The sequence below is a fragment of the Spermophilus citellus genome, assembly GCF_964194105.1.
Source record: "Spermophilus citellus genome assembly, chromosome: 6".
Lineage (NCBI taxonomy): Eukaryota > Metazoa > Chordata > Mammalia > Rodentia > Sciuridae > Spermophilus > Spermophilus citellus.
The window spans coordinates 55,148,855-55,220,943 of record NC_138187.1 but is presented as its reverse complement, the minus strand read 5'-3'; positions in this window follow the sequence as shown (position 1 = coordinate 55,220,943).

The window sequence follows — 72,089 nt, the reverse complement described above, 5'->3', positions numbered from 1 at the left end:
AGCAGAACGAAATTTGTTGAGCCAAGTGGTATTGGGGTACTGATCATTACCTGAAAGTGTCATCAAGATTGGGTGAAAAAATGTGTGCTGAGATTTCAGGAAACTCGTAGTTTTTTGAAAGCTTGGCAACCCCTTTCCATGAAAGTGATTTGCGCCCATGTCTGCTTAGGGCTACATCAATAGGAAACAAACCATAGAGATAGAACTTGGAACTACTTTATTTTGTCAAGTTTCAAAGAGCTAGGACAAACCGTCTTTGATTTAGAGTTCCAACTACATGTATCCATATCGGAGAAAACAGAGTGAAACCTGAAAATTAAAACTGTTACTGCCAACGAACGGTTTAACCTAGAAGAACGAAATTTGGTGAGCCAAGTGGGATTCGGGTACTGATCATTACCTGAAAGTGTCATCAAGATTGGGTGAAAAAATGTGTGTTGAGATTTCAGGAAACTCGTAGTTTTTTGGAAGGTTGGCAACCCCTTTCCATGAAAGTGGTTTGCGCCCGTCTCTGCTTAGGGCTACATCAATAGGAAAGAAACCATAGAAATAGAACTTGGAACTACTTTATTGTGTCAAGTTTCAAAGAGCTAGCACAAACCGTGTTTGATTTAGAGTTCCAACTACATGTATCCATATAGGAGAAAACAGAGTGAAACCTAAAAATTAAAACTGTTACTGCCAACGAATGGTTTAACCTAGAAGAACGAAATTTGGAATGCCAAGTCGGATTGGGGTACTGATCATTACCTGAAAGTGTCATCAAGCTTGGGTGAAAAAATGTGTGCTGAGATTTCAGGAAACTCGTAGTTTTTTGGAAACTTGGCAACCCCTTTCCATGAAAGTGATTTCCGACAGTCTCTGCTTAGGGCTACATCAATAGGAAACAAACCATAGAGATAGAACTTGGAACTACATTATTGTGTCAAGTTTCAAAGAGCTAGCACAAACCGTGTTTGATTTAGAGTTCCAACTACATGTATCCATATAGGAGAAAACAGAGTGAAACCAAAAAATTAAAACTGTTACTGCCAACGAACGGTTTAACCTAGAAGAATGAAATTTGGAATGCCAAGTCGGATTGGGGTACTGATCATTACCTGAAAGTGTCATCAAGCTTGGGTGAAAAAATATGTGCTGAGATTTCAGGAAACTCATAGTTTTTTGGAAGCTTGGCAACCCCTTTCCATGAAAGTGATTTGCGACACTCTCTGCTTAGGGCTACATCAATAGGAAACAAACCATAGAGATAGAACTTGGAACTACTTTATTGTGTCAAGTTTCAAAGAGCTAGCACAAACCGTGTTTGATTTAGAGTTCCAACTACATGTATCCATATAGGAGAAAACAGAGTGAAACCTAAATATTAAAACTGTTAGTGCCAACGAATGGTTTAACCTAGAAGAACGAAATTTGGTGAGCCAAGGAGGATTTGGGTACTGATCATTACCTGAAAGTGTCATCAAGCTTGTGTGAAAAAATGTGTGCTGAGATGTCAGGAAATTCGTAGTTTTTTGGAAGCTTGGCAACCACTTTCCATAAAAGTGATTTTTGCCAGTCTCTGCTTAGGGCTACATCAATAGGAAACAAACCATAGAGATAGAACTTGTAACTACTTTATTGTGTCAAGTTTCAAAGAGCCAGCACAAACCGTGTTTGATTTAGAGTTCCAACTACATGTATCCATATAGGAGAAAACAGAGTGAAACCTAAAAATTAAAACTGTTACTGCCAACGAATGGTTTAACCTAGAAGAACGAAATTTGGAATGCCAAGTCGGATTGGGGTACTGATCATTACCTGAAAGTGTCATCAAGCTTGGGTGAAAAAATGTGTGCTGAGATTTCAGGAAAATCGTAGTTTTTGGAAGCTTGGCAACCCCTTTCCATGAAAGTGATTTGCGACAGTCTCTGCTTAGGGCTACATCAATAGGAAACAAACCATAGAGATAGAACTTGGAACTACTTTATTGTGTCAAGTTTCAAAGAGCTAGCACAAACCGTGTTTGATTTAGAGTTCCAACTACATGTATCCATATAGGAGAAAACAGAGTCAAACCTAAAAATTAAAACTGTTACTGCCAACGAACGGTTTAACCTAGAAGAACGAAATTTGGAATGCCAAGTCGGATTGGGCTACTGAACATTACCTGAAAGTGTCATCAAGCTTGAGTGAAAAAATGTGTGCTGAGATTTCAGGAAACTCGTAGTTTTTTGGAAGCTTGGCAACCACTTTCCATAAAAGTGATTTTTGCCAGTCTCTGCTTAGGGCTACATCAATAGGAAACAAACCATAGAGATAGAACTTGGAACTGCTTTATTGTGTCAGGTTTCAAAGAGCTAGCACAAACCGTGTTTGATTTAGAGTTCCAACTACATGTATCCATATAGGAGAAAACAGAGTGAAACCTAAAAATTAAAACTGTTACTGCCAACGAACGGTTTAACCTAGAAGAACGAAATTTGGAATGCCAAGTCGGATTGGGGTACTGATCATTACCTGAAAGTGTCATCCAGCTTGGGTGAAAAAATGTGTGCTGAGATTTCAGGAAACTCGTAGTTTTTTGGAAGCTTGGCAACCCCTTTCCATGAAAGTGATTTGCGACAGTCTCTGCTTAGGGCTACATCAATAGGAAAGAAACCATAGAGAGAGAACTTGGAACTACATTATTGTGTCAAGTTTCAAAGAGCTAGCACAAACCGTGTTTGATTTAGAGTTCCAACTACATGTATCCATATAGGAGAAAACAGAGTGAAACCTAAATATTAAAACTGTTAGTGCCAACGAATGGTTTAACCTAGAAGAACGAAATTTGGTGAGCCAAGGAGGATTTGGGTACTGATCATTACCTGAAAGTGTCATCAAGCTTGTGTGAAAAAATGTGTGCTGAGATGTCAGGAAATTCGTAGTTTTTTGGAAGCTTGGCAAACACTTTCCATAAAAGTGATTTTTGCCAGTCTCTGCTTAGGGCTACATCAATAGGAAACAAACCATAGAGATAGAACTTGTAACTACTTTATTGTGTCAAGTTTCAAAGAGCCAGCACAAACCGTGTTTGATTTAGAGTTCCAACTACATGTATCCATATAGGAGAAAACAGAGTGAAACCTAAAAATTAAAACTGTTACTGCCAACGAATGGTTTAACCTAGAAGAACGAAATTTGGAATGCCAAGTCGGATTGGGGTACTGATCATTACCTGAAAGTGTCATCAAGCTTGGGTGAAAAAATGTGTGCTGAGATTTCAGGAAACTCGTAGTTTTTTGGAAACTTGGCAACCCCTTTCCATGAAAGTGATTTGCGACAGTCTCTGCTTAGGGCTACATCAATAGGAAACAAATCATAGATATAGAACTTGGAACTACTTTATTGTGTCAACTTTCAAAGAGCTAGCACAAACCGTGTTTGATTTAGAGTTCCAACTACATGTATCCATATAGGAGAAAACAGAGTGAAACCAAAAAATTAAAACTGTTACTGCCAACGAACGGTTTAACCTAGAAGAATGAAATTTGGAATGCCAAGTCGGATTGGGGTACTGATCATTACCTGAAAGTGTCATCAAGCTTGGGTGAAAAAATGTGTGCTGAGATTTCAGGAAACTCGTAGTTTTTTGGAAACTTGGCAACCCCTTTCCATGAAAGTGATTTGCGACAGTCTCTGCTTAGGGCTACATCAATAGGAAACAAACCATAGATATAGAACTTGGAACTACTTTATTGTGTCAACTTTCAAAGAGCTAGCACAAACCGTGTTTGATTTAGAGTTCCAACTACATGTATCCATATAGGAGAAAACAGAGTGAAACCAAAAAATTAAAACTGTTACTGCCAACGAACGGTTTAACCTAGAAGAATGAAATTTGGAATGCCAAGTCGGATTGGGGTACTGATCATTACCTGAAAGTGTCATCAAGCTTGGGTGAAAAAATATGTGCTGAGATTTCAGGAAACTCATAGTTTTTTGGAAGCTTGGCAACCCCTTTCCATGAAAGTGATTTGCGACACTCTCTGCTTAGGGCTACATCAATAGGAAACAAACCATAGAGATAGAACTTGGAACTACTTTATTGTGTCAAGTTTCAAAGAGCTAGCACAAACCGTGTTTGATTTAGAGTTCCAACTACATGTATCCATATAGGAGAAAACAGAGTGAAACCTAAATATTAAAACTGTTAGTGCCAACGAATGGTTTAACCTAGAAGAACGAAATTTGGTGAGCCAAGGAGGATTTGGGTACTGATCATTACCTGAAAGTGTCATCAAGCTTGTGTGAAAAAATGTGTGCTGAGATGTCAGGAAATTCGTAGTTTTTTGGAAGCTTGGCAACCACTTTCCATAAAAGTGATTTTTGCCAGTCTCTGCTTAGGGCTACATCAATAGGAAACAAACCATAGAGATAGAACTTGTAACTACTTTATTGTGTCAAGTTTCAAAGAGCCAGCACAAACCGTGTTTGATTTAGAGTTCCAACTACATGTATCCATATAGGAGAAAACAGAGTGAAACCTAAAAATTAAAACTGTTACTGCCAACGAATGGTTTAACCTAGAAGAACGAAATTTGGAATGCCAAGTCGGATTGGGGTACTGATCATTACCTGAAAGTGTCATCAAGCTTGGGTGAAAAAATGTGTGCTGAGATTTCAGGAAAATCGTAGTTTTTGGAAGCTTGGCAACCCCTTTCCATGAAAGTGATTTGCGACAGTCTCTGCTTAGGGCTACATCAATAGGAAACAAACCATAGAGATAGAACTTGGAACTACTTTATTGTGTCAAGTTTCAAAGAGCTAGCACAAACCGTGTTTGATTTAGAGTTCCAACTACATGTATCCATATAGGAGAAAACAGAGTCAAACCTAAAAATTAAAACTGTTACTGCCAACGAACGGTTTAACCTAGAAGAACGAAATTTGGAATGCCAAGTCGGATTGGGCTACTGAACATTACCTGAAAGTGTCATCAAGCTTGAGTGAAAAAATGTGTGCTGAGATTTCAGGAAACTCGTAGTTTTTTGGAAGCTTGGCAACCACTTTCCATAAAAGTGATTTTTGCCAGTCTCTGCTTAGGGCTACATCAATAGGAAACAAACCATAGAGATAGAACTTGGAACTACTTTATTGTGTCAGGTTTCAAAGAGCTAGCACAAACCGTGTTTGATTTAGAGTTCCAACTACATGTATCCATATAGGAGAAAACAGAGTGAAACCTAAAAATTAAAACTGTTACTGCCAACGAACGGTTTAACCTAGAAGAACGAAATTTGGAATGCCAAGTCGGATTGGGGTACTGATCATTACCTGAAAGTGTCATCCAGCTTGGGTGAAAAAATGTGTGCTGAGATTTCAGGAAACTCGTAGTTTTTTGGAAGCTTGGCAACCCCTTTCCATGAAAGTGATTTGCGACAGTCTCTGCTTAGGGCTACATCAATAGGAAACAAACCATAGAGATAGAACTTGGAACTACATTATTGTGTCAAGTTTCAAAGAGCTAGCACAAACCGTGTTTGATTTAGAGTTCCAACTACATGTATCCATATAGGAGAAAACAGAGTGAAACCTAAAAATTAAAACTGTTACTGCCAACGAACGGTTTAACCTAGAAGAACGAAATTTGGAATGCCAAGTCGGATTGGGGTACTGATCATTACCTGAAAGTGTCATCAAGCTTGGGTGAAAAAAATGTGTGCTGAGATGTCAGGAAACTCGTAGTTTTTTGGAAGCTTGGCAACCCCTTTCCATGAAAGTGATTTGCGACAGTCTCTGCTTAGTGCTACATCAATAGGAAACAAACCATAGAGATAGAACTTGGAACTACTTTATTGTGTCAAGTTTCAAAGAGCTAGCACAAACCGTGTTTGATTTAGAGTTCCAACTACATGTATCCATATAGGAGAAAACAGAGTAAAACCTTAATATTAAAACTGTTACTGCCAACGAACGGTTTAACCTAGAAGAACGAAATTTGGAATGCCAAGTCAGATTGGGGTACTGATCATTACATGAACGTGTCATCAAGCTTGGGTGAAAAAATGTGTGCTGAGATTTCAGGAAACTCGTAGTTTTTTGGAAGCTTGGCAACCCCTTTCCATGAAAGTGATTTGCGACAGTCTCTGCTTAGGGCTACATCAATAGGAAACAAACCATAGAGATAGAACTTGGAACTACTTTATTGTGTCAAGTTTCAAAGAGCTAGCACAAACCGTGTTTGATTTAGAGTTCCAACTACATGTATCCATACAGGAGAAAACAGAGTGAAACCTAAAAATTAAAACTGTTACTGCCAATGAACGGTTTAACCTAGAAGAACGAAATTTGGAATGCCAAGTCGGATTGGGGTACTGATCATTACCTGAAAGTGTCATCAAGCTTGGGTGAAAAAATGTGTGCTGAGATTTCAGGAATCTCGTAGTTTTTTGGAAGCTTGGCAACCCCTTTCCATGAAAGTGATTTGCGCCAGTCTCTGCTTAGGGCTACATCAATAGGAAACAAACCATAGAGATAGAATTTGGAACTACTCTATTGTGTCAAGTTTCAAAGAGCCAGCACAAACCGTGTTTGATTTAGAGTTCAAATTACATGAATCCATATAGGAAAAAACAGAGTGAAACTTAAAATTTAAAACTGTTACTGCCAATGAACGGTTTAACCTAGAAGAACGAAATTTGGTGAGCCAAGTGGGATTGGGTTACTGATCATTACCTGAAAGTGTCATCAAGATAGGGTGAAAAAATGTGTGCCGAGATTTCTGGAAACTCGTAGTTTTTTGGATTCTTGGAAACCCCTTTCCATGTAAGTGATTTGCGCCAGTCTCTGCTTAGGGCTACATCAATAGGAAACAAACCATAGAGTTAGAACTTGGAACTACTTTATTGTGTAAATTTTCATAGAGCTAGCACAAGCCGTGTTTGATTTAGAGTTCCAACTACATGTATCCATATAGGAGAAAATAGAGTGAAATCTAAAAATTAAAACTGTTACTGCCAACGAACGGTTTAACCTAGAAGAACGAAATTTGGTTAGCCAAGTGGGATTGGGGTAGTGATCATTACCTGAAAGTGTCATCAAGATTGGGTGAAAAAATGTGTGCTGAGATTTCAGGAAACTCGTGGTTTTTTGGAAGCTTGGCAACCCCTTTCCATGAAAGTGATTTTTGCCAGTCTCTGCTTAGGGCTACATCAATAGGAAACAAACCATAGAGATAGAACTTGGAACTACTTTATTGTGTCAAGATTCAAAGAGCTAGCACAAACCGTCTTTGATTTAAAGTTCCAACTACATGTATCCATATAGGAGAAAACAGAGTGAAACCTAAAAATTAAAACCCTTACTGCCAACGAACGGTTTAACCTAGAAGAACGAAATTTGGTGAGCCAAGTTGGATTGGGGTACTGATCATTACCTGAAAGTGTCATCAAGATTGGTTGAAAAAATGTGTGCTGAGATTTCAGGAAACTCGTAGTTTTTTGGATTCTTGGAAACCCCTTTCCATGAAAGTGATTTGCGCCATCTCTGCTTAGGGCTACATCAATAGGAAACAAACCATAGAGATAGAATTTAGAACTACTCTATTGTGTCAAGTTTCAAAGAGCCAGCACAAACCGTGTTTGATTTAGAGTTCAAACTACATGAATCCATATAGGAAAAAACAGAGTGAAACTTAAAATTTAAAACTGTTACTGCCAATGAACGGTTTAACCTAGAAGAACGAAATTTGGTGAGCCAAGTGGGATTGGGATACTGATCATTACCTGAAAGTGTCATCAAGATAGGGTGAAAAAATGTGTTCCAAGATTTCTGGAAACTCGTAGTTTTTTGAATTCTTGGCATCCCCTTTCCATGAAAGTGATTTGCGCCAGTCTCTGCTTAGGGCTACATCAATAGGAAACAAACCATAGAGATAGAACTTGGAACTACTTTATTGTGTCAAGATTCAAAGAGCTAGCACAAACCGTCTTTGATTTAGAGTTCCAACTACATGTATCCATATAGGAGAAAACAGAGTGAAACCTAAAAATTAAAACTGTTACTGCCAACGAACGGTTTAACCTAGAAGAACGAAATTTGGTGAGCCAAGTGGGATTGGGGTACTGATCATTACCTGAAAGTGTCATTAAGATTGGGTGAAAAAATGTGTGCTGAGATTTCAGGAAACTCGTAGTTTTTTGGAAGCTTGGCAACCCATTTCCATGAAAGTGATTTGCGCCAGTCTCTGCTTAGGGCTACATCAATAGGAAACAAACCATAGAGATAGAACTTGGACCTACTTTATTGTGTCAGGATTCAAAAAGCTAGCACAAACCGTGTTTGATTTAGAGTTCCAAGTACATGTATCCATATCGGAGAAAACAGAGTGAAACCTAAAAATTTAAACTGTTACTGCCAACGAACGGTTTAACCTAGCAGAACGAAATTTGGTGAGCCAAGTGGGATTGGGGTACTGATCATTACCTGAAAGTGTCATCAAGATTGGGTGAAAAAATGGGTGCTGAGATTTCAGGAAACTCGTAGTTTTTTGGAAGCTTGGCAACCCCTTTCCATGAAAGTGGTATGCGCCCACCTCTGCTTAGGGCTACATCAATAGGAAACAAACCATAGAGATAGAACTTGGAACTAGTTTATTGTGTCAAGTTTCAAAGAGCTAGGACAAACCGTCTTTGATTTAGAGTTCCAACTACATGTATCCATATAGGAGAAAACAGAGTGAAACCTGAAAATTAAAACTGTTACTGCCATCGAACGATTTAACCTAGAAGAACGAAATTTGGTGAGCCAAGTGGGATTGGGGTACTGATCATTACCTGAAAGTGTCATCAAGATTGGGTGAAAAAATGTGTGCTGAGATTTCAGGAAACTCGTAGTTTTTTGGAAGGATGGCAACCCCTTTCCATGAAAGTGATTTTCGCCATCTCTGCTTAGGGCTACATCAATAGGAAACAAACCATAGAGATACAACTTGGACCTACTTTATTGTGTCAAGATTCAAAGAGCTAGCACAAACAGTGTTTGATTTAGAGTTCCAACTACATGTATCCATATCGGAGAAAACAGAGTGAAACCTAAAAATTAAAACTGTTACTGCCAACGAACGATTTAACCTAGCAGAACGAAATTTGTTGAGCCAAGTGGTATTGGGGTACTGATCATTAACTGAAAGTGTCATCAAGATTGGGTGAAAAAATGTGTGCTGAGATTTCAGGAAACTCGTAGTTTTTTGGAAGGTTGGCAACCCCTTTCCATGAAAGTGGTTTGCGCCCGTCTCTGCTTAGGGCTACATCAATAGGAAAGAAACCATAGAGATAGAACTTGGAACTACTTTATTGTGTCAAGTTTCAAAGAGCTAGCACAAACCGTGTTTGATTTAGAGTTCCAACTACATGTATCCATATAGGAGAAAACAGAGTGAAACCTAAAAATTAAAACTGTTACTGCCAACGAATGGTTTAACCTAGAAGAACGAAATTTGGAATGCCAAGTCGGATTGGGGTACTGATCATTACCTGAAAGTGTCATCAAGCTTGGGTGAAAAAATGTGTGCTGAGATTTCAGGAAACTCGTAGTTTTTTGGAAACTTGGCAACCCCTTTCCATGAAAGTGATTTGCGACAGTCTCTGCTTAGGGCTACATCAATAGGAAACAAACCATAGATATAGAACTTGGAACTACTTTATTGTGTCAACTTTCAAAGAGCTAGCACAAACCGTGTTTGATTTAGAGTTCCAACTACATGTATCCATATAGGAGAAAACAGAGTGAAACCAAAAAATTAAAACTGTTACTGCCAACGAACGGTTTAACCTAGAAGAATGAAATTTGGAATGCCAAGTCGGATTGGGGTACTGATCATTACCTGAAAGTGTCATCAAGCTTGGGTGAAAAAATATGTGCTGAGATTTCAGGAAACTCATAGTTTTTTGGAAGCTTGGCAACCCCTTTCCATGAAAGTGATTTGCGACACTCTCTGCTTAGGGCTACATCAATAGGAAACAAACCATAGAGATAGAACTTGGAACTACTTTATTGTGTCAAGTTTCAAAGAGCTAGCACAAACCGTGTTTGATTTAGAGTTCCAACTACATGTATCCATATAGGAGAAAATAGAGTGAAACCTAAAAATTAAAACTGTTAGTGCCAACGAATGGTTTAACCTAGAAGAACGAAATTTGGTGAGCCAAGGAGGATTTGGGTACTGATCATTACCTGAAAGTGTCATCAAGCTTGTGTGAAAAAATGTGTGCTGAGATGTCAGGAAATTCGTAGTTTTTTGGAAGCTTGGCAACCACTTTCCATAAAAGTGATTTTTGCCAGTCTCTGCTTAGGGCTACATCAATAGGAAACAAACCATAGAGATAGAACTTGTAACTACTTTATTGTGTCAAGTTTCAAAGAGCCAGCACAAACCGTGTTTGATTTAGAGTTCCAACTACATGTATCCATATAGGAGAAAACAGAGTGAAACCTAAAAATTAAAACTGTTACTGCCAACGAATGGTTTAACCTAGAAGAACCAAATTTGGAATGCCAAGTCGGATTGGGGTACTGATCATTACCTGAAAGTGTCATCAAGCTTGGGTGAAAAAATGTGTGCTGAGATTTCAGGAAACTCGTAGTTTTTGGAAGCTTGGCAACCCCTTTCCATGAAAGTGATTTGCGACAGTCTCTGCTTAGGGCTACATCAATAGGAAACAAACCATAGAGATAGAACTTGGAACTACTTTATTGTGTCAAGTTTCAAAGAGCTAGCACAAACCGTGTTTGATTTAGAGTTCCAACTACATGTATCCATATAGGAGAAAACAGAGTCAAACCTAAAAATTAAAACTGTTACTGCCAACGAACGGTTTAACCTAGAAGAACGAAATTTGGAATGCCAAGTCGGATTGGGCTACTGAACATTACCTGAAAGTGTCATCAAGCTTGAGTGAAAAAATGTGTGCTGAGATTTCAGGAAACTCGTAGTTTTTTGGAAGCTTGGCAACCACTTTCCATAAAAGTGATTTTTGCCAGTCTCTGCTTAGGGCTACATCAATAGGAAACAAACCATAGAGATAGAACTTGGAACTACTTTATTGTGTCAGGTTTCAAAGAGCTAGCACAAACCGTGTTTGATTTAGAGTTCCAACTACATGTATCCATATAGGAGAAAACAGAGTGAAACCTAAAAATTAAAACTGTTACTGCCAACGAACGGTTTAACCTAGAAGAACGAAATTTGGAATGCCAAGTCGGATTGGGGTACTGATCATTACCTGAAAGTGTCATCCAGCTTGGGTGAAAAAATGTGTGCTGAGATTTCAGGAAACTCGTAGTTTTTTGGAAGCTTGGCAACCCCTTTCCATGAAAGTGATTTGCGACAGTCTCTGCTTAGGGCTACATCAATAGGAAACAAACCATAGAGATAGAACTTGGAACTACATTATTGTGTCAAGTTTCAAAGAGCTAGCACAAACCGTGTTTGATTTAGAGTTCCAACTACATGTATCCATATAGGAGAAAACAGAGTGAAACCTAAAAATTAAAACTGTTACTGCCAACGAACGGTTTAACCTAGAAGAACGAAATTTGGAATGCCAAGTCGGATTGGGGTACTGATCATTACCTGAAAGTGTCATCAAGCTTGGGTGAAAAAAATGTGTGCTGAGATTTCAGGAAACTCGTAGTTTTTTGGAAGCTTGGCAACCCCTTTCCATGAAAGTGATTTGCGACAGTCTCTGCTTAGTGCTACATCAATAGGAAACAAACCATAGAGATAGAACTTGGAACTACTTTATTGTGTCAAGTTTCAAAGAGCTAGCACAAACCGTGTTTGATTTAGAGTTCCAACTACATGTATCCATATAGGAGAAAACAGATTAAAACCTTAATATTAAAACTGTTACTGCCAACGAACGGTTTAACCTAGAAGAACGAAATTTGGAATGCCAAGTCGGATTGGGGTACTGATCATTACCTGAAAGTGTCATCAAGCTTGGGTGAAAAAATGTGTGCTGAGATTTCAGGAAACTCGTAGTTTTTTGGAAGCTTGGCAACCCCTTTCCATGAAAGTGATTTGCGACAGTCTCTGCTTAGGGCTACATCAATAGGAAACAAACCATAGTGATAGAACTTGGAACTACTTTATTGTGTCAAGTTTCAAAGAGCTAGCACAAACCGTGTTTGATTTAGAGTTCCAACTACATGTATCCATACAGGAGAAAACAGAGTGAAACCTAAAAATTAAAACTGTTACTGCCAATGAACGGTTTAAACTAGAAGAACGAAATTTGGAATGCCAAGTCGGATTGGGGTACTGATCATTACCTGAAAGTGTCATCAAGCTTGGGTGAAAAAATGTGTGCTGAGATTTCAGGAAACTCGTAGTTTTTTGGATGCTTGGCAACCCCTTTCCATGAAAGTGATTTCCGACAGTCTCTGCTTAGGGCTACATCAATAGGAAACAAACCATAGAGATAGAACTTGGAACTACTTTATTGTGTCAAGTTTCAAAGAGCTAACACAAACCGTGTTTGATTTAGAGTTCCAACTACATGTATCCATATAGGAGAAAACAGAGTGAAACCTAAAAATTAAAACTGTTACTGCCAACGAACGGTTTAACCTAGAAGAACGAAATTTGGAATGCCAAGTCGGATTGGGGTACTGATCATTACCTGAAAGTGTCATCAAGCTTGGGTGAAAAAATCTGTGCTGAGATTTCAGGAAACTCGTAGGTTTTTGGAAGCTTGGCAACCCCTTTCCATGAAAGTGATTTGCGACAGTCTCTGCTTAGGGCTACATAAATAGGAAACAAACCATAGAGATAGAACTTGGAACTACTTTATTGTGTCAAGTTTCAAAGAGCTAGCACAAACCGTGTTTGATTTAGAGTTCCAACTACATGTATCCATATAGGAGAAAACAGAGTGAAACCTAAAAATTTAAACTGTTACTGCCAACGAACGGTTTAATCTAGAAGAACGAAATTTGGTGAGCCAAGTGTGATTCGGGTACTGATTATTAACTGAAAGTGTCATTAAGATTGGGTGAAAAATTGTGTGCTGAGATTACAGGAAACTCGTAGTTTTTTGGAAGCTTGGCAATCTCTTTCAATTAACGTGATTTGCGCCAGTCTCTGCTTAGGGCTACATCAATAGGAAACAATCCATAGAGATAGAAATTGGAACTATTTTATTGTGTCAAGATTCAAAGAGCTAGCACAAACCGTGTTTGATTTAGAGTTCCAACTACATGTATCCATAAGGGAGAAAACAGAGTGAAACGTAAACATTAAAACTGTTACTGCCAACGAACGGTTTAACCTAGAATAACGAAATTTGTTGAGCCAAGTGGGATTGGGGTACTGATCATTACCTGAAAGTGTCATCAAGATTGCGTGAAAAAATGTGTGCTGAGATTTCAGGAAACTCGTAGTTTTTGGAAGCTTGGGAACCCCTTTCCATGAAAGTGATTTGCGCCAGTCTCTGCTTAGGGCTACATCAATAGGAAACAAACCATAGAGATAGAACTTGGAACTACTTTATTGTGTCAAGTTTCAAAGAGCTAGCACAAACCGTGTTTGATTTAGAGTTCCAACTACATGTATCCATATAGGAGAAAACAGAGTGAAACCTAAAAATTAAAACTGTTACTGCCAACGAACGGTTTAACCTAGAAGAACGAAATTTGGAATGCCAAGTCGGATTGGGGTACTGATCATTACCTGAAAGTGTCATCAAGCTTGGGTGAAAAAATGTGTGCAGAGATTTCAGGAAACTCGTAGTTTTTTGGAAGCTTGGCAACCCCTTTCCATGAAAGTGATTTGCGACAGTCTCTGCTTAGGGCTACATCAATAGGAAAAAAACCATAGAAATAGAACTTGGAACTATTTTATTGTGTCAAGTTTCAAAGAGCTAGCACAAACCGTATTTGATTTAGAGTTCCAACTACATGTATCCATATAGGAGAAAACAGAGTGAAACCTAAAAATTAAAACTGTTACTGCCAACGAACGGTTTAACCTAGAAGAACGAAATTTGGAATGCCAAGTCGGATTGGGGTACTGATCATTACCTGAAAGTGTCATCAAGCTTGGGTGAAAAAATATGTGCTGAGATTTCAGGAAACTCGTAGTTTTTTGGAAGCTTGGCAACCCCTTTCCATGAAAGTGATTTGCGACAGTCTCTGCTTAGGGCTACATCAATAGGAAACAAACCATAGAGATAGAACTTGGAACTACTTTATTGTGTCAAGTTTCAAAGAGCTAGCACAAACCGTGTTTGATTTAGAGTTCCAACTACATGTATCCATATAGGAGAAAACAGAGTGAAACCTAAATATTAAAACTGTTAGTGCCAACGAATGGTTTAACCTAGAAGAAAGAAATTTGGTGAGCCAAGGAGGATTTGGGTACTGATCATTACCTGAAAGTGTCATCAAGCTTGGGTGAAAAAATGTGTGCTGAGATGTCAGGAAACTCGTAGTTTTTTGGAAGCTTGGCAACCACTTTCCATAAAAGTGATTTTTGCCAGTCTCTGCTTAGGGCTACATCAATAGGAAACAAACCATAGAGATAGAACTTGGAACTACTTTATTGTGTCAAGTTTCAAAGAGCTAGCACAAACCGTGTTTGATTTAGAGTTCCAACTACATGTATCCATATAGGAGAAAACAGAGTGAAACCTAAAAATTAAAACTGTTACTGCCAACGAATGGTTTAACCTAGAAGAACGAAATTTGGAATGCCAAGTCGGATTGGGGTACTGATCATTACCTGAAAGTGTCATCAAGCTTGGGTGAAAAAATGTGTGCTGAGATTTCAGGAAACTCGTAGTTTTTTGGAAGCTTGGAAACCCCTTTCCATGAAAGTGATTTGCGACAGTCTCTGCTTAGGGCTACATCAATAGGAAACAAACCATAGAGATAGAACTTGGAACTACTTTATTGTGTCAAGTTTCAAAGAGCTAGCACAAACCGGGTTTGATTTAGAGTTCCAACTACATGTATCCATATAGGAGAAAACAGAGTGAAACCTAAAAATTAAAACTGTTACTGCCAACGAACGGTTTAACCTAGAAGAACGAAATTTGGAATGCCAAGTCGGATTGGGGTACTGATCATTACCTGAAAGTGTCATCAAGCTTGGGTGAAAAAATGTGTGCTGAGATTTCAGGAAACTCGTAGTTTTTTGGAAGCTTGGCAACCCCTTTCCATGAAAGTGATTTGCGACAGTCTCTGCTTAGGGCTACATCAATAGGAAACAAACCATAGAGATAGAACTTGGAACTACTTTATTGTGTCAAGTTTCAAAGAGCTAGCACAAACCGTGTTTGATTTAGAGTTCCAACTACATGTATCCATATAGGAGAAAACAGAGTGAAACCTAAAAATTAAAACTGTTACTGCCAACGAACGGTTTAACCTAGAAGAACGAAATTTGGTGAGCCAAGTCGGATTGGGGTACTGATCATTACCTGAAAGTGTCATCAAGATTGGGTGAAAAACTGTGTGCTGAGATTTCAGGAAACTCATAGTTTTTTGGAAGCTTGGCAACCCCTTTCCATGAAAGTGATTTGCGCCAGTCTCTGCTTAGGGCTACATCAATAGGAAAAAAAACATAGAGATAGAACTTAGAACTACTTTATTGTGTCAAGTTTCAAAGAGCTAGCACAAACCGTGTTTGATTTAGAGTTCCAACTACATGTATCCATACAGGAGAAAACAGAGTGAAACCTAAAAATTAAAACTGTTACTGCCAACGAACGGTTTAACCTAGAAGAACGAAATTTGGAATGCCAAGTCGGATTGGGGTACTGATCATTACCTAAAAGTGTCATCAAGCTTGGGTGAAAAAATGTGTGCTGAGATTTCAGGAAACTCGTAGTTTTTTGGAAGCTTGTCAACCCCTTTCCATGAAAGTGATTTGCGACAGTCTCTGCTTAGGGCTACATCAATAGGAAACAAACCATAGAGATAGAACTTGGAACTACTTTATTGTGTCAAGTTTCAAAGAGCTAGCACAAACCGTGTTTGATTTAGAGTTCCAACTACATGTATCCATATAGGAGAAAACAGAGTCAAACCTAAAAATTAAAACTGTTACTGCCAGCGAACGGTTTAACCTAGAAGAACGAAATTTGGAATGCCAAGTCGGATTGGGCTACTGAACATTACCTGAAAGTGTCATCAAGCTTGAGTGAAAAAATGTGTGCTGAGATTTCAGGAAACTCGTAGTTTTTTGGAAGCTTGGCAACCACTTTCCATAAAAGTGATTTTTGCCAGTCTCTGCTTAGGGCTACATCAATAGGAAACAAACCATAGAGATAGAACTTGGAACTACTTTATTGTGTCAAGTTTCAAAGAGCTAGCACAAACCGTGTTTGATTTAGAGTTCCAACTACATGTATCCATATAGGAGAAAACAGAGTGAAACCTAACAATTAAAACTGTTACTGCCAATGAACGGTTTAACCTAGAAGAACGAAATTTGGAATGCCAAGTCGGATTGGGGTACTGATCATTACCTGAAAGTGTCATCAAGCTTGGGTGAAAAAATGTGTGCTGAGATTTCAGGAAACTCGTAGTTTTTTGGAAGCTTGGCAACCCCTTTCCATGAAAGTGATTTGCGACAGTCTCTGCTTAGTGCTACATCAATAGGAAACAAACCATAGAGATAGAACTTGGAACTACTTTATTGTGTCAAGTTTCAAAGAGCTAGCACAAACCGTGTTTGATTTAGAGTTCCAACTACATGTATCCATATAGGAGAAAACAGAGTAAAACCTAAATATTAAAACTGTTACTGCCAACGAACGGTTTAACCTAGAAGAACGAAATTTGGAATGCCAAGTCAGATTGGGGTACTGATCATTACCTGAAAGTGTCATCAAGCTTGGGTGAAAAAATGTGTGCTGAGATTTCAGGAAACTCGTAGTTTTTTGGAAGCTTGGCAACCCCTTTCCATGAAAGTGATTTGCGACAGTCTCTGCTTAGGGCTACATCAATAGGAAACAAACCATAGAGATAGAACTTGGAACTACTTTATTTTGTCAAGTTTCAAAGAGCTAGCACAAACCGTGTTTGATTTAGAGTTCCAACTGCATGTATCCATACAGGAGAAAACAGAGTGAAACCTAAAAATTAAAACTGTTACTGCCAATGAACGGTTTAACCTAGAAGAACGAAATTTGGAATGCCAAGTCGGATTGGGGTACTGATCATTACCTGAAAGTGTCATCAAGCTTGGGTGAAAAAATGTGTGCTGAGATTTCAGGAAACTCGTAGTTTTTTGGAAGCTTGGCAACCCCTTTCCATGAAAGTGATTTCCGACAGTCTCTGCTTAGGGCTACATCAATAGGAAACAAACCATAGAGATAGAACTTGGAACTACTTTATTGTGTCAAGTTTCAAAGAGCTAACACAAACCGTGTTTGATTTAGAGTTCCAACTACATGTATCCATATAGGAGAAAACAGAGTGAAACCTAAAAATTAAAACTGTTACTGCCAACGAACGGTTTAACCTAGAAGAACGAAATTTGGAATGCCAAGTCGGATTGGGGTACTGATCATTACCTGAAAGTGTCATCAAGCTTGGGTGAAAAAATGTGTGCTGAGATTTCAGGAAACTCGTAGTTTTTTGGAAGCTTGGAAACCCCTTTCCATGAAAGTGATTTGCGACAGTCTCTGCTTAGGGCTACATCAATAGGAAACAAACCATAGAGATAGAACTTGGAACTACTTTATTGTGTCAAGTTTCAAAGAGCTAGCACAAACCGGGTTTGATTTAGAGTTCCAACTACATGTATCCATATAGGAGAAAACAGAGTGAAACCTAAAAATTAAAACTGTTACTGCCAACGAACGGTTTAACCTAGAAGAACGAAATTTGGAATGCCAAGTCGGATTGGGGTACTGATCATTACCTGATAGTGTCATCAAGCTTGGGTGAAAAAATGTGTGCTGAGATTTCAGGAAACTCGTAGTTTTTTGGAAGCTTGGCAACCCCTTTCCATGAAAGTGATTTGCGACAGTCTCTGCTTAGGGCTACATCAATAGGAAACAAACCATAGAGATAGAACTTGGAACTACTTTATTGTGTCAAGTTTCAAAGAGCTAGCACAAACCGTGTTTGATTTAGAGTTCCAACTACATGTATCCATATAGGAGAAAACAGAGTGAAACCTAAAAATTAAAACTGTTACTGCCAACGAACGGTTTAACCTAGAAGAACGAAATTTGGTGAGCCAAGTCGGATTGGGGTACTGATCATTACCTGAAAGTGTCATCAAGATTGGGTGAAAAACTGTGTGCTGAGATTTCAGGAAACTCATAGTTTTTTGGAAGCTTGGCAACCCCTTTCCATGAAAGTGATTTGCGCCAGTCTCTGCTTAGGGCTACATCAATAGGAAAAAAAACATAGAGATAGAACTTGGAACTACTTTATTGTGTCAAGTTTCAAAGAGCTAGCACAAACCGTGTTTGATTTAGAGTTCCAACTACATGTATCCATACAGGAGAAAACAGAGTGAAACCTAAAAATTAAAACTGTTACTGCCAACGAACGGTTTAACCTAGAAGAACGAAATTTGGAATGCCAAGTCGGATTGGGGTACTGATCATTACCTAAAAGTGTCATCAAGCTTGGGTGAAAAAATGTGTGCTGAGATTTCAGGAAACTCGTAGTTTTTTGGAAGCTTGGCAACCCCTTTCCATGAAAGTGATTTGCGCCAGTCTCTGCTTAGGGCTACATCAATAGGAAAAAAAAACATAGAGATAGAACTTGGAACTACTTTATTGTGTCAAGTTTCAAAGAGCTAGCACAAACCGTGTTTGATTTAGAGTTCCAACTACATGTATCCATATAGGAGAAAACAGAGTCAAACCTAAAAATTAAAACTGTTACTGCCAGCGAACGGTTTAACCTAGAAGAACGAAATTTGGAATGCCAAGTCGGATTGGGCTACTGAACATTACCTGAAAGTGTCATCAAGCTTGAGTGAAAAAATGTGTGCTGAGATTTCAGGAAACTCGTAGTTTTTTGGAAGCTTGGCAACCACTTTCCATAAAAGTGATTTTTGCCAGTCTCTGCTTAGGGCTACATCAATAGGAAACAAACCATAGAGATAGAACTTGGAACTACTTTATTGTGTCAAGTTTCAAAGAGCTAGCACAAACCGTGTTTGATTTAGAGTTCCAACTACATGTATCCATATAGGAGAAAACAGAGTGAAACCTAACAATTAAAACTGTTACTGCCAATGAACGGTTTAACCTAGAAGAACGAAATTTGGAATGCCAAGTCGGATTGGGGTACTGATCATTACCTGAAAGTGTCATCAAGCTTGGGTGAAAAAATGTGTGCTGAGATTTCAGGAAACTCGTAGTTTTTTGGAAGCTTGGCAACCCCTTTCAATTAACGTGATTTGCGCCAGTCTCTGCTTAGGGCTACATCAATAGGAAACAATCCATAGAGATAGAAATTGGAACTATTTTATTGTGTCAAGATTCAAAGAGCTAGCACAAACCGTGTTTGATTTAGAGTTCCAACTACATGTATCCATAAGGGAGAAAACAGAGTGAAACGTAAAAATTAAAACTGTTACTGCCAACGAACGGTTTAACCTAGAATAACGAAATTTGTTGAGCCAAGTGGGATTGGGGTACTGATCATTACCTGAAAGTGTCATCAAGATTGCGTGAAAAAATGTGTGCTGAGATTTCAGGAAACTCGTAGTTTTTGGAAGCTTGGGAACCCCTTTCCATGAAAGTGATTTGCGCCAGTCTGTGCTTAGGGCTACATCAATAGGAAACAAACCATAGTGATAGAACTTAGAACTACTTTATTGTGTCAAGTTTCAAAGAGCTAGCACAAACCGTGTTTGATTTAGAGTTCCAACTACATGTATCCATATAGGAGAAAACAGAGTGAAACCTAAAAATTAAAACTGTTACTGCCAACGAACGGTTTAACCTAGAAGAACGAAATTTGGAATGCCAAGTCGGATTGGGGTACTGATCATTACCTGAAAGTGTCATCAAGCTTGGGTGAAAAAATGTGTGCTGAGATTTCAGGAAACTCGTAGTTTTTTGGAAGCTTGGCAACCCCTTTCCATGAAAGTGATTTGCGACAGTCTCTGCTTAGGGCTACATCAATAGGAAACAAACCATAGAGATAGAACTTGGAACTATTTTATTGTGTCAAGTTTCAAAGAGCTAGCACAAACCGTATTTGATTTAGAGTTCCAACTACATGTATCCATATAGGAGAAAACAGAGTGAAACCTAAAAATTAAAACTGTTACTGCCAACGAACGGTTTAACCTAGAAGAACGAAATTTGGAATGCCAAGTCGGATTGGGGTACTGATCATTACCTGAAAGTGTCATCAAGCTTGGGTGAAAAAATATGTGCTGAGATTTCAGGAAACTCGTAGTTTTTTGGAAGCTTGGCAACCCCTTTCCATGAAAGTGATTTGCGACAGTCTCTGCTTAGGGCTACATCAATAGGAAACAAACCATAGAGATAGAACTTGGAACTACTTTATTGTGTCAAGTTTCAAAGAGCTAGCACAAACCGTGTTTGATTTAGAGTTCCAACTACATGTATCCATATAGGAGAAAACAGAGTGAAACCTAAATATTAAAACTGTTAGTGCCAACGAATGGTTTAACCTAGAAGAAAGAAATTTGGTGAGCCAAGGAGGATTTGGGTACTGATCATTACCTGAAAGTGTCATCAAGCTTGGGTGAAAAAATGTGTGCTGAGATGTCAGGAAACTCGTAGTTTTTTGGAAGCTTGGCAACCACTTTCCATAAAAGTGATTTTTGCCAGTCTCTGCTTAGGGCTACATCAATAGGAAACAAACCATAGAGATAGAACTTGTAACTACTTTATTGTGTCAAGTTTCAAAGAGCTAGCACAAACCGTGTTTGATTTAGAGTTCCAACTACATGTATCCATATAGGAGAAAACAGAGTCAAACCTAAAAATTAAAACTGTTACTGCCAACGAATGGTTTAACCTAGAAGAACGAAATTTGGAATGCCAAGTCGGATTGGGGTACTGATCATTACCTGAAAGTGTCATCAAGCTTGGGTGAAAAAATGTGTGCTGAGATTTCAGGAAACTCGTAGTTTTTTGGAAGCTTGGAAACCCCTTTCGATGAAAGTGATTTGCGACAGTCTCTGCTTAGGGCTACATCAATAGGAAACAAACCATAGAGATAGAACTTGGAACTACTTTATTGTGTCAAGTTTCAAAGAGCTAGCACAAAACGGGTTTGATTTAGAGTTCCAACTACATGTATCCATATAGGAGAAAACAGAGTGAAACCTAAAATTTAAAACTGTTACTGCCAACGAACGGTTTAATCTAGAAGAACGAAATTTGGTGAGCCAAGGAGGATTGGGGTACTGATCATTACCTGAAAGTGTCATCAAGATTGGGTGAAAAACTGTGTGCTGAGATTTCAGGAAACTCATAGTTTTTTGGAAGCTTGGCAACCCCTTTCCATGAAAGTGATTTGCGCCAGTCTCTGCTTAGGGCTACATCAATAGGAAAAAAAAACATAGAGATAGAACTTGGAACTACTTCATTGTGTCAAGTTTCAAAGAGCTGGCACAAACCGTGTTTGGTTTAGAGTTCCAACTATATGTATCCATATAGGAGAAAACAGAGTGAAACCTAAAAATTTAAACTGTTACTGCCAACGAACGGTTTAATCTAGAAGAACGAAATTTGGTGAGCCAAGTGTGATTCGGGTACTGATTATTAACTGAAAGTGTCATTAAGATTGGGTGAAAAAATGTGTGCTGAGATTACAGGAAACTCGTAGTTTTTTGGAAGCTTGGCAATCCTTTTCAATTAACGTGATTTGCGCCAGTCTCTGCTTAGGGCTACATCAATAGGAAACAATCCATAGAGATAGAAATTGGAACTATTTTATTGTGTCAAGATTCAAAGAGCTAGCACAAACCGTGTTTGATTTAGAGTTCCAACTACATGTATCCATAAGGGAGAAAACAGAGTGAAACGTAAAAATTAATACTGTTACTGCCAACGAACGTTTTAACCTAAAATAATGAAATTTGTTGAGCCAAGTGGGATTGGGGTACTGATCATTACCTGAAAGTGTCATCAAGATTGCGTGAAAAAATGTGTGCTGAGATTTCAGGAAACTCGTAGTTTTTTGGAAGCTTGGGAATCCCTTTCCATGAAAGTGATTTGCGCCAGTCTCTGCTTAGGGCTACATCAATAGGAAACAAACCATAGAGATAGAACTTGGAACTACTTTATTGTGTCAAGTTTCAAAGAGCTAGCACAAACCGTGTTTGATTTATAGTTCCAACTACATGTATCCATATAGGAGAAAACAGAGTGAAACCTAAAAATTAAAACTGTTACTGCCAACGAACGGTTTAACCTAGAAGAACGAAATTTGGAATGCCAAGTCGGATTGGGGTTCTGATCTTTACCTGAAAGTGTCATCAAGCTTGGGTGAAAAAATGTGTGCTGAGATTTCAGGAAACTCGTAGTTTTTTGGAAGCTTGGCAACCCCTTTCCATGAAAGTGATTTGCGACAGTCTCTGCTTAGGGCTACATCAATAGGAAACAAACCATAGAGATAGAACTTGGAACTATTTTATTGTGTCAAGTTTCAAAGAGCTAGCACAAACCGTGTTTGATTTAGAGTTCCAACTACTTGTATCCATATATGAGAAAGCAGAGTGAAACCTAAAAATTAAAACTGTTACTGCCAACGAACGGTTTAACCTAGAAGAACGAAATTTGGAATGCCAAGTCGGATTGGGGTACTGATCATTACCTGAAAGTGTCATCAAGCTTCGGTGAAAAAATATGTGCTGAGATTTCAGGAAACTCGTAGTTTTTTGGAAGCTTGGCAACCCCTTTCCATGAAAGTGATTTGCGACAGTCTCTGCTTAGGGCTACATCAATAGGAAACAAACCATAGAGATAGAACTTGGAACTACTTTATTGTGTCAAGTTTCAAAGAGCTAGCACAAACCGTGTTTGATTTAGAGTTCCAACTACATGTATCCATATAGGAGAAAACAGAGTGAAACCTAAATATTAAAACTGTTAGTGCCAACGAATGGTTTAACCTAGAAGAAAGAAATTTGGTGAGCCAAGGAGGATTTGGGTACTGATCATTACCTGAAAGTGTCATCAAGCTTGGGTGAAAAAATGTGTGCTGAGATGTCAGGAAACTCGTAGTTTTTTGGAAGCTTGGCAACCACTTTCCATAAAAGTGATTTTTGCCAGTCTCTGCTTAGGGCTACATCAATAGGAAACAAACCATAGAGATAGAACTTGGAACTACTTTATTGTGTCAAGTTTCAAAGACCTAGCACAAACCGTCTTTGATATAGAGTTCCAACTACATGTATCCATATAGGAGAAAACAGAGTGAAACCTAAAAATTAAAACTGTTACTGCCAACGAATGGTTTAACCTAGAAGAACGAAATTTGGAATGCCAAGTCGGATTGGGGTACTGATCATTACCTGAAAGTGTCATCAAGCTTGGGTGAAAAAATGTGTGCTGAGATTTCAGGAAACTCGTAGTTTTTTGGAAGCTTGGAAACCCCTTTCCATGAAAGTGATTTGCGACAGTCTCTGCTTAGGGCTACATCAATAGGAAACAAACCATAGAGATAGAACTTGGAACTACTTTATTGTGTCAAGTTTCAAAGAGCTAGCACAAACCGTGTTTGATTTTGAGTTCCAACTACATGTATCCATATAGGAGAAAACAGAGTGAAACCTAAAAATTAAAACTGTTACTGCCAACGAACGGTTTAACCTAGAAGAACGAAATTTGGAATGCCAAGTCGGATTGGGGTACTGATCATTACCTGAAAGTGTCATCAAGCTTGGGTGAAAAAATGTGTGCTGAGATTTCAGGAAACTCGTAGTTTTTTGGAAGCTTGGCAACCCCTTTCCATGAAAGTGATTTGCGACAGTCTCTGCTAAGTCTACATCAATAGGAAACAAACCATAGAGATAGAACTTGGAACTACTTTATTGTGTCAAGTTTCAAAGAGCTAGCACAAACCGTGTTTGATTTAGAGTTCCAACTACATGTATACATATAGGAGAAAACAGAGTGAAACCTAAAAATTAAAACTGTTTCTGCCAACGAACGGTTTAACCTAGAAGAACGAAATTTGGTGAGCCAAGGAGGATTGGGGTACTGATCATTACCTGAAAGTGTCATCAAGATTGGGTGAAAAACTGTGTGCTGAGATTTCAGGAAACTCATAGTTTTTTGGAAGCTTGGCAACCCCTTTCCATGAAAGTGATTTGCGCCAGTCTCTGTTTAGGGCTACATCAATAGGAAAAAAAAACATAGAGATAGAACTTGGAACTACTTCATTGTGTCAAGTTTCAAAGAGCTGGCACAAACCGTGTTTGGTTTAGAGTTCCAACTACATGTATCCATATAGGAGAAAACAGAGTGAAATCTAAAAATTTAAACTGTTACTGCCAACGAACGGTTTAATCTAGAAGAACGAAATTTGGTGAGCCAAGTGTGATTCGGGTACTGATTATTAACTGAAAGTGTCATTAAGATTGGGTGAAAAAATGTGTGCTGAGATTACAGGAAACTCGTAGTTTTTTGGAAGCTTGGCAATCCCTTTCAATTAACGTGATTTGCACCAGTCTCTGCTTAGCGCTACATCAATAGGAAACAATCCATAGAGATAGAAATTGGAACTATTTTATTGTGTCAAGATTCAAAGAGCTAGCACAAACCGTGTTTGATTTAGAGTTCCAACTACATGTATCCATAAGGGAGAAAACAGAGTGAAACGTAAAAATTAAAACTGTTACTGCCAACGAACGGTTTAACCTAGAATAACGAAATTTGTTGAGCCAAGTGGGATTGGGGTACTGATCATTACCTGAAAGTGTCATCAAGATTGCGTGAAAAAATGTGTGCTGAGATTTCAGGAAACTCGTAGTTTTTTGGAAGCTTGGGAACCCCTTTCCATGAAAGTGATTTGCGCCAGTCTCTGCTTAGGGCTACATCAATAGGAAACAAACCATAGAGATAGAACTTGGAACTACTTTATTGTGTCAAGTTTCAAAGAGCTAGCACAAACCGTGTTTGATTCAGAGTTCCAACTACATGTATCCATATAGGAGAAAACAGAGTGAAACCTAAATATTAAAATTGTTAGTGCCAACGAATGGTTTAACCTAGAAGAAAGAAATTTGGTGAGCCAAGGAGGATTTGGGTACTGATCATTACCTGAAAGTGTCATCAAGCTTGGGTGAAAAAATGTGTGCTGAGATGTCAGGAAACTCGTAGTTTTTTGGAAGCTTGGCAACCACTTTCCATAAAAGTGATTTTTGCCAGTCTCTGCTTAGGGCTACATCAATAGGAAACAAACCATAGAGATAGAACTTGGAACTACTTTATTGTGTCAAGTTTCAAAGAGCTAGCACAAACCGTGTTTGATTTAGAGTTCCAACTACATGTATCCATATAGGAGAAAACAGAGTGAAACCTAAAAATTAAAACTGTTACTGCCAACGAATGGTTTAACCTAGAAGAACGAAATTTGGAATGCCAAGTTGGATTGGGGTACTGATCATTACCTGAAAGTGTCATCAAGCTTGGGTGAAAAAATGTGTGCTGAGATTTCAGGAAACTCGTAGTTTTTTGGAAGCTTGGCAACCCCTTTCCATGAAAGTGATTTGCGACAGTCTCTGCTTAGGGCTACATCAATAGGAAACAAACCATAGAGATAGAACTTGGAACTACTTTATTGTGTCAAGTTTCAAAGAGCTAACACAAACCGTGTTTGATTTAGAGTTCCAACTACATGTATCCATATAGGAGAAAACAGAGTGAAACCTAAAAATTAAAACTGTTACTGCCAACGAACGGTTTAACCTAGAAGAACGAAATTTGGAATGCCAAGTCGGATTGGGGTACTGATCATTACCTGAAAGTGTCATCAAGCTTGGGTGAAAAAATGTGTGCTGAGATTTCAGGAAACTCGTAGTTTTTTGGAAGCTTGGCAACCCCTTTCCATGAAAGTGATTTGCGACAGTCTCTGCTTAGGGCTACATAAATAGGAAACAAACCATAGAGATAGAACTTGGAACTACTTTATTGTGTCAAGTTTCAAAGAGCTAGCACAAACCGTGTTTGATTTAGAGTTCCAACTACATGTATCCATATAGGAGAAAACAGAGTGAAACCTAAAAATTAAAACTGTTACTGCCAACGAACGGTTTAACCTAGAAGAACGAAATTTGGTGAGCCAAGGTGGATTGGGGTACTGATCATTACCTGAAAGTGTCATCAAGATTGGGTGAAAAACTGTGTGCTGAGATTTCAGGAAACTCATAGTTTTTTGGAAGCTTGGCAACCCCTTTCCATGAAAGTGATTTGCGCCAGTCTCTGCTTAGGGCTACATCAATAGGAAAAAAAACATAGAGATAGAACTTGGAACTACTTCATTGTGTCAAGTTTCAAAGAGCTGGCACAAACCGTGTTTGGTTTAGAGTTCCAACTACATGTATCCATATAGGAGAAAACAGAGTGAAACCTAAAAATTTAAACTGTTACTGCCAACGAACGGTTTAATCTAGAAGAACGAAATTTGGTGAGCCAAGTGTGATTCGGGTACTGATTATTAACTGAAAGTGTCATTAAGATTGGGTGAAAAATTGTGTGCTGAGATTACAGGAAACTCGTAGTTTTTTGGAAGCTTGGCAATCCCTTTCAATTAACGTGATTTGTGCCAGTCTCTGCTTAGGGCTACATCAATAGGAAACAATCCGTAGAGATAGAAATTGGAACTATTTTATTGTGTCAAGATTCAAAGAGCTAGCACAAACCGTGTTTGATTTAGAGTTCCAACTACATGTATCCATAAGGGAGAAAACAGAGTGAAACGTAAAAATTAAAACTGTTACTGCCAACGAACGGTTTAACCTAGAATAACGAAATTTGTTGAGCCAAGTGGGATTGGGGTACTGATCATTACCTGAAAGTGTCATCAAGATTGCGTGAAAAAATGTGTGCTGAGATTTCAGGAAACTCGTAGTTTTTGGAAGCTTGGGAACCCCTTTCCATGAAAGTGATTTGCGCCAGTCTGTGCTTAGGGCTACATCAATAGGAAACAAACCATAGTGATAGAACTTGGAACTACTTTATTGTGTCAAGTTTCAAAGAGCTAGCACAAACCGTGTTTGATTTAGAGTTCCAACTACATGTATCCATATAGGAGAAAACAGAGTGAAACCTAAAAATTAAAACTGTTACTGCCAACGAACGGTTTAACCTAGAAGAACGAAATTTGGAATGCCAAGTCGGATTGGGGTACTGATCATTACCTGAAAGTGTCATCAAGCTTGGGTGAAAAAATGTGTGCTGAGATTTCAGGAAACTCGTAGTTTTTTGGAAGCTTGGCAACCCCTTTCCATGAAAGTGATTTGCGACAGTCTCTGCTTAGGGCTACATCAATAGGAAACAAACCATAGAGATAGAACTTGGAACTATTTTATTGTGTCAAGTTTCAAAGAGCTAGCACAAACCGTATTTGATTTAGAGTTCCAACTACATTTATCCATATAGGAGAAAACAGAGTGAAACCTAAAAATTAAAACTGTTACTGCCAACGAACGGTTTAACCTAGAAGAACGAAATTTGGAATGCCAAGTCGGATTGGGGTACTGATCATTACCTGAAAGTGTCATCAAGCTTGGGTGAAAAAATATGTGCTGAGATTTCAGGAAACTCGTAGTTTTTTGGAAGCTTGGCAACCCCTTTCCATGAAAGTGATTTGCGACAGTCTCTGCTTAGGGCTACATCAATAGGAAACAAACCATAGGGATAGAACTTGGAACTACTTTATTGTGTCAAGTTTCAAAGAGCTAGCACAAACCGTGTTTGATTTAGAGTTCCAACTACATGTATCCATATAGGAGAAAACAGAGTGAAACCTAAATATTAAAACGGTTAGTGCCAACGAATGGTTTAACCTAGAAGAAAGAAATTTGGTGAGCCAAGGAGGATTTGGGTACTGATCATTACCTGAAAGTGTCATCAAGCTTGGGTGAAAAAATGTGTGCTGAGATGTCAAGAAACTCGTAGTTTTTTGGAAGCTTGGCAACCACTTTCCATAAAAGTGATTTTTGCCAGTCTCTGCTTAGGGCTACATCAATAGGAAACAAACCATAGAGATGGAACTTGTAACTACTTTATTGTGTCAAGTTTCAAAGAGCTAGCACAAACCGTGTTTGATTTAGAGTTCCAACTACATGTATCCATATAGGAGAAAACAGAGTAAAACCTAAAAATTAAAACTGTTACTGCCAACGAATGGTTTAACCTAGAAGAACGAAATTTGGAATGCCAAGTCGGATTGGGGTACTGATCATTACCTGAAAGTGTCATCAAGCTTGGGTGAAAAAATGTGTGCTGAGATTTCAGGAAACTCGTAGTTTTTTGGAAGCTTGGAAACCCCTTTCGATGAAAGTGATTTGCGACAGTCTCTGCTTAGGGCTACATCAATAGGAAACAAACCGTAGAGATAGAACTTGGAACTACTTTATTGTGTCAAGTTTCAAAGAGCTAGCACAAAACGGGTTTGATTTAGAGTTCCAACTACATGTATCCATATAGGAGAAAACAGAGTGAAACCTAAAATTTAAAACTGTTACTGCCAACGAACGGTTTAATCTAGAAGAACGAAATTTGGTGAGCCAAGGAGGATTGGGGTACTGATCATTACCTGAAAGTGTCATCAAGATTGGGTGAAAAACTGTGTGCTGAGATTTCAGGAAACTCATAGTTTTTTGGAAGCTTGGCAACCCCTTTCCATGAAAGTGATTTGCGCCAGTCTCTGCTTAGGGCTACATCAATAGGAGAAAAAAACATAGAGATAGAACTTGGAACTACTTCATTGTGTCAAGTTTCAAAGAGCTGGCACAAACCGTGTTTGGTTTAGAGTTCCAACTACATGTATCCATATAGGAGAAAACAGAGTGAAACCTAAAAATTAAAACTGTTACTGCCAACGAACGTTTTAACCTAAAATAACGAAATTTGTTGAGCCAAGTGGGATTGGGGTACTGATCATTACCTGAAAGTGTCATCAAGATTGCGTGAAAAAATGTGTGCTGAGATTTCAGGAAACTCGTAGTTTTTTGGAAGCTTGGGAACCCCTTTCCATGAAAGTGATTTGCGCCAGTCTCTGCTTAGGGCTACATCAATAGGAAACAAACCATAGAGATAGAACTTGGAACTACTTTATTGTGTCAAGTTTCAAAGAGCTAGCACAAACCGTGTTTGATTTAGAGTTCCAACTACATGTATCCATATAGGAGAAAACAGAGTGAAACCTAAAAATTAAAACTGTTACTGCCAACGAACGGTTTAACCTAGAAGAACGAAATTTGGAATGCCAAGTCGGATTGGGGTTCTGATCTTTACCTGAAAGTGTCATCAAGCTTGGGTGAAAAAATGTGTGCTGAGATTTCAGGAAACTCGTAGTTTTTTGGAAGCTTGGCAACCCCTTTCCATGAAAGTGATTTGCGACAGTCTCTGCTTAGGGCTACATCAATAGGAAACAAACCATAGAGATAGAACTTGGAACTATTTTATTGTGTCAAGTTTCAAAGAGCTAGCACAAACCGTGTTTGATTTCGAGTTCCAACTACTTGTATCCATATATGAGAAAGCAGAGTGAAACCTAAAAATTAAAACTGTTACTGCCAACGAACGGTTTAACCTAGAAGAACGAAATTTGGAATGCCAAGTCGGATTGGGGTACTGATCATTACCTGAAAGTGTCATCAAGCTTGGGTGAAAAAATATGTGCTGAGATTTCAGGAAACTCGTAGTTTTTTGGAAGCTTGGCAACCCCTTTCCATGAAAGTGATTTGCGACAGTCTCTGCTTAGGGCTACATCAATAGGAAACAAACCATAGAGATAGAACTTGGAACTACTTTATTGTGTCAAGTTTCAAAGAGCTAGCACAAACCGTGTTTGATTTAGAGTTCCAACTACATGTATCCATATAGGAGAAAACAGAGTGAAACCTAAATATTAAAACTGTTAGTGCCAACGAATGGTTTAACCTAGAAGAAAGAAATTTGGTGAGCCAAGGAGGATTTGGGTACTGATCATTACCTGAAAGTGTCATCAAGCTTGGGTGAAAAAATGTGTGCTGAGATGTCAGGAAACTCGTAGTTTTTTGGAAGCTTGGCAACCACTTTCCATAAAAGTGATTTTTGCCAGTCTCTGCTTAGGGCTACATCAATAGGAAACAAACCATAGAGATAGAACTTGGAACTACTTTATTGTGTCAAGTTTCAAAGACCTAGCACAAACCGTCTTTGATATAGAGTTCCAACTACATGTATCCATATAGGAGAAAACAGAGTGAAACCTAAAAATTAAAACTGTTACTGCCAACGAATGGTTTAACCTAGAAGAAGGAAATTTGGAATGCCAAGTCGGATTGGGGTACTGATCATTACCTGAAAGTGTCATCAAGCTTGGGTGAAAAAATGTGTGCTGAGATTTCAGGAAACTCGTAGTTTTTTGGAAGCTTGGAAACCCCTTTCCATGAAAGTGATTTGCGACAGTCTCTGCTTAGGGCTACATCAATAGGAAACAAACCATAGAGATAGAACTTGGAACTACTTTATTGTGTCAAGTTTCAAAGAGCTAGCACAAACCGTGTTTGATTTTGAGTTCCAACTACATGTATCCATATAGGAGAAAACAGAGTGAAACGTAAAAATTAAAACTGTTACTGCCAACGAACGGTTTAACCTAGAAGAACGAAATTTGGAATGCCAAGTCGGATTGGGGTACTGATCATTACCTGAAAGTGTCATCAAGCTTGGGTGAAAAAATGTGTGCTGAGATTTCAGGAAAATCGTAGTTTTTTGGAAGCTTGGCAACCCCTTTCCATGAAAGTGATTTGTGACAGTCTCTGCTTAGGGCTACATCAATAGGAAACAAACCATAGAGATAGAACTTGGAACTACTTTATTGTGTCAAGTTTCAAAGAGCTAGCACAAACCGTGTTTGATTTAGAGTTCCAACTACATGTATACATATAGGAGAAAACAGAGTGAAACCTAAAAATTAAAACTGTTACTGCCAACGAACGGTTTAACCTAGAAGAACGAAATTTGGTGAGCCAAGGAGGATTGGGGTACTGATCATTACCTGAAAGTGTCATCAAGATTGGGTGAAAAACTGTGTGCTGAGATTTCAGGAAACTCATAGTTTTTTGGAAGCTTGGCAACCCCTTTCCATGAAAGTGATTTGCGCCAGTCTCTGCTTAGGGCTACATCAATAGGAAAAAAAAACATAGATATAGAACTTGGAACTACTTCATTGTGTCAAGTTTCAAAGAGCTGGCACAAACCGTGTTTGGTTTAGAGTTCCAACTACATGTATCCATATAGGAGAAAACAGAGTGAAATCTAAAAATTTAAACTGTTACTGCCAACGAACGGTTTAATCTAGAAGAACGAAATTTGGTGAGCCAAGTGTGATTCAGGTACTGATTATTAACTGAAAGTGTCATTAAGATTGGGTGAAAAAATGTGTGCTGAGATTACAGGAAACTCGTAGTTTTTGGAAGCTTGGCAATCCCTTTCAATTAACGTGATTTGCGCCAGTCTCTGCTTAGCGCTACATCAATAGGAAACAATCCATAGAGATAGAAATTGGAACTATTTTATTGTGTCAAGATTCAAAGAGCTAGCACAAACCGTGTTTGATTTAGAGTTCCAACTACATGTATCCATAAGGGAGAAAACAGAGTGAAACGTAAAAATTAAAACTGTTACTGCCAACGAACGGTTTAACCTAGAATAACGAAATTTGTTGAGCCAAGTGGGATTGGGGTACTGATCATTACCTGAAAGTGTCATCAAGATTGCGTGAAAAAATGTGTGCTGAGATTTCAGGAAACTCGTAGTTTTTTGGAAGCTTGGGAACCCCTTTCCATGAAAGTGATTTGCGCCAGTCTCTGCTTAGGGCTACATCAATAGGAAACAAACCATAGAGATAGAACTTGGAACTACTTTATTGTGTCAAGTTTCAAAGAGCTAGCACAAACCGTGTTTGATTTAGAGTTCCAACTACATGTATCCATATAGGAGAAAACAGAGTGACTCCTAAAAATTAAAACTGTTACTGCCAACGAACGGTTTAACCTAGAAGAATGAAATTTGGAATGCCAAGTCGGATTGGGGTACTGATCTTTACCTGAAAGTGTCATCAAGATTGGGTGAAAAAATGTGTGCTGAGATTTCAGGAAACTCATAGTTTTTTGGAAGCTTGGCTACCCCTTTCCATGAAAGTGATTTGCGACAGTCTCTGCTTAGGGCTACATCAATAGGAAACAAACCATAGAGATAGAACTTGGAACTACTTTATTGTGTCAAGTTTCAAAGAGCTAGCACAAACCGTGTTTGATTTAGAGTTCCAACTACATGTATCCATATAGGAGAAAACAGAGTGAAACCTAAAAATTAAAACTGTTACTGCCAACGAACGGTTTAACCTAGAAGAACAAAATTTGGAATGCCAAGTCGGATTGGGGTACTGATCATTACCTGAAAGTGTCATCAAGCTTGGTTGAAAAAATATGTGCTGTGATTTCAGGAAACTCGTAGTTTTTTGGAAGCTTGGCAACCCCTTTCCATGAAAGTGATTTGCGACAGTCTCTGCTTTGGGCTACATCCATAGGAAACAAACCATAGAGATAGAACTTGGAACTACTTTATTGTGTCAAGTTTCAAAGAGCTAGCACAAACCGTGTTTGATTTAGAGTTCCAACTACATGTATCCATATAGGAGAAAACAGAGTGAAACCTAAAAATTTAAACTGTTACTGCCAACGAACGGTTTAATCTAGAAGAACGAAATTTGGTGAGCCAAGTGTGATTCGGGTACTGATTATTAACTGAAAGTGTCATTAAGATTGGGTGAAAAATTGTGTGCTGAGATTACAGGAAACTCGTAGTTTTTTGGAAGCTTGACAATCTCTTTCAATTAACGTGATTTGCGCCAGTCTCTGCTTAGGGCTACATCAATAGGAAACAATCCATAGAGATAGAAATTGGAACTATTTTATTGTGTCAAGATTCAAAGAGCTAGCACAAACCGTGTTTGATTTAGAGTTCCAACTACATGTATTCATAAGTGAGAAAACAGAGTGAAACGTAAAAATTAAAACTGTTACTGCCAACGAACGGTTTAACCTAGAATAACGAAATTTGTTGAGCCAAGTGGGATTGGGGTACTGATCATTACCTGAAAGTGTCATCAAGATTGCGTGAAAAAATGTGTGCTGAGATTTCAGGAAACTCGTAGTTTTTTGGAAGCTTGGGAACCCCTTTCCATGAAAGTGATTTGCGCCAGTCTCTGCTTAGGGCTACATCAATAGGAAACAAACCATAGAGATAGAACTTGGAACTACTTTATTGTGTCAAGTTTCAAAGAGCTAGCACAAACCGTGTTTGATTTAGAGTTCCAACTACATGTATCCATATAGGAGAAAACAGAGTGAAACCTAAAAATTAAAACTGTTACTGCCAACGAACGGTTTAACCTAGAAGAACGAAATTTGGAATGCCAAGTCGGATTGGGGTACTGATCATTACCTGAAAGTGTCATCAAGCTTGGGTGAAAAAATGTGTGCTGAGATTTCAGGAAACTCGTAGTTTTTTGGAAGCTTGGCAACCCCTTTCCATGAAAGTGATTTGCGACAGTCTCTGCTTAGGGCTACATCAATAGGAAAAAAACCATAGAAATAGAACTTGGAACTATTTTATTGTGTCAAGTTTCAAAGAGCTAGCACAAACCGTATTTGATTTAGAGTTCCAACTACATGTATCCATATAGGAGAAAACAGAGTGAAACCTAAAAATTAAAACTGTTACTGCCAACGAACGGTTTAACCTAGAAGAACGAAATTTGGAATGCCAAGTCGGATTGGGGTACTGATCATTACCTGAAAGTGTCATCAAGCTTGGGTGAAAAAATATGTGCTGAGATTTCAGGAAACTCGTAGTTTTTTGGAAGCTTGGCAACCCCTTTCCATGAAAGTGATTTGCGACAGTCTCTGCTTAGGGCTACATCAATAGGAAACAAACCATAGAGATAGAACTTGGAACTACTTTATTGTGTCAAGTTTCAAAGAGCTAGCACAAACCGTGTTTGATTTAGAGTTCCAACTACATGTATCCATATAGGAGAAAACAGAGTGAAACCTAAATATTAAAACTGTTAGTGCCAACGAATGGTTTAACCTAGAAGAAAGAAATTTGGTGAGCCAAGGAGGATTTGGGTACTGATCATTACCTGAAAGTGTCATCAAGCTTGGGTGAAAAAATGTGTGCTGAGATGTCAGGAAACTCGTAGTTTTTTGGAAGCTTGGCAACCACTTTCCATAAAAGTGATTTTTGCCAGTCTCTGCTTAGGGCTACATCAATAGGAAACAAACCATAGAGATAGAACTTGGAACTACTTTATTGTGTCAAGTTTCAAAGAGCTAGCACAAACCGTGTTTGATTTAGAGTTCCAACTACATGTATCCATATAGGAGAAAACAGAGTGAAACCTAAAAATTAAAACTGTTACTGCCAACGAATGGTTTAACCTAGAAGAACGAAATTTGGAATGCCAAGTCGGATTGGGGTACTGATCATTACCTGAAAGTGTCATCAAGCTTGGGTGAAAAAATGTGTGCTGAGATTTCAGGAAACTCGTAGTTTTTTGGAAGCTTGGAAACCCCTTTCCATGAAAGTGATTTGCGACAGTCTCTGCTTAGGGCTACATCAATAGGAAACAAACCATAGAGATAGAACTTGGAACTACTTTATTGTGTCAAGTTTCAAAGAGCTAGCACAAACCGGGTTTGATTTAGAGTTCCAACTACATGTATCCATATAGGAGAAAACAGAGTGAAACCTAAAAATTAAAACTGTTACTGCCAACGAACGGTTTAACCTAGAAGAACGAAATTTGGAATGCCAAGTCGGATTGGGGTACTGATCATTACCTGAAAGTGTCATCAAGCTTGGGTGAAAAAATGTGTGCTGAGATTTCAGGAAACTCGTAGTTTTTTGGAAGCTTGGCAACCCCTTTCCATGAAAGTGATTTGCGACAGTCTCTGCTTAGGGCTACATCAATAGGAAACAAACCATAGAGATAGAACTTGGAACTACTTTATTGTGTCAAGTTTCAAAGAGCTAGCACAAACCGTGTTTGATTTAGAGTTCCAACTACATGTATCCATATAGGAGAAAACAGAGTGAAACCTAAAAATTAAAACTGTTACTGCCAACGAACGGTTTAACCTAGAAGAACGAAATTTGGTGAGCCAAGTCGGATTGGGGTACTGATCATTACCTGAAAGTGTCATCAAGATTGGGTGAAAAACTGTGTGCTGAGATTTCAGGAAACTCATAGTTTTTTGGAAGCTTGGCAACCCCTTTCCATGAAAGTGATTTGCGCCAGTCTCTGCTTAGGGCTACATCAATAGGAAAAAAAAACATAGAGATAGAACTTGGAACTACTTTATTGTGTCAAGTTTCAAAGAGCTAGCACAAACCGTGTTTGATTTAGAGTTCCAACTACATGTATCCATACAGGAGAAAACAGAGTGAAACCTAAAAATTAAAACTGTTACTGCCAACGAACGGTTTAACCTAGAAGAACGAAATTTGGAATGCCAAGTCGGATTGGGGTACTGATCATTACCTGAAAGTGTCATCAAGCTTGGGTGAAAAAATGTGTGCTGAGATTTCAGGAAACTCGTAGTTTTTTGGAAGCTTGGCAACCCCTTTCCATGAAAGTGATTTGCGACAGTCTCTGCTTAGGGCTACATCAATAGGAAACAAACCATAGAGATAGAACTTGGAACTACTTTATTGTGTCAAGTTTCAAAGAGCTAGCACAAACCGTGTTTGATTTAGAGTTCCAACTACATGTATCCATATAGGAGAAAACAGAGTCAAACCTAAAAATTAAAACTGTTACTGCCAACGAACGGTTTAACCTAGAAGAACGAAATTTGGAATGCCAAGTCGGATTGGGGTACTGATCATTACCTGAAAGTGTCATCAAGCTTGGGTGAAAAAATGTGTGCTGAGATTTCAGGAAACTCGTAGTTTTTTGGAAGCTTGGCAACCCCTTTCCATGAAAGTGATTTGCGACAGTCTCTGCTTAGGGCTACATAAATAGGAAACAAACCATAGAGATAGAACTTGGAACTACTTTATTGTGTCAAGTTTCAAAGAGCTAGCACAAACCGTGTTTGATTTAGAGTTCCAACTACATGTATCCATATAGGAGAAAACAGAGTGAAACCTAAAAATTAAAACTGTTACTGCCAACGAACGGTTTAACCTAGAAGAACGAAATTTGGTGAGCCAAGGTGGATTGGGGTGCTGATCATTACCTGAAAGTGTCATCAAGCTTGGGTGAAAAACTGTGTGCTGAGATTTCAGGAAACTCATAGTTTTTTGGAAGCTTGGAAACCCCTTTCCATGAAAGTGATTTGCGACAGTCTCTGCTTAGGGCTACATCAATAGGAAACAAACCATAGAGATAGAACTTGGAACTACTTTATTGTGTCAAGTTTCAAAGAGCTAGCACAAACCGTGTTTGATTTTGAGTTCCAACTACATGTATCCATATAGGAGAAAACAGAGTGAAACGTAAAAATTAAAACTGTTACTGCCAACGAACGGTTTAACCTAGAAGAACGAAATTTGGAATGCCAAGTCGGATTGGGGTACTGATCATTACCTGAAAGTGTCATCAAGCTTGGGTGAAAAAATGTGTGCTGAGATTTCAGGAAAATCGTAGTTTTTTGGAAGCTTGGCAACCCCTTTCCATGAAAGTGATTTGTGACAGTCTCTGCTTAGGGCTACATCAATAGGAAACAAACCATAGAGATAGAACTTGGAACTACTTTATTGTGTCAAGTTTCAAAGAGCTAGCACAAACCGTGTTTGATTTAGAGTTCCAACTACATGTATACATATAGGAGAAAACAGAGTGAAACCTAAAAATTAAAACTGTTACTGCCAACGAACGGTTTAACCTAGAAGAACGAAATTTGGTGAGCCAAGGAGGATTGGGGTACTGATCATTACCTGAAAGTGTCATCAAGATTGGGTGAAAAACTGTGTGCTGAGATTTCAGGAAACTCATAGTTTTTTGGAAGCTTGGCAACCCCTTTCCATGAAAGTGATTTGCGCCAGTCTCTGCTTAGGGCTACATCAATAGGAAAAAAAAACATAGATATAGAACTTGGAACTACTTCATTGTGTCAAGTTTCAAAGAGCTGGCACAAACCGTGTTTGGTTTAGAGTTCCAACTACATGTATCCATATAGGAGAAAACAGAGTGAAATCTAAAAATTTAAACTGTTACTGCCAACGAACGGTTTAATCTAGAAGAACGAAATTTGGTGAGCCAAGTGTGATTCGGGTACTGATTATTAACTGAAAGTGTCATTAAGATTGGGTGAAAAAATGTGTGCTGAGATTACAGGAAACTCGTAGTTTTTTGGAAGCTTGGCAATCCCTTTCAATTAACGTGATTTGCGCCAGTCTCTGCTTAGCGCTACATCAATAGGAAACAATCCATAGAGATAGAAATTGGAACTATTTTATTGTGTCAAGATTCAAAGAGCTAGCACAAACCGTGTTTGATTTAGAGTTCCAACTACATGTATCCATAAGGGAGAAAACAGAGTGAAACGTAAACATTAAAACTGTTACTGCCAACGAACGGTTTAACCTAGAATAACGAAATTTGTTGAGCCAAGTGGGATTGGGGTACTGATCATTACCTGAAAGTGTCATCAAGATTGCGTGAAAAAATGTGTGCTGAGATTTCAGGAAACTCGTAGTTTTTTGGAAGCTTGGGAACCCCTTTCCATGAAAGTGATTTGCGCCAGTCTCTGCTTAGGGCTACATCAATAGGAAACAAACCATAGAGATAGAACTTGGAACTACTTTATTGTGTCAAGTTTCAAAGAGCTAGCACAAACCGTGTTTGATTTAGAGTTCCAACTACATGTATCCATATAGGAGAAAACAGAGTGACTCCTAAAAATTAAAACTGTTACTGCCAACGAACGGTTTAACCTAGAAGAATGAAATTTGGAATGCCAAGTCGGATTGGGGTACTGATCTTTACCTGAAAGTGTCATCAAGATTGGGTGAAAAAATGTGTGCTGAGATTTCAGGAAACTCATAGTTTTTTGGAAGCTTGGCAACCCCTTTCCATGAAAGTGATTTGCGACAGTCTCTGCTTAGGGCTACATCAATAGGAAACAAACCATAGAGATAGAACTTGGAACTACTTTATTGTGTCAAGTTTCAAAGAGCTAGCAAAAACCGTGTTTGATTTAGAGTTCCAACTACATGTATCCATATAGGAGAAAACAGAGTGAAACCTAAAAATTAAAACTGTTACTGCCAACGAACGGTTTAACCTAGAAGAACGAAATTTGGAATGCCAAGTCGGATTGGGGTACTGATCATTACCTGAAAGTGTCATCAAGCTTGGTTGAAAAAATATGTGCTGTGATTTCAGGAAACTCGTAGTTTTTTGGAAGCTTGGCAACCCCTTTCCATGAAAGTGATTTGCGACAGTCTCTGCTTTGGGCTACATCCATAGGAAACAAACCATAGAGATAGAACTTGGAACTACTTTATTGTGTCAAGTTTCAAAGAGCTAGCACAAACCGTGTTTGATTTAGAGTTCCAACTACATGTATCCATATAGGAGAAAACAGAGTGAAACCTAAAAATTTAAACTGTTACTGCCAACGAACGGTTTAATCTAGAAGAACGAAATTTGGTGAGCCAAGTGTGATTCGGGTACTGATTATTAACTGAAAGTGTCATTAAGATTGGGTGAAAAATTGTGTGCTGAGATTACAGGAAACTCGTAGTTTTTTGGAAGCTTGGCAATCTCTTTCAATTAACGTGATTTGCGCCAGTCTCTGCTTAGGGCTACATCAATAGGAAACAATCCATAGAGATAGAAATTGGAACTATTTTATTGTGCCAAGATTCAAAGAGCTAGCACAAACCGTGTTTGATTTAGAGTTCCAACTACATGTATCCATAAGGGAGAAAACAGAGTGAAACGTAAACATTAAAACTGTTACTGCCAACGAACGGTTTAACCTAGAATAACGAAATTTGTTGAGCCAAGTGGGATTGGGGTACTGATCATTACCTGAAAGTGTCATCAAGATTGCGTGAAAAAATGTGTGCTGAGATTTCAGGAAACTCGTAGTTTTTGGAAGCTTGGGAACCCCTTTCCATGAAAGTGATTTGCGCCAGTCTCTGCTTAGGGCTACATCAATAGGAAACAAACCATAGAGATAGAACTTGGAACTACTTTATTGTGTCAAGTTTCAAAGAGCTAGCACAAACCGTGTTTGATTTAGAGTTCCAACTACATGTATCCATATAGGAGAAAACAGAGTGAAACCTAAAAATTAAAACTGTTACTGCCAACGAACGGTTTAACCTAGAAGAACGAAATTTGGAATGCCAAGTCGGATTGGGGTACTGATCATTACCTGAAAGTGTCATCAAGCTTGGGTGAAAAAATGTGTGCTGAGATTTCAGGAAACTCGTAGTATTTGGAAGCTTGGCAACCCCTTTCCATGAAAGTGATTTGCGACAGTCTCTGCTTAGGGCTACATCAATAGGAAAAAAACCATAGAAATAGAACTTGGAACTATTTTATTGTGTCAAGTTTCAAAGAGCTAGCACAAACCGTATTTGATTTAGAGTTCCAACTACATGTATCCATATAGGAGAAAACAGAGTGAAACCTAAAAATTAAAACTGTTACTGCCAACGAACGGTTTAACCTAGAAGAACGAAATTTGGAATGCCAAGTTGGATTGGGGTACTGATCATTACCTGAAAGTGTCATCAAGCTTGGGTGAAAAAATATGTGCTGAGATTTCAGGAAACTCGTAGTTTTTTGGAAGCTTGGCAACCCCTTTCCATGAAAGTGATTTGCGACAGTCTCTGCTTAGGGCTACATCAATAGGAAACAAACCATAGAGATAGAACTTGGAACTACTTTATTGTGTCAAGTTTCAAAGAGCTAGCACAAACCGTGTTTGATTTAGAGTTCCAACTACATGTATCCATATAGGAGAAAACAGAGTGAAACCTAAATATTAAAACTGTTAGTGCCAACGAATGGTTTAACCTAGAAGAAAGAAATTTGGTGAGCCAAGGAGGATTTGGGTACTGATCATTACCTGAAAGTGTCATCAAGCTTGGGTGAAAAAATGTGTGCTGAGATGTCAGGAAACTCGTAGTTTTTTGGAAGCTTGGCAATCACTTTCCATAAAAGTGATTTTTGCCAGTCTCTGCTTAGGGCTACATCAATAGGAAACAAACCATAGAGATAGAACTTGGAACTACTTTATTGTGTCAAGTTTCAAAGAGCTAGCACAAACCGTGTTTGATTTAGAGTTCCAACTACATGTATCCATATAGGAGAAAACAGAGTGAAACCTAAAAATTAAAACTGTTACTGCCAACGAATGGTTTAACCTAGAAGAACGAAATTTGGAATGCCAAGTCGGATTGGGGTACTGATCATTACCTGAAAGTGTCATCAAGCTTGGGTGAAAAAATGTGTGCTGAGATTTCAGGAAACTCGTAGTTTTTTGGAAGCTTGGAAACCCCTTTCCATGAAAGTGATTTGCGACAGTCTCTGCTTAGGGCTACATCAATAGGAAACAAACCATAGAGATAGAACTTGGAACTACTTTATTGTGTCAAGTTTCAAAGAGCTAGCACAAACCGGGTTTGATTTAGAGTTCCAACTACATGTATCCATATAGGAGAAAACAGAGTGAAACCTAAAAATTAAAACTGTTACTGCCAACGAACGGTTTAACCTAGAAGAACGAAATTTGGAATGCCAAGTCGGATTGGGGTACTGATCATTACCTGAAAGTGTCATCAAGCTTGGGTGAAAAAATGTGTGCTGAGATTTCAGGAAACTCGTAGTTTTTTGGAAGCTTGGCAACCCCTTTCCATGAAAGTGATTTGCGACAGTCTCTGCTTAGGGCTACATCAATAGGAAACAAACCATAGAGATAGAACTTGGGACTACTTTATTGTGTCAAGTTTCAAAGAGCTAGCACAAACCGTGTTTGATTTAGAGTTCCAACTACATGTATCCATATAGGAGAAAACAGAGTGAAACCTAAAAATTAAAACTGTTACTGCCAACGTACGGTTTAACCTAGAAGAACGAAATTTGGTGAGGCAAGTCGGATTGGGGTACTGATCATTACCTGAAAGTGTCATCAAGCTTGGGTGAAAAAATGTGTGCTGAGATGTCAGGAAACTCGTAGTTTTTTGGAAGCTTGGCAACCACTTTCCATAAAAGTGATTTTTGCCAGTCTCTGCTTAGGGCTACATCAATAGGAAACAAACCATAGAGATAGAACTTGGAACTACTTTATTGTGTCAAGTTTCAAAGAGCTAGCACAAACCGTGTTTGATTTAGAGTTCCAACTACATGTATCCATATAGGAGAAAACAGAGTGAAACCTAAAAATTAAAACTGTTACTGCCAACGAATGGTTTAACCTAGAAGAACGAAATTTGGAATGCCAAGTCGGATTGGGGTACTGATCATTACCTGAAAGTGTCATCAAGCTTGGGTGAAAAAATGTGTGCTGAGATTTCAGGAAACTCGTAGTTTTTTGGAAGCTTGGAAACCCCTTTCCATGAAAGTGATTTGCGACAGTCTCTGCTTAGGGCTACATCAATAGGAAACAAACCATAGAGATAGAACTTGGAACTACTTTATTGTGTCAAGTTTCAAAGAGCTAGCACAAACCGGGTTTGATTTAGAGTTCCAACTACATGTATCCATATAGGAGAAAACAGAGTGAAACCTAAAAATTAAAACTGTTACTGCCAACGAACGGTTTAACCTAGAAGAACGAAATTTGGAATGCCAAGTCGGATTGGGGTACTGATCATTACCTGAAAGTGTCATCAAGCTTGGGTGAAAAAATGTGTGCTGAGATTTCAGGAAACTCGTAGTTTTTTGGAAGCTTGGCAACCCCTTTCCATGAAAGTGATTTGCGACAGTCTCTGCTTAGGGCTACATCAATAGGAAACAAACCATAGAGATAGAACTTGGGACTACTTTATTGTGTCAAGTTTCAAAGAGCTAGCACAAACCGTGTTTGATTTAGAGTTCCAACTACATGTATCCATATAGGAGAAAACAGAGTGAAACCTAAAAATTAAAACTGTTACTGCCAACGTACGGTTTAACCTAGAAGAACGAAATTTGGTGAGGCAAGTCGGATTGGGGTACTGATCATTACCTGAAAGTGTCATCAAGATTGGGTGAAAAACTGTGTGCTGAGATTTCAGGAAACTCATAGTTTTTTGGAAGCTTGGCAACCCCTTTCCATGAAAGTGATTTGCGCCAGTCTCTGCTTAGGGCTACATCAATAGGAAAAAAAACATAGAGATAGAACTTGGAACTACTTTATTGTGTCAAGTTTCAAAGAGCTAGCACAAACCGTGTTTGATTTAGAGTTCCAACTACATGTATCCATACAGGAGAAAACAGAGTGAAACCTAAAAATTAAAACTGTTACTGCCAACGAACGGTTTAACCTAGAAGAACGAAATTTGGAATGCCAAGTCGGATTGGGGTACTGATCATTACCTGAAAGTGTCATCAAGCTTGGGTGAAAAAATGTGTGCTGAGATTTCAGGAAACTCGTAGTTTTTTGGAAGCTTGGCAACCCCTTTCCATGAAAGTGATTTGCGACAGTCTCTGCTTAGGGCTACATCAATAGGAAACAAACCATAGAGATAGAACTTGGAACTACTTTATTGTGTCAAGTTTCAAAGAGCTAGCACAAACCGTGTTTGATTTAGAGTTCCAACTACATGTATCCATATAGGAGAAAACAGAGTCAAACCTAAAAATTAAAACTGTTACTGCCAACGAACGGTTTAACCTAGAAGAACGAAATTTGGAATGCCAAGTCGGATTGGGCTACTGATCATTACCTGAAAGTGTCATCAAGCTTGGGTGAAAAAATGTGTGCTGAGATTTCAGGAAACTCGTAGTTTTTTGGAAGCTTGGCAACCCCTTTCCATGAAAGTGATTTGCGACAGTCTCTGCTTAGGGCTACATAAATAGGAAACAAACCATAGAGATAGAACTTGGAACTACTTTATTGTGTCAAGTTTCAAAGAGCTAGCACAAACAGTGTTTGATTTAGAGTTCCAACTACATGTATCCATATAGGAGAAAACAGAGTGAAACCTAAAAATTAAAACTGTTACTGCCAACGAACGGTTTAACCTAGAAGAACGAAATTTGGTGAGCCAAGGTGGATTGGGGTGCTGATCATTACCTGAAAGTGTCATCAAGATTGGGTGAAAAACTGTGTGCTGAGATTTCAGGAAACTCATAGTTTTTTGGAAGCTTGGCAACCCCTTTCCATGAAAGTGATTTGCGCCAGTCTCTGCTTAGGGCTACATCAATAGGAAAAAAAAAACATAGAGATAGAACTTGGAACTACTTCATTGTGTCAAGTTTCAAAGAGCTGGCACAAACCGTGTTTGGTTTAGAGTTCCAACTACATGTATCCATATAGGAGAAAACAGAGTGAAACCTAAAAATTTAAACTGTTACTGCCAACGAACGGTTTAATCTAGAAGAACGAAATTTGGTGAGCCAAGTGTGATTCGGGTACTGATTATTAACTGAAAGTGTCATTAAGATTGGGTGAAAAATTGTGTGCTGAGATTACAGGAAACTCGTAGTTTTTTGGAAGCTTGGCAATCCCTTTCAATTAACGTGATTTGCGCCAGTCTCTGCTTAGGGCTACATCAATAGGAAACAATCCATAGAGATAGAAATTGGAACTATTTTATTGTGTCAAGATTCAAAGAGCTAGCACAAACCGTGTTTGATTTAGAGTTCCAACTACATGTATCCATAAGGGAGAAAACAGAGTGAAACGTAAAAATTAAAACTGTTACTGCCAACGAACGGTTTAACCTAGAATAACGAAATTTGTTGAGCCAAGTGGGATTGGGGTACTGATCATTACCTGAAAGTGTCATCAAGATTGCGTGAAAAAATGTGTGCTGAGATTTCAGGAAACTCGTAGTTTTTGGAAGCTTGGCAACCCCTTTCCATGAAAGTGATTTGCGCCAGTCTGTGCTTAGGGCTACATCAATAGGAAACAAACCATAGTGATAGAACTTAGAACTACTTTATTGTGTCAAGTTTCAAAGAGCTAGCACAAACCATGTTTGATTTAGAGTTCCAACTACATGTATCCATATAGGAGAAAACAGAGTGAAACCTAAAAATTAAAACTGTTACTGCCAACGAACGGTTTAACCTAGAAGAACGAAATTTGGAATGCCAAGTCGGATTGGGGTACTGATCATTACCTGAAAGTGTCATCAAGCTTGGGTGAAAAAATGTGTGCTGAGATTTCAGGAAACTCGTAGTTTTTTGGAAGCTTGGCAACCCCTTTCCATGAAAGTGATTTGCGACAGTCTCTGCTTAGGGCTACATCAATAGGAAACAAACCATAGAGATAGAACTTGGAACTATTTTATTGTGTCAAGTTTCAAAGAGCTAGCACAAACCGTATTTGATTTAGAGTTCCAACTACATGTATCCATATAGGAGAAAACAGAGTGAAACCTAAAAATTAAAACTGTTACTGCCAACGAACGGTTTAACCTAGAAGAACGAAATTTGGAATGCCAAGTCGGATTGGGGTACTGATCATTACCTGAAAGTGTCATCAAGCTTGGGTGAAAAAATATGTGCTGAGATTTCAGGAAACTCGTAGTTTTTTGGAAGCTTGGCAACCCCTTTCCATGAAAGTGATTTGCGACAGTCTCTGCTTAGGGCTACATCAATAGGAAACAAACCATAGAGATAGAACTTGGAACTACTTTATTGTGTCAAGTTTCAAAGAGCTAGCACAAACCGTGTTTGATTTAGAGTTCCAACTACATGTATCCATATAGGAGAAAACAGAGTGAAACCTAAATATTAAAACTGTTAGTGCCAACGAATGGTTTAACCTAGAAGAAAGAAATTTGGTGAGCCAAGGAGGATTTGGGTACTGATCATTACCTGAAAGTGTCATCAAGCTTGGGTGAAAAAATGTGTGCTGAGATGTCAGGAAACTCGTAGTTTTTTGGAAGCTTGGCAACCACTTTCCATAAAAGTGATTTTTGCCAGTCTCTGCTTAGGGCTACATCAATAGGAAACAAACCATAGAGATAGAACTTGTAACTACTTTATTGTGTCAAGTTTCAAAGAGCTAGCACAAACCATGTTTGATTTAGAGTTCCAACTACATGTATCCATATAGGAGAAAACAGAGTAAAACCTAAAAATTAAAACTGTTACTGCCAACGAATGGTTTAACCTAGAAGAACGAAATTTGGAATGCCAAGTCGGATTGGGGTACTGATCATTACCTGAAAGTGTCATCAAGCTTGGGTGAAAAAATGTGTGCTGAGATTTCAGGAAACTCGTAGTTTTTTGGAAGCTTGGAAACCCCTTTCGATGAAAGTGATTTGCGACAGTCTCTGCTTAGGGCTACATCAATAGGAAACAAACCATAGAGATAGAACTTGGAACTACTTTATTGTGTCAAGTTTCAAAGAGCTAGCACAAAACGGGTTTGATTTAGAGTTCCAACTACATGTATCCATATAGGAGAAAACAGAGTGAAACCTAAAATTTAAAACTGTTACTGCCAACGAACGGTTTAATCTAGAAGAACGAAATTTGGTGAGCCAAGGAGGATTGGGGTACTGATCATTACCTGAAAGTGTCATCAAGATTGGGTGAAAAACTGTGTGCTGAGATTTCAGGAAACTCATAGTTTTTTGGAAGCTTGGCAACCCCTTTCCATGAAAGTGATTTGCGCCAGTCTCTGCTTAGGGCTACATCAATAGGAAAAAAAAACATAGAGATAGAACTTGGAACTACTTCATTGTGTCAAGTTTCAAAGAGCTGGCACAAACCGTGTTTGGTTTAGAGTTCCAACTACATGTATCCATATAGGAGAAAACAGAGTGAAACCTAAAAATTTAAACTGTTACTGCCAACGAACGGTTTAATCTAGAAGAACGAAATTTGGTGAGCCAAGTGTGATTCGGGTACTGATTATTAACTGAAAGTGTCATTAAGATTGGGTGAAAAAATGTGTGCTGAGATTACAGGAAACTCGTAGTTTTTTGGAAGCTTGGCAATCCCTTTCAATTAACGTGATTTGCGCCAGTCTCTGCTTAGGGCTACATCAATAGGAAACAATCCATAGAGATAGAAATTGGAACTATTTTATTGTGTCAAGATTCAAAGAGCTAGCACAAACCGTGTTTGATTTAGAGTTCCAACTACATGTATCCATAAGGGAGAAAACAGAGTGAAACCTAAAAATTAAAACTGTTACTGCCAACGAACGGTTTAACCTAGAAGAACGAAATTTGGAATGCCAAGTCGGATTGGGGTACTGATCATTACCTGAAAGTGTCATCAAGCTTGGGTGAAAAAATATGTGCTGAGATTTCAGGAAACTCGTAGTTTTTTGGAAGCTTGGCAACCCCTTTCCATGAAAGTGATTTGCGACAGTCTCTGCTTAGGGCTACATCAATAGGAAACAAACCATAGAGATAGAACTTGGAACTACTTTATTGTGTCAAGTTTCAAAGAGCTAGCACAAACCGTGTTTGATTTAGAGTTCCAACTACATGTATCCATATAGGAGAAAACAGAGTGAAACCTAAATATTAAAACTGTTAGTGCCAACGAATGGTTTAACCTAGAAGAAAGAAATTTGGTGAGCCAAGGAGGATTTGGGTACTGATCATTACCTGAAAGTGTCATCAAGCTTGGGTGAAAAAATGTGTGCTGAGATGTCAGGAAACTCGTAGTTTTTTGGAAGCTTGGCAACCACTTTCCATAAAAGTGATTTTTGCCAGTCTCTGCTTAGGGCTACATCAATAGGAAACAAACCATAGAGATAGAACTTGGAACTACTTTATTGTGTCAAGTTTCAAAGACCTAGCACAAACCGTCTTTGATATAGAGTTCCAACTACATGTATCCATATAGGAGAAAACAGAGTGAAACCTAAAAATTAAAACTGTTACTGCCAACGAATGGTTTAACCTAGAAGAACGAAATTTGGAATGCCAAGTCGGATTGGGGTACTGATCATTACCTGAAAGTGTCATCAAGCTTGGGTGAAAAAATGTGTGCTGAGATTTCAGGAAACTCGTAGTTTTTTGGAAGCTTGGAAACCCCTTTCCATGAAAGTGATTTGCGACAGTCTCTGTTTAGGGCTACATCAATAGGAAACAAACCATAGAGATAGAACTTGGAACTACTTTATTGTGTCAAGTTTCAAAGAGCTAGCACAAACCGTGTTTGATTTTGAGTTCCAACTACATGTATCCATATAGGAGAAAACAGAGTGAAACATAAAAATTAAAACTGTTACTGCCAACGAACGGTTTAACCTAGAAGAACGAAATTTGGAATGCCAAGTCGGATTGGGGTACTGATCATTACCTGAAAGTGTCATCAAGCTTGGGTGAAAAAATGTGTGCTGAGATTTCAGGAAACTCGTAGTTTTTTGGAAGCTTGGCAACCCCTTTCCATGAAAGTGATTTGCGACAGTCTCTGCTTAGGGCTACATCAATAGGAAACAAACCATAGAGATAGAACTTGGAACTACTTTATTGTGTCAAGTTTCAAAGAGCTAGCACAAACCGTGTTTGATTTAGAGTTCCAACTACATGTATACATATAGGAGAAAACAGAGTGAAACCTAAAAATTAAAACTGTTACTGCCAACGAACGGTTTAACCTAGAAGAACGAAATTTGGTGAGCCAAGGAGGATTGGGGTACTGATCATTACCTGAAAGTGTCATCAAGATTGGGTGAAAAACTGTGTGCTGAGATTTCAGGAAACTCATAGTTTTTTGGAAGCTTGGCAACCCCTTTCCATGAAAGTGATTTGCGCCAGTCTCTGCTTAGGGCTACATCAATAGGAAAAAAAAACATAGAGATAGAACTTGGAACTACTTCATTGTGTCAAGTTTCAAAGAGCTGGCACAAACCGTGTTTGGTTTAGAGTTCCAACTACATGTATCCATATAGGAGAAAACAGAGTGAAATCTAAAAATTTAAATTGTTACTGCCAACGAACGGTTTAATCTAGAAGAACGAAATTTGGTGAGCCAAGTGTGATTCGGGTACTGATTATTAACTGAAAGTGTCATTAAGATTGGGTGAAACAATGTGTGCTGAGATTACAGGAAACTCGTAGTTTTTTGGAAGCTTGGCAATCCCTTTCAATTAACGTGATTTGCGCCAGTCTCTGCTTAGCGCTACATCAATAGGAAACAATCCATAGAGATAGAAATTGGAACTATATTATTGTGTCAAGATTCAAAGAGCTAGCACAAACCGTGTTTGATTTAGAGTTCCAACTACATGTATCCATAAGGGAGAAAACAGAGTGAAACGTAAAAATTAAAACTGTTACTGCCAACGAACGGTTTAACCTAGAATAACGAAATTTGTTGAGCCAAGTGGGATTGGGGTACTGATCATTACCTGAAAGTGTCATCAAGATTGCGTGAAAAAATGTGTGCTGAGATTTCAGGAAACTCGTAGTTTTTTGGAAGCTTGGGAACCCCTTTCCATGAAAGTGATTTGCGCCAGTCTCTGCTTAGGGCTACATCAATAGGAAACAAACCATAGAGATAGAACTTGGAACTACTTTATTGTGTCAAGTTTCAAAGAGCTAGCACAAACCGTGTTTGATTTAGAGTTCCAACTACATGTATCCATATAGGAGAAAACAGAGTGACTCCTAAAAATTAAAACTGTTACTGCCAACGAACGGTTTAACCTAGAAGAATGAAATTTGGAATTGCAAGTCGGATTGGGGTACTGATCTTTACCTGAAAGTGTCATCAAGCTTGGGTGAAAAAATGTGTGCTGAGATTTCAGGAAACTCATAGTTTTTTGGAAGCTTGGCAACCCCTTTCCATGAAAGTGATTTGCGACAGTCTCTGCTTAGGGCTACATCAATAGGAAACAAACCATAGAGATAGAACTTGGAACTACTTTATTGTGTCAAGTTTCAAAGAGCTAGCACAAACCGTGTTTGATTTAGAGTTCCAACTACATGTATCCATATAGGAGAAAACAGAGTGAAACCTAAATATTAAAATTGTTAGTGCCAACGAATGGTTTAACCTAGAAGAAAGAAATTTGGTGAGCCAAGGAGGATTTGGGTACTGATCATTACCTGAAAGTGTCATCAAGCTTGGGTGAAAAAATGTGTGCTGAGATGTCAGGAAACTCGTAGTTTTTTGGAAGCTTGGCAACCACTTTCCATAAAAGTGATTTTTGCCAGTCTCTGCTTAGGGCTACATCAATAGGAAACAAACCATAGAGATAGAACTTGGAACTACTTTATTGTGTCAAGTTTCAAAGAGCTAGCACAAACCGTGTTTGATTTAGAGTTCCAACTACATGTATCCATATAGGAGAAAACAGAGTGAAACCTAAAAATTAAAACTGTTACTGCCAACGAATGGTTTAACCTAGAAGAACGAAATTTGGAATGACAAGTTGGATTGGGGTACTGATCATTACCTGAAAGTGTCATCAAGCTTGGGTGAAAAAATGTGTGCTGAGATTTCAGGAAACTCGTAGTTTTTTGGAAGCTTGGCAACCCCTTTCCATGAAAGTGATTTGCGACAGTCTCTGCTTAGGGCTACATCAATAGGAAACAAACCATATAGATAGAACTTGGAACTACTTTATTGTGTCAAGTTTCAAAGAGCTAGTACAAACCGTGTTTGATTTAGAGTTCCAACTACATGTATCCATATAGGAGAAAACAGAGTGAAACCTAAAAATTAAAACTGTTACTGCCAACGAACGGTTTAACCTAGAAGAACGAAATTTGGAATGCCAAGTCGGATTGGGGTACTGATCATTACCTGAAAGTGTCATCAAGCTTGGGTGAAAAAATGTGTGCTGAGATTTCAGGAAACTCGTAGTTTTTTGGAAGCTTGGCAACCCCTTTCCATGAAAGTGATTTCCGACAGTCTCTGCTTAGGGCTACATCAATAGGAAACAAACCATAGAGATAGAACTTGGAACTACTTTATTGTGTCAAGTTTCAAAGAGCTAACACAAACCGTGTTTGATTTAGAGTTCCAACTACATGTATCCATATAGGAGAAAACAGAGTGAAACCTAAAAATTAAAACTGTTACTGCCAACGAACGGTTTAACCTAGAAGAACGAAATTTGGAATGCCAAGTCGGATTGGGGTACTGATCATTACCTGAAAGTGTCATCAAGCTTGGGTGAAAAAATGTGTGCTGAGATTTCAGGAAACTCGTAGTTTTTTGGAAGCTTGGCAACCCCTTTCCATGAAAGTGATTTGCGACAGTCTCTGCTTAGGGCTACATAAATAGGAAACAAACCATAGAGATAGAACTTGGAACTACTTTATTGTGTCAAGTTTCAAAGAGCTAGCACAAACCGTGTTTGATTTAGAGTTCCAACTACATGTATCCATATAGGAGAAAACAGAGTGAAACCTAAAAATTAAAACTGTTACTGCCAACGAACGGTTTAACCTAGAAGAACGAAATTTGGTGAGCCAAGGTGGATTGGGGTACTGATCATTACCTGAAAGTGTCATCAAGATTGGGTGAAAAACTGTGTGCTGAGATTTCAGGAAACTCATAGTTTTTTGGAAGCTTGGCAACCCCTTTCCATGAAAGTGATTTGCGCCAGTCTCTGCTTAGGGCTACATCAATAGGAAAAAAAACATAGAGATAGAACTTGGAACTACTTCATTGTGTCAAGTTTCAAAGAGCTGGCACAAACCGTGTTTGGTTTAGAGTTCCAACTACATGTATCCATATAGGAGAAAACAGAGTGAAACCTAAAAATTTAAACTGTTACTGCCAACGAACGGTTTAATCTAGAAGAACGAAATTTGGTGAGCCAAGTGTGATTCGGGTACTGATTATTAACTGAAAGTGTCATTAAGATTGGGTGAAAAATTGTGTGCTGAGATTACAGGAAACTCGTAGTTTTTTGGAAGCTTGGCAATCCCTTTCAATTAACGTGATTTGTGCCAGTCTCTGCTTAGGGCTACATCAATAGGAAACAATCCGTAGAGATAGAAATTGGAACTATTTTATTGTGTCAAGATTCAAAGAGCTAGCACAAACCGTGTTTGATTTAGAGTTCCAACTACATGTATCCATAAGGGAGAAAACAGAGTGAAACGTAAAAATTAAAACTGTTACTGCCAACGAACGGTTTAACCTAGAATAACGAAATTTGTTGAGCCAAGTGGGATTGGGGTACTGATCATTACCTGAAAGTGTCATCAAGATTGCGTGAAAAAATGTGTGCTGAGATTTCAGGAAACTCGTAGTTTTTGGAAGCTTGGGAACCCCTTTCCATGAAAGTGATTTGCGCCAGTCTGTGCTTAGGGCTACATCAATAGGAAACAAACCATAGTGATAGAACTTGGAACTACTTTATTGTGTCAAGTTTCAAAGAGCTAGCACAAACCGTGTTTGATTTAGAGTTCCAACTACATGTATCCATATAGGAGAAAACAGAGTGAAACCTAAAAATTAAAACTGTTACTGCCAACGAACGGTTTAACCTAGAAGAACGAAATTTGGAATGCCAAGTCGGATTGGGGTACTGATCATTACCTGAAAGTGTCATCAAGCTTGGGTGAAAAAATGTGTGCTGAGATTTCAGGAAACTCGTAGTTTTTTGGAAGCTTGGCAACCCCTTTCCATGAAAGTGATTTGCGACAGTCTCTGCTTAGGGCTACATCAATAGGAAACAAACCATAGAGATAGAACTTGGAACTATTTTATTGTGTCAAGTTTCAAAGAGCTAGCACAAACCGTATTTGATTTAGAGTTCCAACTACATTTATCCATATAGGAGAAAACAGAGTGAAACCTAAAAATTAAAACTGTTACTGCCAACGAACGGTTTAACCTAGAAGAACGAAATTTGGAATGCCAAGTCGGATTGGGGTACTGATCATTACCTGAAAGTGTCATCAAGCTTGGGTGAAAAAATATGTGCTGAGATTTCAGGAAACTCGTAGTTTTTTGGAAGCTTGGCAACCCCTTTCCATGAAAGTGATTTGCGACAGTCTCTGCTTAGGGCTACATCAATAGGAAACAAACCATAGAGATAGAACTTGGAACTACTTTATTGTGTCAAGTTTCAAAGAGCTAGCACAAACCGTGTTTGATTTAGAGTTCCAACTACATGTATCCATATAGGAGAAAACAGAGTGAAACCTAAATATTAAAACTGTTAGTGCCAACGAATGGTTTAACCTAGAAGAAAGAAATTTGGTGAGCCAAGGAGGATTTGGGTACTGATCATTACCTGAAAGTGTCATCAAGCTTGGGTGAAAAAATGTGTGCTGAGATGTCAAGAAACTCGTAGTTTTTTGGAAGCTTGGCAACCACTTTCCATAAAAGTGATTTTTGCCAGTCTCTGCTTAGGGCTACATCAATAGGAAACAAACCATAGAGATAGAACTTGTAACTACTTTATTGTGTCAAGTTTCAAAGAGCTAGCACAAACCGTGTTTGATTTAGAGTTCCAACTACATGTATCCATATAGGAGAAAACAGAGTAAAACCTAAAAATTAAAACTGTTACTGCCAACGAATGGTTTAACCTAGAAGAACGAAATTTGGAATGCCAAGTCGGATTGGGGTACTGATCATTACCTGAAAGTGTCATCAAGCTTGGGTGAAAAAATGTGTGCTGAGATTTCAGGAAACTCGTAGTTTTTTGGAAGCTTGGAAACCCCTTTCGATGAAAGTGTTTTGCGACAGTCTCTGCTTAGGGCTACATCAATAGGAAACAAACCATAGAGATAGAACTTGGAACTACTTTATTGTGTCAAGTTTCAAAGAGCTAGCACAAAACGGGTTTGATTTAGAGTTCCAACTACATGTATCCATATAGGAGAAAACAGAGTGAAACCTAAAATTTAAAACTGTTACTGCCAACGAACGGTTTAATATAGAAGAACGAAATTTGGTGAGCCAAGGAGGATTGGGGTACTGATCATTACCTGAAAGTGTCATCAAGATTGGGTGAAAAACTGTGTGCTGAGATTTCAGGAAACTCATAGTTTTTTGGAAGCTTGGCAACCCCTTTCCATGAAAGTGATTTGCGCCAGTCTCTGCTTAGGGCTACATCAATAGGAAACAAACCATAGAGATAGAACTTGGAACTACTTCATTGTGTCAAGTTTCAAAGAGCTGGCACAAACCGTGTTTGGTTTAGAGTTCCAACTACATGTATCCATATAGGAGAAAACAGAGTGAAACCTAAAAATTAAAACTGTTACTGCCAACGAACGTTTTAACCTAAAATAACGAAATTTGTTGAGCCAAGTGGGATTGGGGTACTGATCATTACCTGAAAGTGTCATCAAGATTGCGTGAAAAAATGTGTGCTGAGATTTCAGGAAACTCGTAGTTTTTTGGAAGCTTGGGAACCCCTTTCCATGAAAGTGATTTGCGCCAGTCTCTGCTTAGGGCTACATCAATAGGAAACAAACCATAGAGATAGAACTTGGAACTACTTTATTGTGTCAAGTTTCAAAGAGCTAGCACAAACCGTGTTTGATTTAGAGTTCCAACTACATGTATCCATATAGGAGAAAACAGAGTGAAACCTAAAAATTAAAACTGTTACTGCCAACGAACGGTTTAACCTAGAAGAACGAAATTTGGAATGCCAAGTCGGATTGGGGTTCTGATCTTTACCTGAAAGTGTCATCAAGCTTGGGTGAAAAAAATGTGTGCTGAGATTTCAGGAAACTCGTAGTTTTTTGGAAGCTTGGCAACCCCTTTCCATGAAAGTGATTTGCGACAGTCTCTGCTTAGGGCTACATCAATAGGAAACAAACCATAGAGATAGAACTTGGAACTATTTTATTGTGTCAAGTTTCAAAGAGCTAGCACAAACCGTGTTTGATTTAGAGTTCCAACTACTTGTATCCATATATGAGAAAGCAGAGTGAAACCTAAAAATTAAAACTGTTACTGCCAACGAACGGTTTAACCTAGAAGAACGAAATTTGTAATGCCAAGTCGGATTGGGGTACTGATCATTACCTGAAAGTGTCATCAAGCTTGGGTGAAAAAATATGTGCTGAGATTTCAGGAAACTCGTAGTTTTTTGGAAGCTTGGCAACCCCTTTCCATGAAAGTGATTTGCGACAGTCTCTGCTTAGGGCTACATCAATAGGAAACAAACCATAGAGATAGAACTTGGAACTACTTTATTGTGTCAAGTTTCAAAGAGCTAGCACAAACCGTGTTTGATTTAGAGTTCCAACTACATGTATCCATATAGGAGAAAACAGAGTGAAACCTAAATATTAAAACTGTTAGTGCCAACGAATGGTTTAACCTAGAAGAAAGAAATTTGGTGAGCCAAGGAGGATTTGGGTACTGATCATTACCTGAAAGTGTCATCAAGCTTGGGTGAAAAAATGTGTGCTGAGATGTCAGGAAACTCGTAGTTTTTTGGAAGCTTGGCAACCACTTTCCATAAAAGTGATTTTTGCCAGTCTCTGCTTAGGGCTACATCAATAGGAAACAAACCATAGAGATAGAACTTGGAACTACTTTATTGTGTCAAGTTTCAAAGACCTAGCACAAACCGTCTTTGATATAGAGTTCCAACTACATGTATCCATATAGGAGAAAACAGAGTGAAACCTAAAAATTAAAACTGTTACTGCCAACGAATGGTTTAACCTAGAAGAAGGAAATTTGGAATGCCAAGTCGGATTGGGGTACTGATCATTACCTGAAAGTGTCATCAAGATTGGGTGAAAAAATGTGTGCTGAGATTTCAGGAAACTCGTAGTTTTTTGGAAGCTTGGAAACCCCTTTCCATGAAAGTGATTTGCGACAGTCTCTGCTTAGGGCTACATCAATAGGAAACAAACCATAGAGATAGAACTTGGAACTACTTTATTGTGTCAAGTTTCAAAGAGCTAGCACAAACCGTGTTTGATTTTGAGTTCCAACTACATGTATCCATATAGGAGAAAACAGAGTGAAACGTAAAAATTAAAACTGTTACTGCCAACGAACGGTTTAACCTAGAAGAACGAAATTTGGAATGCCAAGTCGGATTGGGGTACTGATCATTACCTGAAAGTGTCATCAAGCTTGGGTGAAAAAATGTGTGCTGAGATTTCAGGAAAATCGTAGTTTTTTGGAAGCTTGGCAACCCCTTTCCATGAAAGTGATTTGCGCCAGTCTCTGCTTAGGGCTACATCAATAGGAAAAAAAACATAGATATAGAACTTGGAACTACTTCATTGTGTCAAGTTTCAAAGAGCTGGCACAAACCGTGTTTGGTTTAGAGTTCCAACTACATGTATCCATATAGGAGAAAACAGAGTGAAATCTAAAAATTTAAACTGTTACTGCCAACGAACGGTTTAATCTAGAAGAACGAAATTTGGTGAGCCAAGTGTGATTCGGGTACTGATTATTAACTGAAAGTGTCATTAAGATTGGGTGAAAAAATGTGTGCTGAGATTACAGGAAACTCGTAGTTTTTTGGAAGCTTGGCAATCCCTTTCAATTAACGTGATTTGCGCCAGTCTCTGCTTAGCGCTACATCAATAGGAAACAATCCATAGAGATAGAAATTGGAACTATTTTATTGTGTCAAGATTCAAAGAACTAGCACAAACCGTGTTTGATTTAGAGTTCCAACTACATGTATCCATAAGGGAGAAAACAGAGTGAAACGTAAAAATTAAAACTGTTACTGCCAACGAACGGTTTAACCTAGAATAACGAAATTTGTTGAGCCAAGTGGGATTGGGGTACTGATCATTACCTGAAAGTGTCATCAAGATTGCGTGAAAAAATGTGTGCTGAGATTTCAGGAAACTCGTAGTTTTTTGGAAGCTTGGGAACCCCTTTCCATGAAAGTGATTTGCGCCAGTCTCTGCTTAGGGCTACATCAATAGGAAACAAACCATAGAGATAGAACTTGGAACTACTTTATTGTGTCAAGTTTCAAAGAGCTAGCACAAACCGTGTTTGATTTAGAGTTCCAACTACATGTATCCATATAGGAGAAAACAGAGTGACTCCTAAAAATTAAAACTGTTACTGCCAACGAACGGTTTAACCTAGAAGAATGAAATTTGGAATGCCAAGTCGGATTGGGGTACTGATCTTTACCTGAAAGTGTCATCAAGATTGGGTGAAAAAATGTGTGCTGAGATTTCAGGAAACTCATAGTTTTTTGGAAGCTTGGCAACCCCTTTCCATGAAAGTGATTTGCGACAGTCTCTGCTTAGGGCTACATCAATAGGAAACAAACCATAGAGATAGAACTTGGAACTACTTTATTGTGTCAAGTTTCAAAGAGCTAGCAAAAACCGTGTTTGATTTAGAGTTCCAACTACATGTATCCATATAGGAGAAAACAGAGTGAAACCTAAAAATTAAAACTGTTACTGCCAACGAACGGTTTAACCTAGAAGAACGAAATTTGGAATGCCAATTCGGATTGGGGTACTGATCATTACCTGAAAGTGTCATCAAGCTTGGTTGAAAAAATATGTGCTGTGATTTCAGGAAACTCGTAGTTTTTTGGAAGCTTGGCAACCCCTTTCCATGAAAGTGATTTGCGACAGTCTCTGCTTTGGGCTACATCCATAGCAAAAAAACCATAGAGATAGAACTTGGAACTACTTTATTGTGTCAAGTTTCAAAGAGCTAGCACAAACCGTGTTTGATTTAGAGTTCCAACTACATGTATCCATATAGGAGAAAACAGAGTGAAACCTAAATATTAAAATTGTTAGTGCCAATGAATGGTTTAACCTAGAAGAAAGAAATTTGGTGAGCCAAGGAGGATTTGGGTACTGATCATTACCTGAAAGTGTCATCAAGCTTGGGTGAAAAAATGTGTGCTGAGATGTCAGGAAACTCGTAGTTTTTTGGAAGCTTGGCAACCACTTTCCATAAAAGTGATTTTTGCCAGTCTCTGCTTAGGGCTACATCAATAGGAAACAAACCATAGAGATAGAACTTGGAACTACTTTATTGTGTCAAGTTTCAAAGAGCTAGCACAAACCGTGTTTGATTTAGAGTTCCAACTACATGTATCCATATAGGAGAAAACAGAGTGAAACCTAAAAATTAAAACTGTTACTGCCAACGAATGGTTTAACCTAGAAGAACAAAATTTGGAATGCCAAGTCGGATTGGGGTACTGATCATTACCTGAAAGTGTCATCAAGCTTGGGTGAAAAAATATGTGCTGAGATTTCAGGAAACTCGTAGTTTTTTGGAAGCTTGGCAACCCCTTTCCATGAAAGTGATTTGCGACAGTCTCTGCTTAGGGCTACATCAATAGGAAACAAACCATAGAGATAGAACTTGGAACTACTTTATTGTGTCAAGTTTCAAAGAGCTAGTACAAACCGTGTTTGATTTAGAGTTCCAACTACATGTATCCATATAGGAGAAAACAGAGTGAAACCTAAAAATTAAAACTGTTACTGCCAACGAACGGTTTAACCTAGAAGAACGAAATTTGGAATGCCAAGTCGGATTGGGGTACTGATCATTACCTGAAAGTGTCATCAAGCTTGGGTGAAAAAATGTGTGCTGAGATTTCAGGAAACTCGTAGTTTTTTGGAAGCTTGGCAACCCCTTTCCATGAAAGTGATTTGCGACAGTCTCTGCTTAGGGCTACATCAATAGGAAACAAACCAAAGAGATAGAACTTGGAACTACTTTATTGTGTCAAGTTTCAAAGAGCTAGCACAAACCGTGTTTGATTTAGAGTTCCAACTACATGTATCCATATAGGAGAAAACAGAGTGAAACCTAAAAATTTAAACTGTTACTGCCAACGAACGGTTTAATTTAGAAGAAGGAAATTTGGTGAGCCAAGTGTGATTCGGGTACTGATTATTAACTGAAAGTGTCATTAAGATTGGGTGAAAAAATGTGTGCTGAGATTACAGGAAACTCGTAGTTTTTTGGAAGCTTGGCAATCCCTTTCAATTAACGTGATTTGCGCCAGTCTCTGCTTAGGGCTACATCAATAGGAAACAATCCATAGAGATAGAAATTGGAACTATTTTATTGTGTCAAGATTCAAAGAGCTAGCACAAACCGTGTTTGATTTAGAGTTCCAACTACATGTATCCATAAGGGAGAAAACAGAGTGAAACGTAAAAATTAAAACTGTTACTGCCAACGAACGGTTTAACCTAGAATAACGAAATTTGTTGAGCCAAGTGGGATTGGGGTACTGATCATTACCTGAAAGTGTCATCAAGATTGCGTGAAAAAATGTGTGCTGAGATTTCAGGAAACTCGTAGTTTTTTGGAAGCTTGGGAACCCCTTTCCATGAAAGTGATTTGCGCCAGTCTCTGCTTAGGGCTACATCAATAGGAAACAAACCATAGAGATAGAACTTGGAACTACTTTATTGTGTCAAGTTTCAAAGAGCTAGCACAAACCGTGTTTGATTTAGAGTTCCAACTACATGTATCCATATAGGAGAAAACAGAGTGAAACCTAAAAATTAAAACTGTTACTGCCAACGAACGGTTTAACCTAGAAGAACGAAATTTGGAATGCCAAGTCGGATTGGGGTACTGATCATTACCTGAAAGTGTCATCAAGCTTGGGTGAAAAAATGTGTGCTGAGATTTCAGGAAAATCGTAGTTTTTTGGAAGCTTGGCAACCCCTTTCCATGAAAGTGATTTGCGACAGTCTCTGCTTAGGGCTACATCAATAGGAAACAAACCAAAGAGATAGAACTTGGAACTACTTTATTGTGTCAAGTTTCAAAGAGCTAGCACAAACCGTGTTTGATTTAGAGTTCCAACTACATGTATCCATATAGGAGAAAACAGAGTGAAACCTAAAAATTTAAACTGTTACTGCCAACGAACGGTTTAATTTAGAAGAACGAAATTTGGTGAGCCAAGTGTGATTCGGGTACTGATTATTAACTGAAAGTGTCATTAAGATTGGGTGAAAAAATGTGTGCTGAGATTACAGGAAACTCGTAGTTTTTTGGAAGCTTGGCAATCCCTTTCAATTAACGTGATTTGCGCCAGTCTCTGCTTAGGGCTACATCAATAGGAAACAATCCATAGAGATAGAAATTGGAACTATTTTATTGTGTCAAGATTCAAAGAGCTAGCACAAACCGTGTTTGATTTAGAGTTCCAACTACATGTATCCATATAGGAGAAAACAGAGTGAAACCTAAATATTAAAACTGTTAGTGCCAACGAATGGTTTATCCTAGAAGAAAGAAATTTGGTGAGCCAAGGAGAATTTGGGTACTGATCATTACCTGAAAGTGTCATCAATCTTGGGTGAAAAAATGTGTGCTGAGATGTCAGGAAACTCGTAGTTTTTTGGAAGCTTGGCAACCACTTTCCATAAAAGTGATTTTTGCCAGTCTCTGCTTAGGGCTACATCAATAGGAAACAAACCATAGAGATAGAACTTGGAACTACTTTATTGTGTCAAGTTTCAAAGAGCTAGCACAAACCGTGTTTGATTTAGAGTTCCAACTACATGTATCCATATAGGAGAAAACAGAGTGAAACCTAAAAATTAAAACTGTTACTGCCAACGAATGGTTTAACCTAGAAGAACGAAAGTTGGAATGCCAAGTCGGATTGGGGTACTGATCATTACCTGAAAGTGTCATCAAGCTTGGGTGAAAAAATGTGTGCTGAGATTTCAGGAAACTCGTAGTTTTTTGGAAGCTTGGAAACCCCTTTCCATGAAAGTGATTTGCGACAGTCTCTGCTTAGGGCTACATCAATAGGAAACAAACCATAGAGATAGAACTTGGAACTACTTTATTGTGTCAAGTTTCAAAGAGCTAGCACAAACCGTGTTTGATTTAGAGTTCCAACTACTTGTATACATATAGGAGAAAACAGAGTGAAACCTAAAAATTAAAACTGTTACTGCCAACGAACGGTTTAACCTAGAAGAACGAAATTTGGAATGCCAAGTCGGATTGGGGTACTGATCATTACCTGAAAGTGTCATCAAGATTGGGTGAAAAAATGTGTGCTGAGATTTCAGGAAACTCGTAGTTTTTTGGAAGCTTGGCAACCCCTTTCCATGAAAGTGATTTGCGACAGTCTCTGCTTAGGGCTACATCAATAGGAAACAAACCATAGAGATAGAACTTGGAACTACTTTATTGTGTCAAGTTTCAAAGAGCTAGCACAAACCGTGTTTGATTTAGAGTTCCAACTACATGTATCCATATAGGAGAAAACAGAGTCAAACATAAAAATTAAAACTGTTACTGCCAACGAACGGTTTAACCTAGAAGAACGAAATTTGGAATGCCAATTCGGATTGGGCTACTGATCATTACCTGAAAGTGTCATCAAGCTTGGGTGAAAAAATGTGTGCTGAGATTTCAGGAAACTCGTAGTTTTTTGGAAGCTTGGCAACCCCTTTCGATGAAAGTGATTTGCAACAGTCTCTGCTTAGGGCTACATCAATAGGAAACAAACCATAGAGATTGAACTTGGAACTACTGTATTGTGTCAAGTTTCAAAGAGCTAGCACAAACCGTGTTTGATTTAGAGTTCCAACTACATGTAACCATATAGGAGAAAACAGAGTGAAACCTAAAAATTAAAACTGTTACTGCCAACGAACGGTTTAACCTAGAAGAACGAAATTTGGTGAGCCAAGGAGGATTGGGGTACTGATCATTACCTGAAAGTGTCATCAAGATTGGGTGAAAAACTGTGTGCTGAGATTTCAGGAAACTCATAGTTTTTTGGAAGCTTGGCAACCCCTTTCCATGAAAGTGATTTGCGCCAGTCTCTGCTTAGGGCTACATCAATAGGAAAAAAAACATAGAGATAGAACTCGGAACTACTTTATTGTGTCAAGTTTCAAACAGCTAGCACAAACCGTGTTTGATTTAGAGTTCCAACTACATGTATCCATATAGGAGAAAACAGAGTGAAACCTAAATATTAAAACTGTTAGTGCCAACGAATGGTTTATCCTAGAAGAAAGAAATTTGGTGAGCCAAGGAGAATTTGGGTACTGATCATTACCTGAAAGTGTCATCAATCTTGGGTGAAAAAATGTGTGCTGAGATGTCAGGAAACTCGTAGTTTTTTGGAAGCTTGGCAACCACTTTCCATAAAAGTGATTTTTGCCAGTCTCTGCTTAGGGCTACATCAATAGGAAACAAACCATAGAGATAGAACTTGGAACTACTTTATTGTGTCAAGTTTCAAAGAGCTAGCACAAACCGTGTTTGATTTAGAGTTCCAACTACATGTATCCATATAGGAGAAAACAGAGTGAAACCTAAAAATTAAAACTGTTACTGCCAACGAATGGTTTAACCTAGAAGAACGAAAGTTGGAATGCCAAGTCGGATTGGGGTACTGATCATTACCTGAAAGTGTCATCAAGCTTGGGTGAAAAAATGTGTGCTGAGATTTCAGGAAACTCGTAGTTTTTTGGAAGCTTGGAAACCCCTTTCCATGAAAGTGATTTGCGACAGTCTCTGCTTAGGGCTACATCAATAGGAAACAAACCATAGAGATAGAACTTGGAACTACTTTATTGTGTCAAGTTTCAAAGAGCTAGCACAAACCGTGTTTGATTTAGAGTTCCAACTACTTGTATACATATAGGAGAAAACAGAGTGAAACCTAAAAATTAAAACTGTTACTGCCAACGAACGGTTTAACCTAGAAGAACGAAATTTGGAATGCCAAGTCGGATTGGGGTACTGATCATTACCTGAAAGTGTCATCAAGATTGGGTGAAAAAATGTGTGCTGAGATTTCAGGAAACTCGTAGTTTTTTGGAAGCTTGGCAACCCATTTCCATGAAAGTGATTTGTGACAGTCTCTGCTTAGGTCTACATCAATAGGAAACAAACCATAGAGATAGAACTTGGAACTACTTTATTGTGTCAAGTTTCAAAGAGCTAGCACAAACCGTGTTTGATTTAGAGTTCCAACTACATGTATCCATATAGGAGAAAACAGAGTGAAACCTAAAAATTTAAACTGTTACTGCCAACGAACGGTTTAATTTAGAAGAACGAAATTTGGTGAGCCAAGTGTGATTCGGGTACTGATTATTAACTGAAAGTGTCATTAAGATTGGGTGAAAAAATGTGTGCTGAGATTACAGGAAACTCGTAGTTTTTTGGAAGCTTGGCAATCCCTTTCAATTAACGTGATTTGCGCCAGTCTCTGCTTAGGGCTACATCAATAGGAAACAATCCATAGAGATAGAAATTGGAACTATTTTATTGTGTCAAGATTCAAAGAGCTAGCACAAACCGTGTTTGATTTAGAGTTCCAACTACATGTATCCATAAGGGAGAAAACAGAGTGAAACGTAAAAATTAAAACTGTTACTGCCAACGAACGGTTTAACCTAGAATAACGAAATTTGTTGAGCCAAGTGGGATTGGGGTACTGATCATTACCTGAAAGTGTCATCAAGATTGCGTGAAAAAATGTGTGCTGAGATTTCAGGAAACTCGTAGTTTTTTGGAAGCTTGGCCACCCCTTTCCATGAAAGTGATTTGCGCCCGTCTCTGCTTAGGGCTACATCAATAGGAAACAAACCATAGAGATAGAACTTGGAACTACTTTATTCTGTCAAGTTTCAAAGAGCTAGGACAAACCGTCTTTGATTTAGAGTTCCAACTACATGTATCCATATAGGAGAAAACAGAGTGAAACCTGAAAATTAAAACTGTTACTGCCAACGAACGGTTTAACCTAGAAGAACGAAATTTGGTGAGCCAAGGAGGATTGGGGTACTGATCATTACCTGAAAGTGTCATCAAGATTGGGTGAAAAACTGTGTGCTGAGATTTCAGGAAACTCATAGTTTTTTGGAAGCTTGGCAACCCCTTTCCATGAAAGTGATTTGCGCCAGTCTCTGCTTAGGGCTACATCAATAGGAAAAAAAAACATAGATATAGAACTTGGAACTACTTCATTGTGTCAAGTTTCAAAGAGCTGGCACAAACCGTGTTTGGTTTAGAGTTCCAACTACATGTATCCATATAGGAGAAAACAGAGTGAAATCTAAAAATTTAAACTGTTACTGCCAACGAACGGTTTAATCTAGAAGAACGAAATTTGGTGAGCCAAGTGTGATTCGGGTACTGATTATTAACTGAAAGTGTCATTAAGATTGGGTGAAAAAATGTGTGCTGAGATTACAGGAAACTCGTAGTTTTTTGGAAGCTTGGCAATCCCTTTCAATTAACGTGATTTGCGCCAGTCTCTGCTTAGCGCTACATCAATAGGAAACAATCCATAGAGATAGAAATTGGAACTATTTTATTGTGTCAAGATTCAAAGAGCTAGCACAAACCGTGTTTGATTTAGAGTTCCAACTACATGTATCCATAAGGGAGAAAACAGAGTGAAACGTAAAAATTAAAACTGTTACTGCCAACGAACGGTTTAACCTAGAATAACGAAATTTGTTGAGCCAAGTGGGATTGGGGTACTGATCATTACCTGAAAGTGTCATCAAGATTGCGTGAAAAAATGTGTGCTGAGATTTCAGGAAACTCGTAGTTTTTTGGAAGCTTGGGAACCCCTTTCCATGAAAGTGATTTGCGCCAGTCTCTGCTTAGGGCTACATCAATAGGAAACAAACCATAGAGATAGAACTTGGAACTACTTTATTGTGTCAAGTTTCAAAGAGCTAGCACAAACCGTGTTTGATTTAGAGTTCCAACTACATGTATCCATATAGGAGAAAACAGAGTGACTCCTAAAAATTAAAACTGTTACTGCCAACGAACGGTTTAACCTAGAAGAATGAAATTTGGAATGCCAAGTCGGATTGGGGTACTGATCTTTACCTGAAAGTGTCATCAAGATTGGGTGAAAAAATGTGTGCTGAGATTTCAGGAAACTCATAGTTTTTTGGAAGATTGGCAACCCCTTTCCATGAAAGTGATTTGCGACAGTCTCTGCTTAGTGCTACATCAATAGGAAACAAACCATAGAGATAGAACTTGGAACTACTTTATTGTGTCAAGTTTCAAAGAGCTAGCAAAAACCGTGTTTGATTTAGAGTTCCAACTACATGTATCCATATAGGAGAAAACAGAGTGAAACCTAAAAATTAAAACTGTTACTGCCAACGAACGGTTTAACCTAGAAGAACGAAATTTGGAATGCCAAGTCGGATTGGGGTACTGATCATTACCTGAAAGTGTCATCAAGCTTGGTTGAAAAAATATGTGCTGTGATTTCAGGAAACTCGTAGTTTTTTGGAAGCTTGGCAACCCCTTTCCATGAAAGTGATTTGCGACAGTCTCTGCTTAGGGCTACATCCATAGCAAAAAAACCATAGAGATAGAACTTGGAACTACTTTATTGTGTCAAGTTTCAAAGAGCTAGCACAAACCGTGTTTGATTTAGAGTTCCAACTACATGTATCCATATAGGAGAAAACAGAGTGAAACCTAAATATTAAAATTGTTAGTGCCAACGAATGGTTTAACCTAGAAGAAAGAAATTTGGTGAGCCAAGGAGGATTTGGGTACTGATCATTACCTGAAAGTGTCATCAAGCTTGGGTGAAAAAATGTGTGCTGAGATGTCAGGAAACTCGTAGTTTTTTGGAAGCTTGGCAACCACTTTCCATAAAAGTGATTTTTGCCAGTCTCTGCTTAGGGCTACATCAATAGGAAACAAACCATAGAGATAGAACTTGGAACTACTTTATTGTGTCAAGTTTCAAAGAGCTAGCACAAACCGTGTTTGATTTAGAGTTCCAACTACATGTATCCATATAGGAGAAAACAGAGTGAAACCTAAAAATTAAAACTGTTACTGCCAACGAATGGTTTAACCTAGAAGAACGAAATTTGGAATGCCAAGTCGGATTGGGGTACTGATCATTACCTGAAAGTGTCATCAAGCTTGGGTGAAAAAATGTGTGCTGAGATTTCAGGAAACTCGTAGTTTTTGGAAGCTTGGCAACCCCTTTCCATGAAAGTGATTTGCGACAGTCTCTGCTTAGGGCTACATCAATAGGAAACAAACCATAGAGATAGAACTTGGAACTACTTTATTGTGTCAAGTTTCAAAGAGCTAGTACAAACCGTGTTTGATTTAGAGTTCCAACTACATGTATCCATATAGGAGAAAACAGAGTGAAACCTAAAAATTAAAACTGTTACTGCCAACGAACGGTTTAACCTAGAAGAACGAAATTTGGAATGCCAAGTCGGATTGGGGTACTGATCATTACCTGAAAGTGTCATCAAGCTTGGGTGAAAAAATGTGTGCTGAGATTTCAGGAAACTCGTAGTTTTTTGGAAGCTTGGCAACCCCTTTCCATGAAAGTGATTTGCGACAGTCTCTGCTTAGGGCTACATCAATAGGAAACAAACCAAAGAGATAGAACTTGGAACTACTTTATTGTGTCAAGTTTCAAAGAGCTAGCACAAACCGTGTTTGATTTAGAGTTCCAACTACATGTATCCATATAGGAGAAAACAGAGTGAAACCTAAAAATTTAAACTGTTACTGCCAACGAACGGTTTAATTTAGAAGAACGAAATTTGGTGAGCCAAGTGTGATTCGGGTACTGATTATTAACTGAAAGTGTCATTAAGATTGGGTGAAAAAATGTGTGCTGAGATTACAGGAAACTCGTAGTTTTTTGGAAGCTTGGCAATCCCTTTCAATTAACGTGATTTGCGCCAGTCTCTGCTTAGGGCTACATCAATAGGAAACAATCCATAGAGATAGAAATTGGAACTATTTTATTGTGTCAAGATTCAAAGAGCTAGCACAAACCGTGTTTGATTTAGAGTTCCAACTACATGTATCCATAAGGGAGAAAACAGAGTGAAACGTAAAAATTAAAACTGTTACTGCCAACGAACGGTTTAACCTAGAATAACGAAATTTGTTGAGCCAAGTGGGATTGGGGTACTGATCATTACCTGAAAGTGTCATCAAGATTGCGTGAAAAAATGTGTGCTGAGATTTCAGGAAACTCGTAGTTTTTTGGAAGCTTGGGAACCCCTTTCCATGAAAGTGATTTGCGCCAGTCTCTGCTTAGGGCTACATCAATAGGAAACAAACCATAGAGATAGAACTTGGAACTACTTTATTGTGTCAAGTTTCAAAGAGCTAGCACAAACCGTGTTTGATTTAGAGTTCCAACTACATGTATCCATATAGGAGAAAACAGAGTGAAACCTAAAAATTAAAACTGTTACTGCCAACGAACGGTTTAACCTAGAAGAACGAAATTTGGAATGCCAAGTCGGATTGGGGTACTGATCATTACCTGAAAGTGTCATCAAGCTTGGGTGAAAAAATGTGTGCTGAGATTTCAGGAAACTCGTAGTTTTTTGGAAGCTTGGCAACCCCTTTCCATGAAAGTGATTTGCGACAGTCTCTGCTTAGGTCTACATCAATAGGAAACAAACCATAGAGATAGAACTTGGAACTACTTTATTGTGTCAAGTTTCAAAGAGCTAGCACAAACCGTGTTTGATTTAGAGTTCCAACTACATGTATCCATATAGGAGAAAACAGAGTGAAACCTAAAAATTAAAACTGTTACTGCCAACGAACGGTTTAACCTAGAAGAACGAAATTTGGAATGCCAAGTCGGATTGGGGTACTGATCATTACCTGAAAGTGTCATCAAGCTTGGGTGAAAAAATGTGTGCTGAGATTTCAGGAAACTCGTAGTTTTTTGGAAGCTTGGCAACCCCTTTCCATGAAAGTGATTTGCGACAGTCTCTGCTTAGGGCTACATCAATAGGAAACAAACCATAGAGATAGAACTTGGAACTACTTTATTGTGTCAAGTTTCAAAGAGCTAGCACAAACCGTGTTTGATTTAGAGTTCCAACTACATGTATCCATATAGGAGAAAACAGAGTCAAACCTAAAAATTAAAACTGTTACTGCCAACGAACGGTTTAACCTAGAAGAACGAAATTTGGAATGCCAATTCGGATTGGGCTACTGATCATTACCTGAAAGTGTCATCAAGCTTGGGTGAAAAAATGTGTGCTGAGATTTCAGGAAACTCGTAGTTTTTTGGAAGCTTGGCAACCCCTTTCGATGAAAGTGATTTGCAACAGTCTCTGCTTAGGGCTACATCAATAGGAAACAAACCATAGAGATTGAACTTGGAACTACTGTATTGTGTCAAGTTTCAAAGAGCTAGCACAAACCGTGTTTGATTTAGAGTTCCAACTACATGTAACCATATAGGAGAAAACAGAGTGAAACCTAAAAATTAAAACTGTTACTGCCAACGAACGGTTTAACCTAGAAGAACGAAATTTGGTGAGCCAAGGAGGATTGGGGTACTGATCATTACCTGAAAGTGTCATCAAGATTGGGTGAAAAACTGTGTGCTGAGATTTCAGGAAACTCATAGTTTTTTGGAAGCTTGGCAACCCCTTTCCATGAAAGTGATTTGCGCCAGTCTCTGCTTAGGGCTACATCAATAGGAAAAAAAACATAGAGATAGAACTCGGAACTACTTTATTGTGTCAAGTTTCAAACAGCTAGCACAAACCGTGTTTGATTTAGAGTTCCAACTACATGTATCCATATAGGAGAAAACAGAGTGAAACCTAAATATTAAAACTGTTAGTGCCAACGAATGGTTTAACCTAGAAGAAAGAAATTTGGTGAGCCAAGGAGAATTTGGGTACTGATCATTACCTGAAAGTGTCATCAATCTTGGGTGAAAAAATGTGTGCTGAGATGTCAGGAAACTCGTAGTTTTTTGGAAGCTTGGCAACCACTTTCCATAAAAGTGATTTTTGCCAGTCTCTGCTTAGGGCTACATCAATAGGAAACAAACCATAGAGATAGAACTTGGAACTACTTTATTGTGTCAAGTTTCAAAGAGCTAGCACAAACCGTGTTTGATTTAGAGTTCCAACTACATGTATCCATATAGGAGAAAACAGAGTGAAACCTAAAAATTAAAACTGTTACTGCCAACGAATGGTTTAACCTAGAAGAACGAAAGTTGGAATGCCAAGTCGGATTGGGGTACTGATCATTACCTGAAAGTGTCATCAAGCTTGGGTGAAAAAATGTGTGCTGAGATTTCAGGAAACTCGTAGTTTTTTGGAAGCTTGGAAACCCCTTTCCATGAAAGTGATTTGCGACAGTCTCTGCTTAGGGCTACATCAATAGGAAACAAACCATAGAGATAGAACTTGGAACTACTTTATTGTGTCAAGTTTCAAAGAGCTAGCACAAACCGTGTTTGATTTAGAGTTCCAACTACTTGTATACATATAGGAGAAAACAGAGTGAAACCTAAAAATTAAAACTGTTACTGCCAACGAACGGTTTAACCTAGAAGAACGAAATTTGGAATGCCAAGTCGGATTGGGGTACTGATCATTACCTGAAAGTGTCATCAAGATTGGGTGAAAAAATGTGTGCTGAGATTTCAGGAAACTCGTAGTTTTTTGGAAGCTTGGCAACCCCTTTCCATGAAAGTGATTTGTGACAGTCTCTGCTTAGGTCTACATCAATAGGAAACAAACCATAGAGATAGAACTTGGAACTACTTTATTGTGTCAAGTTTCAAAGAGCTAGCACAAACCGTGTTTGATTTAGAGTTCCAACTACATGTATCCATATAGGAGAAAACAGAGTGAAACCTAAAAATTTAAACTGTTACTGCCAACGAACGGTTTAATTTAGAAGAACGAAATTTGGTGAGCCAAGTGTGATTCGGGTACTGATTATTAACTGAAAGTGTCATTAAGATTGGGTGAAAAAATGTGTGCTGAGATTACAGGAAACTCGTAGTTTTTTGGAAGCTTGGCAATCCCTTTCAATTAACGTGATTTGCGCCAGTCTCTGCTTAGGGCTACATCAATAGGAAACAACCCATAGAGATAGAAATTGGAACTATTTTATTGTGTCAAGATTCAAAGAGCTAGCACAAACCGTGTTTGATTTAGAGTTCCAACTACATGTATCCATAAGGGAGAAAACAGAGTGAAACGTAAAAATTAAAACTGTTACTGCCAACGAACGGTTTAACCTAGAATAACGAAATTTGGTGAGCCAAGGATGATTGGGGTACTGATCATTACCTGAAAGTGTCATCAAGCTTGGGTGAAAAAATGTGTGCTGAGATGTCAGGAAACTCATAGTTTTTTGGAAGCTTGGCAACCACTTTTCATAAAAGTGATTTTTGCCAGTCTCTGCTTAGGGCTACATCAATAGGAAACAAACCATAGAGATAGAACTTGGAACTACATTATTGTGTCAAGTTTCAAAGAGCTAGCACAAACCGTGTTTGATTTAGAGTTCCAACTGCATATATCCATATAGGAGAAAACAGTGAAACCTAAAAATTAAAACTGTTACTGCCAACGAATGGTTTGTCCTAGAAGAATGAAATTTGGAATGCCAAGTCGGATTGGGGTACTGATCATTACCTGAAAGTGTCATCAAGCTTGGGTGAAAAAATGTGTGCTGAGATTTCAGGAAACTCGTAGTTTTTTGGAAGCTTGGCAACCCCTTTCCATGAAAGTGATTTGCGACAATCTCTGCTTAGGGCTACATCCATAGGAAACAAACCATAGAGATAGAACTTGGAACTACTTTATTGTGTCAAGTTTCAAAGAGCTAGCACAAACCGTGTTTGATTTAGAGTTCCAACTACATGTATCCATATAGGAGAAAACAGAGTAAAACCTAAATATTAAAACTGTTACTGCCAACGAACGGTTTCACCTAGAAGAACGAAATTTGGTGAGCCAAAGAGGATTGGGGTACTGATCATTACCTGAAAGTGTCATCAAGCTTGGGTGAAAAAATGTGTGCTGAGATTTCAGGAAACTCGTAGTTTTTTGGAAGCTTGGCAACCCCTTTCCATGAAAGTGATTTGCGACAGTCTCTGCTTAGGGCTACATCAATATGAAACAAACCATAGAGATAGAACTTGGAACTACTTTATTGTGTCAAGTTTCAAAGAGCTAGCACAAACCGTGTTTGATTTAGAGTTCCAACTACATGTATCCATATAGGAGAAAACAGAGTGAAACCTAAATATTAAAACTGATAGTGCCAACGAATGGTTTAACCTAGAAGAACGAAATTGGTGAGCAAAGGAGGATTGGGGTACTGATCATTACCTGAAAGTGTCATCAAGCTTGGGTGAAAAAATGTGTGCTGAGATGTCAGGAAACTCGTAGTTTTTTGAAAGCTTGGCAACCACTTTTCATAAAAGTGATTTTTGCCAGTCTCTGCTTAGGGCTACATCAATAGGAAGCAAACCATAGAGATAGAACTTGGAACTACATTATTGTGTCAAGTTTCAAAGAGCTAGCACAAACCGTGTTTGATTTAGAGTTCCAACTACATGTATCCATATAGGAGAAAACAGAGTGAAACCTAAAAATTAAAACTGTTACTGCCAACGAATGGTTTGTCCTAGAAGAATGAAATTTGGAATGCCAAGTCGGATTGGGGTACTGATCATTACCTGAAAGTGTCATAAAGCTTGGGTGAAAAAATGTGTGCTGAGATTTCAGGAAACTCGTAGTTTTTTGGAAGCTTGGCAACCCCTTTCCATGAAAGTGATTTGCAACAATCTCTGCTTAGGGCTACATCAATAGGAAACAAACCATAGAGATAGAACTTGGAACTACTTTATTGTGTCAAGTTTCAAAGAGCTAGCACAAACCGTGTTTGATTTAGAGTTCCAACTACATGTATCCATATAGGAGAAAACAGAGTGAAACCTAAATATTAAAACTGTTACTGCCAACGAATGGTTTAACCTAGAAGAACGAAATTTGGTGAGCCAAGGAGGATTGGGGTACTGATCATTACCTGAAAGTGTCATCAAGCTTGGGTGAAAAAATGTGTGCTGAGATTTCAGGAAACTCGTAGTTTTTTGGAAGCTTGGCAACCCCTTTCCATGAAAGTGATTTGCGACAGTCTCTGCTTAGGGCTACATCAATAGGAAACAAACCATAGAGATAGAACTTGGAACTACTTTATTGTGTCAAGTTTCAAAGAGCTAGCACAAACCGTGTTTGATTTAGAGTTCCAACTACATGTATCCATATAGGAGAAAACAGAGTGAAACCTAAATATTAAAACTGATAGTGCCAACGAATGGTTTAACCTAGAAGAACGAAATTGGTGAGCAAAGGAGGATTGGGGTACTGATCATTACCTGAAAGTGTCATCAAGCTTGGGTGAAAAAATGTGTGCTGAGATGTCAGGAAACTCGTAGTTTTTTGAAAGCTTGGCAACCACTTTTCATAAAAGTGATTTTTGCCAGTCTCTGCTTAGGGCTACATAAATAGGAAGCAAACCATAGAGATAGAACTTGGAACTACATTATTGTGTCAAGTTTCAAAGAGCTAGCACAAACCGTGTTTGATTTAGAGTTCCAACTACATGTATCCATATAGGAGAAAACAGAGTGAAACCTAAAAATTAAAACTGTTACTGCCAACGAATGGTTTGTCCTAGAAGAATGAAATTTGGAATGCCAAGTCGGATTGGGGTACTGATCATTACCTGAAAGTGTCATCAAGCTTGGGTGAAAAAATGTGTGCTGAGATTTCAGGAAACTCGTAGTTTTTTGGAAGCTTGGCAACCCCTTTCCATGAAAGTGATTTGCAACAATCTCTGCTTAGGGCTACATCAATAGGAAACAAATCATAGAGATAGAACTTGGAACTATTTATTGTGTCAAGTTTCAAAGAGCTAGCACAAACCGTGTTTGATTTAGAGTTCCAACTACATGTATCCATATAGGAGAAAACAGAGTGAAACCTAAATATTAAAACTGTTACTGCCAACGAATGGTT